This window comes from Choloepus didactylus, chromosome 12, assembly GCF_015220235.1.
Source record: "Choloepus didactylus isolate mChoDid1 chromosome 12, mChoDid1.pri, whole genome shotgun sequence".
Classification (NCBI taxonomy): domain Eukaryota; kingdom Metazoa; phylum Chordata; class Mammalia; order Pilosa; family Megalonychidae; genus Choloepus; species Choloepus didactylus.
In genome coordinates, this window is record NC_051318.1 from 45,801,256 (window position 1) to 45,873,344 (window position 72,089).

Here is a 72,089-nt window from a genome sequence, read left to right on the forward strand (position 1 = left end):
TACATATCTTCTGCAACCATCACTTAGTATTACTTGGGGTAAATGTATACTTAATGCTCACATTAATTTCCTGTTTTATGTTAATGTCTCCATTGTTTTTAGATGTCTAGAGTTTGTTCTCTAGATAATTCCTTAGGGAGGACACATGGGAATATTTTTCCCCAAGTTCTTGCATATGCTTGTTAATTTGTAACTTTTATCCTTGAAAAATACGTTATTCCATTGTCTTCTGGCATAAAATATTGCTGTGTCAAAGTATAATAACAATCTGGTTTTCTTTGTCTTATAAACTACTTTTTTTTTAAAAAAAAATTATTTTTGTTTTGTTTTCCCTAAAAGGCCAGAAGTTTCTCTTTCTTTCCTCCTCCTCCTCCTCTTCCCCCTCCCCCTCTCCCCCATTCTCCTCCTCCTTCTCCTGTCCTAGACTATGTCTGAAGTAGTCCATTCTGGGTCAGTTTTCCCAGGTATATCATGTACCCTTTCAAGATGTATTTTATTTCAGGAACATTTCCCTAAATTTTAGTATTCATAATTTGTTCTCTTCAATTGATGTTATTATATGTAATTTGGATCATTATTCCTTATTTTGTATTCCATCACCTTCTTCAAATCCTTTTTATCTCACCATTTCTTTTTAAGTTTTTGAAACTTTCCTCTTTTCTGTATTCTATTTCTAGTAAGGCATTATCTGCTGTGTTCATTTTCTCTTGTGTTCCATCTAATTTAGTCTTTGTTTCTCAAATAATTTTTTAAAATTCTCTCTCTCTCCTGAGCTTTTCTCTTGCTGCTTTCAGAACTTGCTCCTTCTCTTCCATATTTGATAATGTGATCAGAATATGTCTCAGAGTGGGTTTATTTGGATTTATTCTATTTGGAGTTCACTGGGCATTTATGATTTGTGTATTTATGGTGTTTAGAAGATTTGGAAGTTTTCCCCGACAATTTCTTTGAATACTCTTCCTAGACCTTTACCCTTCTCTTTCCCTTCTGGAACACCAGTGAGTCTTATATTTGGACATTTTATATTATCTATCATATCCCTGAGATCCATTTCAATTTTTTCAAATTTTTTCCCCATTCTTTCTTTTGTTCTTTCATTTTCCATTCTGTCATCCTCCAGGTCACTGATTCATTGTTCAGCTTCCTCTAGTCTTGTACTGTGAGTATCCAGAATCTTTTTAATTTGGTCAACAATTTCTTTTATTTCCATAAGATCATCTATTTTTTTTATTTACTCTTGCAATATTTTCTTTATGCTCTTCTAGGGTCTTCTTCTTGTCCTTTATATCCTGTGCCATGGTCTTGTTGTTTATCTTTAGTTCTTTGATTAATTGCTCCAAGTACTGTGTCTCCTCTGATCTTTTGATTTGGATGCTTGGGCTTGGGTTATTCATATGTCTGTCTTTTTCATGTGCTTTAAAATTTTCTGTTGTGTTTGGCCTCTTGGCATTTGCTTAACTTGATTGGGTTCTTTTAGGATTTGTAGACCAATTAAAATCCTTATCTCTAATTTGTCAGATCTACAGCTTTGTGGAGTACACTTTCTCTAACTAACCAGCAGGTGACTTCCGTGAGTCACCTATTCCCCTCGAGCCAGTTCTCCCCCACTTTGTCTTTGTGGTGATTAGGGGTGTGAGTCTTGTGAGGTCCAATTGGTGCACCAGCTTGCATGTGTAGTTGGTGTTGCCCGCCCTATATATGGGGTGTATGTCTGAGTGGTTAGGGATGGGGGCCGGCTTTAATAACCAAATCTCCCTGGTGTTCCTGGAGATTTAAAGCTGTTGCAACAGTCTAATCCTTCAGTTCAGTCTTGCCACAGTTTGTCTCTGCCACTGACTCACAAGTCCTTGGTATTGGCGTATGGTCCCTGGGACTTGCAAGTGGGTCCCTCTTCCAAGCTGTGCACTCCTAGGTCCTCTGTTGAGGGATGACTGTGCTATGTCACAGGTGAACACCATCCCCCTAGGGTGGTTCTGCGCTGCAGGGCTGTGTAGGGGCATTCCCAGTCTGCTGAAAGGATGGCTGAATGGGGTGTGTTAATTTCCCCCTTTTCACACAGCTCCACCTTCCCAACTCTGGGACAATTAGCTGAGGGTGTGGGAAAGGCTAATGTCCATGCCCGATTTTGTGGTGTGTGCGTGTGTTGTTGGAAACACTTCCCATCACACTGGGTTGTTTGGGGCAGCTCTGGTCTATGGAGCTGGCACCAGGCAGGAGTTTTCCCTGCCCACAGGAAAGATGGCTGTAAGGGACTCCCCCATTTTTTTGGAAGTTGTGGTGTTTAGCAAATTTTCTCAGCCACTGGACTTATTGCCTTGTGTCTCAGAGCTCTCTTACCTCTGCTCTTGTCTGGGCCTAAATTGCAAATCTTTGAGGCTTTCTGTAGTGGGCTTCTTAGAGTAATTATTTTAGAAAAAGATAAAAAAAAAAAAAAAAAAAAAGGAAGGGCCCTCCTTGCAGATCTAATGGGTTATTGAAATGCTAAGAGACGAGATTAGGGTCATTAGGGAACAATCAGGGAGGAGAGAAACCCGCTCTTCAGAGAAAGAAACTGGCCTTCTGGCTTCACATATGAGCCTGACTCTGCCTGAGCCCTGCCCTTCCCCTTTCTATGTTCACCAGAACTCCAGTAAGTCTCTGTTTTATTTTTGGGTTTTTCTTGCTGTTTTTGCTATCTCTATCTCCTCTCTGCCGGGCTGACTGCTCCGGGATTCTCTGGTGTCTGATCTCAGTCTATCTATGATTGGAGTTTGGATCAGTAGAATGAGTTTCCAGCAAGAGCCTCAGCTGCAGTTCTCCCTCCTCATTCCCAGGACTGACGGCCCCTCCTTCCACAGGTCTGAGCCTGGCAGGGAAGGGTACAGGTCCCCTGGCCATGAATACTTACAGATTTTGCTGATCTCAGCTGTTCCATGTGTTCATGATCATTGTATGAAGTATGCCCAAAGTCAAATTGCTCTGCGGTGTCCAGTCTACGCAGTTCCTGGCTTTCTACTTACTACCCAGGAGGAGTAACTAAAACGTACACCTCACCATTCCATCATCTTGCCCTGCCCCTCTCTCCTGTGCAATTTTGATTCTACTCATTGGATTTTATTCCTGGCAATTTTTCCCAAATATGGGGCTTTGTCTTAGAAGGTAGTTTGGTATGGTAGTTTAATAGAATATTAAATGCTTGGACACCATCAGACCATATCACATTTTAATCCCATGCCCTTATTCATGAATTGGACCCAGCAGAAACCCTGTGTGGTTTTGGATCTATTCACATGTGGTCTGCCATACCTTTTGTTGATTACCCTATGGAATTTGGAGTTTTTATTATTCTTAGGGCCATCAAATCCCAATTCCCTCCCTCCACTTTTTCCCACTCAGATGCTTATTCCACACGGATCATGTAGAGTTGGGGAAGTCACAAACACACTCAGCAGCCAATTCCCAGCCTTCACCTATCCTCTCCTTTTCTTTGTATGCAGATGTTTTCAGTATGTTTCCATTTTGTGCTCCAGGGTGACAGTAGGTCTAACGGAATGACCCGATGTTACTTTGGACTCCAAACTGGGAACAAGCAGCCCCAGTTGTTTATCAGGGAAGGAAATCTGCACAATGGTTGCTTGATACATGCTTTTTTCTCAGTGGTAGTGGCAGTGGCCCCCTCACCCCGGGGTATATAAATAACCAAACTTTGGCAGCACAGGGATCCCTCTTTTGCCATTCACTGACCCTGACTCATGCAGTTGGTCTTCCTGGGGGACCAACCATGATATTTCTTCCCTGTTCTTTTGGGCCCTTTTTGCTGTGTAAGTAATAAAGCAGACATTTGCTGGATATTTTTGTTGTGCTTGAGCCTGTGTTTCCATGATGCACCATGTAGCAACTCATTTCACATGTGCTGGTTGTCATTTGTCCCCAAGTACTCATGTTTTAGGATTTGTGAGGTTTTTCTGTAGATGTTGTCCATAGATTTTTTGTTTTGTTATCCTTGTTTGCCTATCTGTTTTGTTTTTATGGACAGATTAATGGAGATTCCAAAACTACACTACATCTGCGAGAACTATACCAGAATCCTCTTGTTTTTAAAGTGCCAGTGCCTGCTCACTGAAGTATTTCATGAACCGGTGATAGGTTGGGACCTTCAGTATGAAAAGCAATGCTCTGCAGCCCATGGATGTGCATCATGGAATTTATGAATCTACTGGACTTGTATGCAAAATATTGTGCCTATGTGCATTTTCCTTTGAAGAAGTTCTATTAACTTTTATTTTTCAATTCTTATCATTATCTTATTTCCAAAAAAATTAGTAAAACTGCTCTAAAATATATCCATGGATTAAAGAAGACCAACAGAACTTTATACCTGGACTAAATAGTTCTACAAACCCATTGATTTCCATAGAGTCTCTTTTATGGAGCATTATGTGTTATTATTGTATAACTATTGCTTTACATCAAGGGGTGTCAAAAGAAACAATTGTATTTAACATAAGGAAGTTCTTAAGGGCATACCTTCTTATATTATCATGTCCACACAGTGAGTGTCCTTAGGAAAAATTTCCTTCACATCTAAGTATAAGGAATTGTCAGATGTCTTCATTAGTATCTTAGTAACACAGAATAAATAACTGGTGAATACTTTTTAGGGTACAGATAATTAAAACACATGGCTGGAGTGTGTAAACCATTAAAATTTGATTAATATTAGAATTACTTTAATATTGTGACATTAATATGGATACTCATAAATTTGCCCTCTTACATAGTACTGTTCAGCAATATTCCTTCTTTATTCTTTTTCTTGTCCACTTCTGGGACTCTTCTGCCTGATGCTGAAAATAACTTGAAATGAAGTATTAGAACATGGATAAATAATGTATCGATTTCTTGACTTGGTGAAATATCTTTATGTTTTCAATTATGAAAAATCTTCGCCCTCCAACATGTCAAGTAGGACATACTTTGATATTTTTTAGTTGTATTATTTCCCTGAAATTAACATTTCTGAAATATATTTGAGCATTTCATAACATCCCTTAGAGGGCAATGTTTCTATCTTACTATCTTTAAGATGATGAGGTTTCAAAATACAGAGTTCTATCCTTCTATTTTGGATAGAAATACTTTTCCAATGGTTTAACTTGAACCAGTGGAAATACTATCTCAATAAATATGGACAAAGTTGAAACTTTGTTCATCTTGTTTAGAATATCATTACAATTTTCTTTTCTGATTGCACCCTTTGGGAAATAAATAATTTGAATTTAAAGAAAAATGTATTCCATTAGGAATTTGGTGCTTAAAAGAAAAATTCATAAGGTGTTTTGATTTTTAAATATACTATTTTAAGTCAAATAGTACAAATTTGCCAGAAATCAAATGTTGGATTGAATTGTGCCCCTTAAAAAGACATGTTGAAATCCTAAGCCCTGGTCTAGTTAATGTGATCTTATTTGTAAATAGGATATTTGAAGACAGTATTAGTTAAGATGAGGCTATACTGCATTAGGGTGGGGCCCTATCCATTATGTTGGTGTCCTTATAAGGAGAGGAAATTTGAACACAAACAGAGAGACTGAGGTAGATAGAGAGGTGGTCATGTGATAGAGGCAGAGACTGAGTTATGCCACCACAAACAGAGGTACACCTTGGATTGCCAGCTACTCACCAGAAGCCAGGTGAGAGGCGTGGGACAGTGTTTCCTTGGCGGCTTAAGCAAATACTATGCAATGAGTTGACTTAAACAATAGGAATGTATTAGCTCATGGTTTTGAGGCTAGGAGAAAGTCCAAATCAAGGCATCATCAAGGCAATGCTTTCTTCCTAAAGACTGGCATTCTGTGGCTGGCTGCTGGTGATCCTTGGTCCTGGGCTCCTCTAACACATGGCAATGCACAGGGTGGCCTCTCCTACCCTCTCCCTTCTCTTCTGGACTCCACTGTCCTTCAGCTTCTTGCTTCCTGTGGCCTTCTTTCTCTGTCTGAATTTCATTCTGCTTATAAAGGACTCCAGTAATAGGGTTAAAACCCATCGTTATTGAATTGGGCCACACCTTAACTGAAGTAACCTTATCAAAAGGTCCTACTTCTTAAAATGGGTCCATACCCACAGGCATGGATTAAACTTAACAACATTTTTTTGTGGGTACATCATTCCAAACCACTATAAATGCATTCTCCTCTTTAAGAAGAAGTATCACCCTGCTGACTCCTTGTCTTCTAGCCTTCAGAACTTTGAGACAATAAATTTTTATTGTTTAAGCCAACTGGTCTCTGGTTCCTTGTTACAGCAGCCCTGACAAACTAAAACAATTGGTGATGAGAATTTGAGAAGTAGAATGTTGTAATCATACAATTAACTCTCCAGATTTTGCCTGATCCCTCTGAATACCTACCAAAAAGTATTACTCTTTAATGGGCAACAGCGATCCAGACACTGGTAAGAAGTTTAGATAAAGAGTTCCAGATCCTGGGGCAAGAATGTATAAGAATCAGGAGAGTTTCAGTTCTAGGGAGGATTGAGTATTGGGCAGAACAGGGACACAGAAACAGAGGCAAATGCAGACCCTGGTTTATCAGACCTGAGGCACTGTGTTGACTCTGCACCACTACCCAGAAAATGGGGCTGGAGCTCATTAAATATCTGCTGTCACTTAGATTCTGATCCTTAGAACCTAGGGCTGTGGTGTAATCTAGAGGTGGGGATTGAATGGAAAAAGGCTATTTACATTTGAAAATATATGTGTTGGATACATAGTACAGTTGAAATATTGTACTGTCACCACATTTCTATAAAATAAATTGTTAAAGGAGAAAAAAAACGAAATTATTATGGAAAATACAGGTAGCATTAAAATGATCAAGAGCCAAGAGTACAAGTAGGAGGGCCTACAAGCAATTTTTTTTTTCTTTCTTCTCTTTGAAAACTTGCCTATTTCTCAGTTAAATGACCTCTGCTGTACTCCTTAAATTTGGCTCCAGGAGTTGTCCTAATGACACATTTTGTTTAGTTCCTGGCAGAAAAACAAAAAATCCTTTTTCATGAAAATTCAAACCATCCAACTTTAGGACTGTCTTTAGTATTCTCCCAATGTGAGAGCCTGGGCTAAGGGATTTGGCTAATTTTCAGGGCACTGGGACCCTAATAAATCTCAAGTCTAGGAGTAAATATACTATAATATTATTCACAAGAGTCAAATGAATTTTTTGTACAATCAACTAATTATGAAAGCAAATAGAAAATTCTTTATTGGAGTCTCATTAAAGGAAAATCTTGGCAGTTCTGAGATTAACAAAATTTTTATTGGAAATACCCAGAAGGTGCAGCAGGTCCTATCTGATGGAATAATTTGGCCCCTCTGAAGATAATGCTGAATGACACTGAAGATATACTTGCTGCCTACTGAAAGTCACTTAAAAGCAAATGTATAGGCTTCTTTCATGGAAATACAGTTAAATAGTCCTGGCCGACTTTCCCTTGGTACAAGTGGTGTATCCCAGGAAGCCAGGCTCTTGTTGGCATTAACGCCTAACGAAAGATAATGAGAACTTACTCAAAAATGATATCACAGATTATGTGCAATTCAGATGATACCATAAAACATAACACAGTGTTTATTTTCTCTCAGCAAACAATAACTTAGAATTAGGCTACTGAGAATGCCACAGAGACATAAAATCACTACCACCTTCACTTCACTGTAAGTATAGTGGCATAGTTTCCATTTTCTTTCTGTTGTAATTCAATTTTACATTTAAGTCATTAGAAAAATATACCATTTTTTTCAATATTCCATTTGTTTCCATAAGTACAATCCCACAGCATTCCATGTCCACCATTATAATCACTCCCTTATAAATCCCTCATTTTCTTTGTTCCTGTGTGGCTTTCACACAGAAAAATTGCAATCATGATTAGATCTGACTTTCCACCTGCTTTGCAAATGCACCTCAGCAGCTAAACATGGCTGGATAATAACCCCAGACTTTATCAAGTGGCCTCATTTTAATCCTTGTATGAGAATTTCAAATGGGTCCTTATTGCTACCCAGAAAATTTAGGACATTTCCCTAATCAGTTAGTTCAACTTTCATGTAAATAGCTTTCAACTGGATGTTAATTTTTGTCCTGACAATTTTTATTTTTAATGTGATTTTTCAATTATTTACTAAGTATTTCTTACATATTTGGATTTATGTTTTATCTTATTTTGTGATTTCTAATTATCCCTCCTCTTTTGTTTCTCATTCTCGCCTTTTTAGTTCTTTTGGATCAATGGTTCATTCTGTTTCTGTTCTTTGAATGGTTACCCTAGTAACTACGATATGCATGTAAAAATTCTCATACTGAAGGTTAATCACTAATTTTATGCTCTCTCCAAACAATTTAGGGACATTTTAACACTATTTACTCCTTCCAATTATGTGCAGTTAATTTTGTAAATTTTGTTTCTATCTTTCTATTTTTCTTGAATTTTTTTATAAATTAATGTTTAGATTTACCCAGTTATTTATTAATTCCTGTGTCCTCCAATTTTTTTTTTTTTATATATATAGCTCAAACTATCTGAAACCATGTTTTCAGTCTAAGGTTCATCATTCAGAATTTTCTTTAGTTTCAGTGTATTGGTGGCAAACTGTCTTTAAGTTTGTCTAAAAATGTCTTTATATTTTTCTCCTTCTTGAGATAAATTTTAATTTAGTATAGCATTTTATGTTGAAAGTCTTGTTATATTAGCACATTGAGCATATTATTCCACTCTGTTCTAAATTTTAGTTATCCGTGAAGGTAGTCTGGCTTTTAATCTGTAAATTTTGCAGTAAATGAATATTTTCTGGTGTTACATTTTAATTCCTCTAATAATTTTTTTCACTATATTTTTTGAGTTATTGACTTAGTAATGGCTCTAGGGCTTACCATATACATTTTGACATCACAATCTACTTCAGTTTTACAGTAATTTAATTACAGTAAACTATAAAAACTTACTCCCATTTAGAATTATTACTTCTATCCCTTTTTTGTGCTATTATTGTTAAATATATTACATTTAGATATGTTACAAAACCAGCAATACATTTTTATAAATATTACTTCCTGTAATTTTCTGTCTTTTAAAAAAGCTGAGAGAAGAAACAAGAGTAAATATAAATTTATAGTTTTCTATATTAACCTTTTTATTTACCATTTCTGGTTCTCTTTATTTAATCTTATGCCTTTGAATTATTCTCTGGTGCCATTTTCTTACTCTATAGTTTTACTCCTACATATCTCCTTTGTCCTATTATTGCCAAATATATCACATTTTTATAAGGTGTGTACCCAAAACACAATTCATGTTGTTTTATATTATTGCTTTTTAAATCAGTTAAGAAGAGAAAGGAAAAAGAAATATGCATTTATACCATATTTTATAATTACATAGTTACCTTTACCAATGCTCTTTGTTTTTTCATGGGGATTAGAATTACTGTCTGGGGCCACTTGCTTGCAGCATGAACAATTTCCTTTGTATTTCTTATAAGGAGGGATTGCTAGCACCAAATTCTCTCAATTTTGTTTATCTGGGAATTTCTTTATTTTGCCTTTATTTTTGAAAGATAGTTTTGCTAGATGTAAGTCTTGATTGACAGATGTGTTCTTTCAACTCTTTGAATATGTCTTCCTGCCTTCTAGTCTCCATTATTTAAAATAAGTCAATTTTTTTGGGGGGGGGGGGGATTCTTGAGTATGTTACTAGACATTTTTCTCTTTTCAAGATTTTCTCTTGGTCTTTCAGCATTTTACCATGATATGTCTGTGTTATTTTACTTGGAACTTGTTGTGAGTTTCTTGGATGTGTAGATTAATGGTTTCATCAAATTTGGTAAGGTTTTTAGCCATTATTTCATCGTGTATTTTTTTCTGCTCCCTTTTCTTTCTCCTTGCCTTCTGGTACTCCTGTTAAGTATATGTTGGTGTGCTTAATGGTGGTCCACATTTTTCTGAGGCTCTGTTCTTTTTTCTCCATTCTTTTTTTCCTCTCTGTTCTTTGGATTGTGTAATCTCTATTGATCTATCTTCAGGTTCTCTGATTCTTTCTTCTGCTGGTTCAAATCTACTGTTAGACCCCATAGTGAGTTTTTCATTTCAGTTATGGTATATTCAATTCCAGAATTTCCATTTTGCTCTTTTTAGAAGTCTCTATCTCTTTATTGCTTTTCTTTACTTGATTAGACATTGTCATTACACATTCCTTTACTTCTTTAAGCCTGGTTTCCCTTAGTTCTTTGAATATATTCATGATGGGGTTGCTTTTATTTATTTATTTATTTTTATATTTGCAATGCTTATATCAGAGGAAGGACTTTAGTTTTCTAGTTCCCTTTTCCTCATCTTTCTAATCTTTAAATGATAGTGTGCTCTAGGATTAGTTCTCTAAGATCTAAGAGTCTTTTCTTCTTTATCTACACTTATTACCTCATCTCATTGCTTATGTAGCCTCAAGTCCCATGATTTCACATATAGTCCATAAATTGTTGACTCCCAAATTTTTATCTCCATAGTTGATACTCTTCAGTTGCCCACACCAAATCCCTATTTAAATGCCTAATTGGCGTCTTTTACTTAACATGTTTCTGGCTAGCTAAATGGCAACTGTATTCTTCCAGTTACCGTGGCCGAACACTTTGACATCACCATTCATTCCTCTCTTTCTTTCACACCAGTAACCAATCTGTCAAAAAATCTTGTTCATTCTGCCTTCCCTTCAGGATATCTAGAATCTGATCCTTCTCATGAGCACTTTATCACCACTCTAGTCCAATCCATCATCTTTTGCCTAAACAATTGTATTGTAATAGCCTTCTAGTAGTTTGTTGGGTTTTACTTTTCCCCCCAAACAACCCATTATGTGTGGAATAGACCACTTAGCAGCTAAAGTGATCCTTACAAACATCCGTCAGACCTTGTCCCTTTTGTTTGTCTTTTAATGAGTTAATGTATGTATGTAACATATTTGGAACTACCTGAAACATAGTAAGTGCTCAAAAATGTTAGTTGTTGACATTACTGTTAGTAGTTTTAATATTGTTTTTATTAAAATCTATCAATGAATCTCCATTATATTTTAAATAAAATCCAAAGTCCTCCCTCTAAAGACTCTAAGGCTCCCTGTTACTTGGTTCTTGGCTACCACTTCTATCTCCTTCCCTGTCACTGTTTCCTTTGTTCTCCGTACTGTGGCCACACTGCCCTATTAACTGTTCCTCAGTCACACCCATCTCCTGCCTCAAGGCCTTTGTACTACAGGGACCATTTTCCCTCTAGATATTTGCAGGGTTTGTTTCTTTACTTCTTTTAGGTTTTTCTTCAAATGTTCTCCTATCAAGAGACCTTTCTTGATCACTCCATTAAAAATAACTCCATACCTATCACTGCCTCTTTACTTATGCTGCTTTTTACTTAATGTATTTTTTTAAAACCTGGGATTAAATCACATTTAAAAATTTTGTTTATTGTATTTATAATTGCACTGCAATGCTAGTCCTACAAGAACAGGGAATTTGTCGCTTTTGTTACTGAATCCTCAGTGTCTGAAATGTTTCATGACACATAATAGGTGTTGAATAAAGAATCAATGGATGAGTGAATGAATGAATGAATAAATGTTCTAAAGGACTTTATTGGATATTTGTTCTATAATCCCATAAAGGAAAATATCAGATGTAGAACAGAGATGATAAGGGAGGAAAGGTTAAGGAAACCTCATGGTCTTTTTTTTTTTTTCTTTTTTTTCACCCAGTAGGCTCTTGGTACTCTAAATAAGATAAAGAATCCCAGCCACTTCATTCCTCTGTCTTCCATTTTTGGCTTATAATTGGCTTATAATATCTAATGTGTAGTGTTTGTTATGGGATAATATCAGAAAGGCAATGTTTTTCAATACATAGGTATTATTATTAAAAAGAATTCTAAGCAGGAATTTGCATTTAGTAGTTTGCAAGCTGGAAGTATGCCCATTGCCAGTGCTTGTAAAATCACACCAGAAAGTCCACTTAATTTCCTTTTGGTCAGGTGAGAAATGGGTTTCGATTATATCACTTTCTGTTTTTGCCCTAGTTTATTTCATCAGTGAAAAGGGGTTAATGATGTAAAAATTTTTCTGGATCTGTGGGTGTGCATGTGTGTGTGTGTGTGGGTGTGTGTATGTACACATATACACATCAATACATGATATATGTACACATTTTAACATTAAAATATGTATTTACTGTAGATAATATTGAACATTTGGCCAAGATTACACAGTAGGACAGTGATTATATATAATAAGCACCCTTTAAGTCTTAGCCATTGTTGTTTTCATTATTACTTGGAGGATACCATTCACTTGCTTGAGTAAGGAATCAGTTAATTGTTTTAAAAAGAATACCCATGTTTGAAGCACAGCATGGCCTGGGAGAAAACCTAGATTGTAAAAGCATAGGTTCTGAATTTCTTAGATTTCTAGAATCTACATTACTGATTGAGAAAAGTTCATTGCTTTTGGAGTTTCAACTTCGATTTCTCATTCCTTCACTTACTGATAATTTATTAATTTCACTGAGTCTCAGTACATTCCCTTATATCATGGGGATAGTAATAGACATTTTCTGGATTATTTTAGGATGCAATTTGAAAGATTTATTTAAATAAGACTCTGTGTATGTGTGTATGTGCATGTGTACCATCATGTATATGAAAGGTATTCAAATTTATGGTAGTTATTATTATGTAGTTGTATTAGTCAGGGTTCTCTAGGGAAATAGAACTGATGAGATATATGTAAATATTTTGAGATTTTTATAAGAATTGTTTCATGACTGTGGTAGTGGGCAAGTCCAAATTACATGGGGCAGGCCACAAGCTGGGAACTCAAATGAAGATTTTCAATGAATTCCCCAGGAAAAGCTAGCTGACTGAAGTAGAGATGGAAATTTTCTCTTCTGACTGCTGAAATCATCATGTCTCCTTTCAAAGCCTTGAATTGATTGGAAGAAACTTCTCTCATTGTTGAAGGCAGTCTACTCAGTTGACTGGAGATGTAATCAGCCATAGATGCTGTGATGGTTAAGTTCATGTGTCACCTTGGCCAAGTTTTGGTGTCCAGTTGTTTGGTCACACGTACACTGGCCTGACTGTTACCGTGAGGACATTTTGTGGACTTAAATTATCTGTAAGTTGATTGCATCTAATAATCTCTGAAATGTCTGATCATTTCCTTTTCCCCAATGCATAGTTACCTGATAAAAGGTTGTAGGTCTTTGGGGAAGGCAGGGAGGAAGGAAGACAGTGTAAGTTATTGGCAGTATAGCAGGGTCCTTTCCCAAGGGGACCTAACCTTCCCATCATTCAAGGGACTCTGGGTCTGTAAAGTGTCTCAGGGCAGGGAATTGATTAAGAGGCTGTCTCTCTGTTTTTTGTAGTTCAAGTTAGACTTTTGTTCACTTAACCTAAAACTCTTCTGCTTACGCAGTTCAAGTAAGAATTTAGTAGACTGCTATCTATTTTACTTCTAGGTACCCCTTGACCTACTGGCAACACCATAGGTCTCTGCAGGTAAGACTATTTTGATTACTGCTTTGAATGGGCTGTCCATTATGGTAGCCATGCCCACCTTGTCTTTGGTGATTAAGTACTGCCACTTGGCTTCTGCCAACCTGGGATCCAATCATCCCTACTGTGTTTAAGGATCCAAGTTCAGTGGCAGCAGTTCCCACAGTGCTATCTGACCTACAGAGATGAGCAACCGGGGATCTCTTCAGGGATGATGTAGTTAGTCTCACAGATTTATTCCTCACTGTCCTGGTAAATTCCTCTGGATATTTCAGGGGTGGATGAGCAGGTCTTACATGATAAACCCACTCCAGCATTCCAATCCCTCTAAACTTTTGATTCCCTCATCTGCATTTTACCAGGGCAGTTCTGGCATTTTGGCCTCAGGCAAAGTAGGCCGCCTTTTGGTCCAGGCTTCACCCAACCACTGGAACAAACTGTTACAGCCCTTTCTAACCTCTCAAGTTAAACATTGAATCCAGAATTTCTACTTAGTGGGCCCATATCAATAAATTCAGTCTGATCCAAATTTATATTCCTTTCATCATTATCTCAAACCCTTCATATCCGTTACCACACATATTCTCCTGATTTCAGTGTATACATTTTGGAAAAATCATGCAGTTCTTTTGGAGTGTAGTGCACTTCTTCATTGGTCACACTTTGTACCTCACCTTTTTGGGGGCTTGTTGGAACTTCAGGCTAGTTATAGTCTTGGAAGAAAAGACAGGTGGTGGGGGTGGGTCACAAGAAGAATTAGAAGTATTTTGCAAGCCAGCTGCCTCAGAGTATTACATTGCAGCTTCATTTGGTGAAACAGAATTAACCTCTTCAGACAGAGGAGTGAGAGCTCTTTGCTCAGAGGAGGTGGTTATAGGTTTATCAGGCAGAGCAGGGCTAATCTATTCAGTAGAGTTTGGATGGCAGATTCCTCAGGGCAGACTGGAAGTGGAGAGGCTTGGTTGCTCAGGTTTATCTGGCAAAGACCCAGCAGAATCTGGGGTTTCAGTGTCCTCACCACCAGTATTATCAACCCACATGTCTCCATTCCAATTTTCAGATCCTATTCCTTTCCAGTCAGTTCCCTCACTTTAACAGCAGATACCCTGACAGGTTGGGAATTTAATTTACATTGTAATGCAGTCACTCACACAATGAGACTCTGGGTCTGGTTTTCAGAAATCTTAACTCAGTGGCTACATGAAATAAGATTTTCTCTCAGGGCACACAGAAATTTTCACACCCTTCATGTGGCACTTAGTCTTGGAATTTGAAGCCTTGAGCTCATCCCTTTCATTTACAACTGTATCCAGTGTATTTAGGGAAACCCAGCAAATATCATTATACCCTTTAACTCTACACATCTCTATTAAGGTGTCAAAAACACTCTCTCCCAGAGCCTTGCCTCTTAGAGGCATTTGAGTAGCCATATCCAGTGGTGATATTTTGTGTATCTCTATTGCCAACTCAGGCTATGGACTATCAGTGCCATCTTGATTACTGGAAATAGAGTTGTTAGTGTCTTTGAATATAATCAGGTTAGAGAACCAATTCCCAAAATTCCGCAACCAATTCAGGAATCTCATTCTTAAGATTCTGTTTCTCAAGAACCACTCCTGGTACCAAGGCTGTATTAGCCAGGGTTTTCTAGGAAACCAGAACCAACAGGATATATATATATATATAATGGGTTGTTTATAAGGATTGTCTCACATCACTATGGGGATGGACAAGTACAAATTCTGTATGACAAGCTGTAAGCTGGGAACTCCAATGAAGATTTTTGATGAATTCCCCAGACAAAGCTGGCTGGCTGAAGTAGAGATGGAAATTCTCTCTTCTGACTTCTGAAATCATCATTTCTATTTTTAAGGCCTTCAACTGATTGGATAAGACTTCTCTCATTGTTGAAGATAATCTCCTCAGATGCAATCAAATTACTAAAGACTTAAATCTATGAATATCCTCATAGTAACAGTCAGGCCAGTGCTTGATTGGCCAAACAACTTGCAACCATAATCTGGCCAAGTTGACGCATAAACTTTACCTTCACAGTAGTCATTACTATGAACACTGCCATTATCTAGTCTGCCCACCTACACTATATATGGACTCTGTACCACATCCGTCTTTCCCAAATAGTCAACCAGCTTTTTTGTTAATACTGCTAGTATCTCATGAAATACCTTACTCTATGTTTGAACTCTTATTTTCCTGTCTTTCATGTCATCTAGATTCTGAAGAGAGTGGGAAAAAATACATCCTGTTACTTCTGTAATACAATAATGCTGATTGCCAGAAAGTGTTTCCTTATAATGAGCTGCTTTTGACTGTGTTATCTTCTACCCATTTGTCCCAATATTTCTGCCTTTGGTCTGTGCCAATACTTATATTAAACTGTAAGTGGGGAAGATAACATGCTGCTTAAAACCCAAAATTCAGAACCAATCTATGTGGTGTCTCTAATGTGATTCTGAATCTGAAATACCATTTCTTACATGGCCATACTAATTGCACGAAGAAGAACAATTCTTTTCACAATGCAGATTATGTTATTTGCTAAAAATTTTTTAAAAACTGTTTACATTAACTAGGAATTTAAAAAATGAAATCTTTTTTTCAATTTTCCTTAATCTCCCCTTTTTTATTTTACAAGTTCCATAAATGGTTACAAGATTGATGGGTCCTGTGCTTCACATGGCTTCATCATAGTCCATTGATTGTGGGTAGAAAAGACTCTTGGATAAGTATGAATATTTGAATAAACTAAAAGCTTCACAAGTCAAAATGATGGAAACCCATGAGGTAATAAAGCACAAAGCTGAAGTAAATGCTGATCTAACCCACAAAGCTTTTTTTATTCCCCTCAACCCTGCCACTGAAATAGTAATGTGGTCTTCAGTTTATAGCTGAGATGTACACACAGTAGACTCACAATAATGCTGTCTACATGTTCTGTATTGGATTACAGTTTTTTTCCAGCCAGTTTTTTGAGCTCTGCAATATAAAAGGCTGTGAGAGCATGGTAGTCTCTGCACTCTGGGAGTCTGTACTCTAACAGAATAGATAGCCATCAGGCAAGAAATTGCAAATGTAATGAATGTTACAGTGTAACAAGTCAGAGGAACAAATTCTGGTTTTGACAAAAATGGGGATTGGAAAGTGAAACAAGTTGTAATGAAGACTTATCTTTAAATATCTCACCTTGGAGAAGATGTGAAAACTCCTTGTATTTAATTTCATGCTTTGATGAGATGTATAAAAGTGAGGCTCAGGTGAATACGTGTAGATATACATATGTGGAATTGCAGTTTTTTTTTAGTTTGGTTGGGCCCTTAGAGGAAATTATGGCATAAAAGTGTGACATTTGTTCCCTCACCAAAAATCGTACCAATTTCCCATTCTGTTAAAGAATGGATTCTCCTTTTGGAGTGACCTGAACTATGTAAAGAAATATCTTGAAATATTTTATGATCTCTATGTGCCACTAAAGAGTAGCAACATAGTGCTTTTTTAAAGTATTTTTCAGGAGTCAGAAAAGCTCCATGATATCTTTTAATATCTGTATGAAATCTCAGTATATAATAAAATAAAATGAGTTATTACCTACACACATAAGCCAGATCTCATTTAGTCAAAGAATTAATTCAGCCGTTTGACAGGCTTTAGATAGTTTTTGACTGCTATTAAAAATACATTTGTAGATCACAGCCAGGACCTAGATCTTAGTCTCTAATACCCTTTAACACTAAAAGGAACCAGGGCTTCTTGGAGAAATGTCTGATTGCTAGGAGAAGACCTGATACGTATAAAATTAGTTTGGAATAAGTATCTTTTTATGGCAGAAGGTGAGGAAGATGAAGGAAAGGAAGGGTGGAGGGAAGAAGGGAGGGAGGGAGGAAAGAAGGAAGGAGGGAGGGAGGAAGTGTGGGAGGAGGAAAGAAAGAAGGAAGGAAAGAAGGAAAGAAGGAAAGTCACAAGGAAACAGGATCCAGTAGCCAAATCTGAAATAATATGAGCATCAAAATATTGAAGTCCAGTAATGAATTATAAACCAGTGGGGGTGGGAGGAAACATTGGAATGCATGAGTGTACTTTGATAATCAATTGATAGAAAGATAGATGATAGATAGATAGAGAGACAGAGAGAGAGTTAGATAAATGGATAAATACAGGAGAAGGGAAGCTCTGGCTTACAGTTGACTGTGGAGGGCTGACTGGTAAATGTAAAGAGAATGCTGAAGTTGGGATGTCAGACTTTTGCAACCATCATAGTAAAGATATGACCAGGAAAGAATCATCAGTGGGTACTAAATCCAGAGAATCAGGATATTTGCATGGTCTTAAAGATTCTCCTCACAGAATTTCTTAGTTACATGGAGAAAAAGTAATTACACAGTGGAGAAAGCAGACAAAACCTTGGCCTGGTGACCAAAATTAGTATCATCAATGAGGAGCGAATGAACATTGTATGCTACCCTGAGAGGACATAATGTAATCAATGCAGTATTCTGATTGGGAAGGCAAAACCTGAATCTAATCACGAGGAAATATTGGACAAACCTAAACTGAGGAACGTTCTTTTAGGAAAAAGGAGGACTCTATTCTTCAAAACTATCAATGTCATAAAAGACAAGGAAAGGCTAAGGAAATGTTCAAGATTAAAAGAGGCTAATGAAGCTTAACAGCTAAGTGTGTATCTAGATTGGATCCTGTACTAAAGGAGAAAAATCTTATAAATGACATTATGGTGTCAATTCACAAAATTGGAAGAATGATTAGAAAGAAGCCATTTTTCCATCTAATTAATTGTGGAAGTTAATAATTATACATTGCCTAGGTAAGAAAATATCCCTATTCTTAGGAAATACACATTAAGCTATTGAGGAGTAAAGAATCATGATGCATATCACTCATTACCTCAGATTGCCTCACATATTTCAGAGAAAATGCGTCATGCACATATACAGATCAAATATAAAGGAAATGGGATAAAATGTTAGCAATTTGGGAAAGGCTTTATGGGGATTCTATGTATTATTCTTATTTTTGCAACTTTTCTGAATGTGTAAAATTATTTCCAAATAAAAAGTTTAAAAAATAAATTTAGTTCTTAAAATTATTTTAAAATTTAATTCTTCAAAAATTATTTTAGTGAAGTAGAGATTTAGACCAAAATGAAGATTCCTATTTTTAAAAGTTCAAATTTTGAAATGAATCTACAAGTAATGTTTTATATATGAAGCACTACATTTTACTGCCATAGATATTACTTTCAGATTCCTAAAAAATAAGATCTCTGCAGAATAACTGATTATGTGTCATCTATATGTTTTTGTATTGTCTGAAAAACACTGATTTAAGGATAGCTAGACCAACTGATCAATTGATATATAGTATTTTGAAGGGAATTCATTAAAATCTTTTAAATTTATTTATAATTTCTTCTAGACAACTAGTAAAAAGATGAAATTTTTGAAAACAGTTTAAAATATATCAACAAAAATGTCACTTTTAAAAATTATTTACTATTGCCTCATATTAATGTAGCTAATACACAAGCTCTTAACCTAACCAAAGACAGGAGTGATGGTTGCAAAGATATCGAAGCATGAATTTTGTCCCAGGGATGTAAAATGCCCTTATCAGCTGTAACAAATACCTCTTCTGTTCATTGATATTGTTAATAAGTGAAGGTTTCTGTTCCATAATTTACATAAAAAGGTTTCAGTTGACTGCTAAATGACACACTGTGTTGTCCCAAAGATGAAAGCCTTAATGTTCCTGCCTGGAGAACACGAAAAAACAATGGGCAACTCTAAAAAATTTGTACTTAGTGTTCAATATCTAAAATATTGTTAGTAGTGGTATTAAAAAAAAAATCTATCAATAGTGGATAAGCCCTTCAAATTGGAAGTTAATCCCACGTCCCACAACATGCATGTTTTAAGGGGTAGCCTTGTAGGCAAAATATAGATTCAAATATACTTTTTATATATGGTGGTCACCACTCTGAAGTCTGTCAATAAAAGCCAATAGTCCCTTTTTAGTTTTTAGTGTATTAGAATAGCTAGAAGGAAATATCTGAAACTATTGAACTGTAATCCAGTAGCCTTGATTCTTGAAGATAATTCTATAACTATATAGCTTCAATGGTGTGACTGGGTAATCGTGAAAACCTTGCAACTGACTGTCCCTTTATCCAGTGTATGGACAGATGAGTAAGAAAATAAAGAAAAAAAAAGCCAATAGCATGCATTTGCAATAAGTAAAATCTTGCTTTTATTTATGAAATTACTTTTTGAAAAGATTGACACTATAACTATGTATATGCACTGAATTTTGTACAACCATTTTCAGTTTCACTCTGAACTCTAACTCTTACATAGGCAGTCTTCATAGCATAAATTAAAGTCAAAGATGACAATTATTATAGTATGTGTAGACAACAAGAAAGCCTAACTAATTACACCTGTGTCATTTAGGCATTTTTAATATACCATCAACATTATCCGTGGTGTAATGACTCATATCAACTCACTTTTGTCTGCTTCTCTGGCATCTTACTAGACACTGTCCTCACTGATTCTCCACTGCAGAGAAATTGAAAACTTCCATGTATCCATCAGTTAACTTCCTGAGGACCTAAGACATTGGTCATTGTTTGAAGGCTCAGAGAAAGTTTCCTTATTGCAGAAAAAAAAAAATCCCCCAATAAATTACCCAAAACTTGAAGCTGACATTCAGAAAAGCTACAGTGGAACATTGTTTTAACTTTATTAATGGGTCTCTTTTAGTATTGCAGAAATTTAACTTCAATTTATAGACTTAATTCTATAAGAGGTAATAACTTACATACTATGTAAGTTTCCAGGTGGTATCTAAGAATTTGCCTCTCTAGCAAGTTCCTAGCTGATGCTGATGTTGTTTGTCCTAGAACCACACTTTGATTTAAATCAGGGCTCTGCAAACTAAAGTCTTTGGGCCAAATCTGTCCTACCACCTTTTTTTTTTTTTTTTAATTTATTTTTATTGAGATATATTCACATACCATGCAGTCATACAAAGCATACATTCAATTGTTCACAGTACCATTATATAGTTGTACCACCTGTTTTTGTAAATAAAATTTAATATTAAAGATTACCTGGTGTGATGGTTAGATTCATGTGTCAACTTGTCCAGGTGATGGTAACCAGGTGTCTGGTCAAGCAAGCACGGACCTAACCATTACTGCAAGGACATTTGTGGCTGCTTAATAAACCAGAAGGCTGGTTTGTTAAATTATCAGTCAATTGGCTGCAGCTGTGACTGATGATGTCAATGAAGGGCGTATCTTCCACAATGAGAAAATGCAGTCACCTGGATTCAGTCCAATCAGTTGAAGACTTTTAAGTGAGACAGTTAGAGGACCTTCACTTCCTCTTAGGCTGACCAGCGAAGCATTTCCCGAGGAGTTTCTTGAAGTTGCCAGTTCGTTTCCTGAGGAGTTCATCGAACATCTTCACTGGAGTTGCCAGTTGCTGCCGGCCCTATGGAGTTTGGTCTCGTTCATGCCCACAGTTGCGTGAAACACTTTTATAAATCTTATATTTATAGACATCTCTTGTTGATTCTGTTTCCCTACAGAACCCTAACTAATACACCTGGGAAGAATCTAGATTAGAGAAGTAGAGTTAAACCACTTATTGGGACCATTTAATCTGTGCATTTCAAATTTGACCCCACAATTCATTGTACAATTACTCTTTTTTCTTTTACAAATGAACACATGCACACATAAAGAACTGAAACAACAGTTTCACAGAACAGTCTTCTTAGTTACTGTTCACTGATGTTTTATCTTCTTTTCTCTTTCATTAAAAGAAAATGCTAGTCAAAACCACTGAATTAATTTCATGACCTGCTTATAGGTTGCAAACCGCAGTTTGAAAAATACTGATGGATATCAACTCTGTCATTTATGTTTACTTAGAAAGAGAATGGCTAAACAAGGTATATTATTTATAAAATGAGATCACTGTACTAATTACTCTCTAAATCACTTAGACCTGGAATCTAATTCAAAAATTAATTTAAAGATCCTACTCACAGTTGATTTTGGTTGCCTTGTGTACTGTTCCATGGGACCCAGATAAAAAGTGGGCCAGGTCCTTTGATTCCTTTGATTCTTCGGTAATGATATAAAAACTGGATACATGCTAAAAGTTCCATATATATATGTATGTGTATGTGTGCATATATATATGTATATGTATGTATTTATGGATGTATATATATACATATATGTCAAGAATGCTTACTGAGTTCACGCATTCACTCAACAAATGTTGATTAAGCACCTACTAGAGAACTGCCATAGTGCTAAAAAGTAAGAATTCAACTCTGGGCAAATTAGGATAGAAAAGCAAGTGCAAATTTTAGAACAGTTAAAGGAGCTTCTCTGTGCAGCCAAGATAGCTATTAGTCCATGATTTTTGGAAATATCCTGTCATTGAGATTTGCTAGATTGAGATTTGTCCCAAACAAACTCAAAAATACCCTTATTGGAACATGTAGCCCAAGTCTGGGCTAAGTCAAATCTGTTTCCCTGGGACGTCCTTAAGGGCTTAGTTGAGGGCTAGGAAGGACACAATTTAGGAGTGGAAGTTAAGAGTGAGTACGAGAAAAGTAGGAAATTTTTGAGGCGCTCTTGCTAAAATCTGTGTGTGTAAGCACTTACCCTTCACTATTACAGCATCCTGACTTGATTTGTCTGCTAATGCTGTAAAAGTGCTATATGGTTCCTATAAAATTAGAGATCTTCACTGTTTTTAATAGTTTATGATAGTTGTATAAGTGCAGCTATCATATGTATATATATTTTTAATTCATTTTTATTGAGATATATTCATATACCATGCAGTCTTACAAAGCATACATTCAATTGTTCACAGTACCATTATTTAGTTGTGAGTTCATAACCAAAATTAATTTTGAACATTTTCATTACCAGACACACAGAAATAATAAGAATCAGAATTAAAGTAAAAAAGAACAATTAAAGTAAAAAAGAAGACTTGGTTGCCCCCCCCCCCATTTTTCTACTCATCCATCCATATACTGGACAAAGGGGAGTGTGGTCCATATGGCTTTCCCAATCATTGTCACCCCTCATAAGCTACATTTTAATACAATCGTCTTCAAGATTCAAGGGTTCTGGGTTGTAGTTTGATAGTTTCAGGTATTTACTACCAACTATTCCAATTCATTAGAATCTAAAAAGGGTTGCCTATATTGTGCATAAGAGTGCCCACCAGAGTGACCTCTCAGATCCTTTTGGAATCTCTCTGACACTAAAGCTTATTTCATTTCCTTTCATATCCCCCTTTTGGTCAAAAGATGTTCTCCATCCCATGGTGCCAAGTCTACATTCCTCCCCGGGAGTCATATTCCATGTTGCCAGGGAGATTTACCCCCCTGGGTGTCAGATCCCTTGTAGGGGGGAGGGCAGTGATTTCACCTGCCAAGTTGGCTTAGCTAGAGAGAGAGGGCTATATCTGAGCAACAAAGAGGCATTCGGGGGGAGGCTTTTAGGCACAATTATAGGCAGTCCTAGCCTCTCCTTTGCAGCAACAATCTTCCCAAGGGCCTGTCCTGTTGTAGAGGGCTCAGTCCATCAAACCACCAGTCCCCTATGTCTGTGAGCACATCAGCAACCATCAAGGTGGGGAAGTTCAACAACCCTGCATTCTCCTGCAGCTTCTCAAGGGGGCTCTGCATATTTTTTCATTGTTTTTCTTTTTTTAATTAACTTTTTTTGAATCACCTATATAAAAAAAAAATTAAAAAAACATACAATAAAAAAAGCGTTTCAAACAAACCATAACAAGGGAGTAAGAAAAGACAACTAACCTAAGATAATTACTTTACTTCCAACATGTTCCCACTCTACCCCGAGAAAATAACCTAATATAGCAACATTTCTGTGAACTTGTTCCTACAAGACCCATCAGCAATTAACAGACCATAGTCATTCCTGGGCATTCCCAGAATGTTAAGTTTACCCGCGATAGCTTATCTGTTCTTATTGGGTAATCATTCCCCCTTCCTTAATTGCTCTCTATCGCTAGTTGCCCTACATTCTACATTATAAACCATTTGTTTTACATTTTTCAATGTTCACATTAGTGGTAGCATGTAATATTTTTCTTTTTGTGCCTGGCTTATTTCGCTCAGCATTATGTCTTCAAGGTTCATCCATGTTGTCATATGTTTCATGACATCGTTCCTTCTTATAGCTGCATAGTATTCCATCATGTGTATATACCACATTTTATTTATCCACTCATCTGTTGAAAGACATCTGGGTTGTTTCCATCTCTTGGCAATTGTGAATAATGCTACTATGAACATTGGCATACAGATATCTGTTCATGTCACTGCTTTCAGATCTTCCGGGTATATACCGAGAAGTGCAATCGCTGGATCAAAGGGTAACTATATCTAGTTTTCTAAGGAAATGCCAGATTGACTTCCAGAGTGGCTGAACCATTATACAGTCCCACCAACAATGGATCAGAGTTCCAATTTCTCCACATCCTCTCCAGCATTTGTAGTTTCCTGTTTGTTTAATGGCAGCCATTCTAATTGGTGTGAGATAGTATCTCATTGTGGTCTTAATTTGCATCTCTCTAATAGCTAGTGAAGCTGAACATTTTTTCATGTGTTTCTTGGCCATTGGTATTTCCTCTTCAGAAAACTGTCTTTTCATATCTTTTGCCCATTTTATAATTGGGCTGTCTGTACTATTGTCATTGAGTTGTAGGATTTCTTTATATATGTAAGGTATCAGTCTTTCATCAGATACATGGTTTCCAAAAATTTTTTCCCATTGAGTTGGTTGCCTCTTCACTTTTTTGACAAATTCCTTTGAGGAACAGAAGCTTCTAAGCTTGAGAAGTTCCCATTTATCTATTTTCTCTTTTGTTGCTTGTGCTTTGGGTGTAAAGTCTAGGAGGTGGCAACCTAATACAAGGTCTTGAAGATGTTTCCTTACATTATCTTCTAGGAGTTTTATGTACTGTCTTTTATATTGAGGTCTTTGATCCACTTTGAGTTAATTTTTGTGTAGGGTGTGATGTAGGTGTCCTCTTTCATTCTTTTGGATATGGATATCCAACTCTCCCAGCCCCATTTGTTGAAAAGACTATGTCGCAGTTCAGTGGCTTTGGGGGCCTTATCGAGGATCAGTCAGCTATAGATCTGGGGGTCTATCTCCTAATTCTCAAATTCAATTCCATTGATCAATATGTCTATCTTTCTGCCAGTACCATGCTGTTTTGACAAGTGTGGCTTTATAATAAGCTTCAAAGTGAGGGAGTGTAAGTCCTCCCACCTCGTTTTTCTTTTTTAGAGTGTTTGCAGTAATTCGAGGCATCTCTCCTTTCCAAATAAAATTGATAACTATCTTTTCCAAGTCTGCAAAGTAGGTTGTTGGAATTTTGATTGGGATTGCATTGAATCTGTAGATGAGTTTGGGTAGAATTGACATCCTAATGACCTTTAGCCTTCCTATCAATGAACATGGAATATTTTTCCAACTTTTAAGGTCCCCTTCTATTTCTTTTAGTAGAGTTAGGTAGTTTTCATTGTATAGGTCTTTTACATCTTTGGTTAAGTTTATTCTTAGTTACTTGATTTTTTTAGTTGCTATTGAAAATGGTATCTTTTTCTTGAGTATCTCTTCAATTTGTTCATTTCTAGCATATAGAAACATTACTGACTTATGTGCATTAATCTTGTATCCTGCTACTTTCCTAAATTTGTTTATTAGCTCTAGTAGCTGTATCATTGATTTCTCAGGGTTTTCCAGATATAAGATCATATCATCTACTAACAATGACAGTTTTACTTCTTCCTTTCCAATTTGGATGCCTTTTCTTTCTGTCTTGCCATATTGCCCTGGCTAGCACATCCAGCACAATGTTGAATAACAGTCGTGACAGCAGGCATCCTTGTCTTGTTCTGATCTTAGAGGGAAGGCTTTCATTCTCTCACCATTGAGTACTATGCTGGCTGTGGGTTTTTCATATATGCTCTTTATCATATTGAGGAAGTTTCCTTCAATTCCTACCTTTTGAAGTATTTTTATCAAAAAGGGATGTTCGTTTTGGTCAAATGCTTTTTCAGCATCTATTGAGATGTTGAAAATTTGATTTTTCTCTTTTGATTTGTTAATGTGTTGTAATACATTGATTTTCTTATGTTGAGCCATCCTTGCATGCCTGGAATGAACCCCACTTGGTCATGGTGTATGATTTTTTTAATGTGTCTTTGGATTCGATTTGCAAGTATTTTGTTGAGAATTTTTGCGTCTATATTCATTAGGAGATAGGCCTGTAGTTTTCCTTTTTTTGTAGCATCTTTGCCTAGTTTTGGTATTAGATTGATATTAGCTTCAAGAATTAAGTTAGGTAGTGTTCCATTTTCTTCGGTGTTTGAAAGAGTTTAAGTAAGATTGGTGTCAGTTCTTTTTGGCAAGTTTGGTAGAATTCTCCTGTGAAGCCATCTTTCCCTGGGCATTTATTTGTGGGAAGCTTTTTGATGATTGATTGGATCTCTTTGCTTGTGATTGGTTGGTTTAGGTCTTCTATCTCTTCTTTGGTCAGTCTAGGTTGTTCATATGTTTCCAGGAAATTGTCCATTTCCTTCACATTATCCAGTTTGTTGGCATACAGTTGTTCATAGTATCCTCTTATAATTTTTTTAATTTCTTCAGGATCCACAGTAATGTCACCCTTCTCGTTCATTATTTTGATTATATGGGTCCTCTCTCTTTTTTATTTTGTCACTCTAGCTAGGGGCTTGTCAATCTTGTTGATCTTCTTAAAGAACCAACTTTTGGTGTTATTTATTCTCTCTATTGTTTTTTTGTTCTCTATATACTTATTTCTGCTTTAATCCTTGTTATTTCTTTTCTTCTACTTGGTTTAGGATTGATTTGCTTTTCATTTTCTAGCTTCTTCAGTTGATCCATTAGTTCTTTTATTTTATCCCTTTCTTCCTTTTTAATATATGCATTTAGTGCTATAAATTCCCCCCTCATTACCACTTTTGCTACATCCCATAGATTTTGGTATGTTGTGTTCTCATTTTCATTCTTCTCTAGATATTTGACAATTTCTGTTGTTATTTCTTCTTTAACCCACTGATTGTTTAGGAGAGTGTTGTTTAACCTCCAGGTATTTGTGAATTTTCTAAGTCTCTGATGGTTATTGACTTCTAATTGTATTCCATTGTGGTCAGAGAATGTGCTTTGAATAATTTCAATTTTTTTGAAATTTATTGAGGCTTGTTTTATGTCCCACCATGTGATCTATTCTGGGGAAAATTCCATGAGCACTAGAGAAGAATGTGTATCCTGGTGATTTGGGATGTAATTTTCTATATATGCTGTTAAATCCAATTCATTTATCAGTTTGCTAATGCTACAGAAGGCAAAACACCAGATATGGATTGCCTTTATAAAAAGGGGGTTTATTTGGCTTCACAGTTAAAGTCTTAAAGCCATAAAGTGTCCAAGGTAACACATCAGTAATCGGGTACCTTCACTGGAGGATGGCCAATGGTGTCCGGAAAACCTCTGTTAGCTGGGAGGGCATGTGGCTGGCGTCTGCTCCAAAGTTCTGGTTTCAAAAATGGCTTTCTCCCAGGATGTTCCTCTCTAGCAAGCTTGCGCCTCTTCAAAACGTCACTCACAGCTGCACTGCGTTCCATCTCTGAGTCAGCATGTTTATATGGCTCCACTGATCAAGGCCCACCCTCAATGGGTGGGGCCATGCCTCCATGGAAATATCCCATCAGTTATCATCTACAGTTGGGTGGGATGCATCTCCATGCAAACAACCTAATCCAAAGGTTCCAACTTAATCCCCACTATTATGTCTGCCCCACAAGATTTCATCAAAGAATATGGCTTTTTCTGGGGGACATAATACATTCAAACTGGCACATTCCACCCCCTGGACCCCAGGAAAACATTCTTTCCAAATACAAAATACATTCATCCCACAATACCACAGAAACTTAAATCATTTCAGTAACAATAGTTAAGTAAAAGATCCCATCAAAATCAAATATAGGCGTGGTCAGTCCTAAGGCATACTTTTCCTTTAGCTTTGGATCTGTGGACTTAGAACAAGTTATATGCTTCCAATATACAAAGGAGGGACATTCATAGGATAAACATTCCCATTGTCATAAGGAGAAACAGTAAGGAAAACAGGGTTAACAGGACCAAAACAGTTCTTAAGACCCGCAGGACAAACTCCATTAGATTTCAAAGTCTGAGAGTCATTTACAGAACAATGTTGCATCCTTGGGGCTTGAGAGAGCGGGAGTCTAACCCTTCCTAAGGGCCTTTGTGGCAGCCCTTTCCTCTCCAAACACTTGGGTGAGTGCTCCAACATATCCACACATTGGGGAGACCACCTTCTCGGCCCCACCCTCCTCAAACATCGGGGCAGCTCCCGGATTCCCTTCCATCTCCGGGGCACACGCTCAACCCCTTCAGAACAGTGTGGTGGCAGCCAGGCTCTCCCCAATTCCCTGAGAATGTGCTCCACCCTCTTTGGGGCTTGGGGTGGCAGGACATTTCCTGAGCATCGAGGCGGAAGGTCCGCCCTCGACCTCCAGGGCAAACTCACCCTTTCCGTGTGTGTGGGCCGCTCCATTCTCCCAGCCCAAGACCTCTTGACTCCAGACCTCAACGTCCATGGCTCTGTCTTTGAAGAAATTTTTCCTTCAGTTTGTTCCTTGTCTTTCTCCTCTGGTCCCAACTGGCAGCAGCTCTGTTTGTAAAGATCTCCCAAAAATTCTGTTGGCTTTGCATGAAGCATGCAGGGGTCAAAGCCATCAGACAATAGGAGTTTCCACAAATCCTTTCTGGATAATTCCATCTCCAATCTTGGCTTGTACTGAAATGGCGGCTGGGTTTCATGTTTGGTAACATCCTCATATTGGGCTGTAGCTTCTGGGATTCCACCCCCTGGAAGCCTGTAATTTTCCAAGCCATCAGCTTCTGGTTTCTTTGAACCCAAGAGTTAGGTTCTAAGTTTATCTCTCTCTGCTCGCATTTTACTATAAGCTGCAAGGAGAAGCCAGGGTACATCCTCCACACATAGTCTGGAGATCTCCTCAGCTAAGTATTCCAGGTTGTCACTTTCAAATTCTTCCTTCCATCTGACACCAGGACTCAATTTTGCCAAATTCTCTTCCACTTTAAAACAAGGATCGCCTTTCTTCCAGCCCGTGTCAACACTTTCATCATTTCTGTTCAAGGCCTCGTCAGAAGTATCTTTAGAGTCCACATTTCCATAAACAGTCTCTTTAAAGCAGTTTTGGCCTTTTCTATCAAGCTCCTCACAGTTCTTCCAGAATCTTCCCCTTATCCATTTAAAAAGCCGTTCCAACATGTTTGGTATTTGCAAACACAGCAGCAAAAGCACCCCACTTCTCTGGTACCAAAATCTATTCTAGTGTGCTAATGCTGCAGAATGCAAAACACCAGAGATGGATTGGGTTTTATAAAAAGGGGGTTTATTTGGCTTCACAGTTAAAGTCTTAAGGCCATAAAGTGTCCAAGGTAACACATCAGTAATCAGGTACCTTCACTGGAGGATGGCCAATGGCGTCCGGAAAACCTCTGTTAGCTGGGAAGGCACGTGGCTGGCATCTGCTCCAAAGTTCTGGTTTCAAAAATGGCTTTCTCCCAGGATGTTCCTCTCTAGCAAGCTTGCGCCTCTTCAAAACGTCACTCACAGCTGCACTGCGTTCCATCTCTGAGTCAGCACGTTTGTATGGCTCCACTGATCAAGGCCCACCCTCAATGGTTGGGGCCATGCCTCCATGGAAATATCCCATCAGTTATCATCTACAGTTGGGTGGGATGCATCTCCATGCAAACAACCTAATCCAAAGGTTCCAACTTAATCCCCACTATTATGTCTGTCCCACAAGATTTCATCAAAGAATATGGCTTTTACTGGGGGACATAATACATTCAAACCGGCACATTTAGGTTTTCAATTTCCTTATTGGTCTCCTGTCTGATTGATCTATCTATAGGAAAGAGTGTTGTGTTGAAGTCTCCCATAATTGTTGTGGAAACATCAATTGCTTCCTTTAGTTTTGCCAGTGTTTGTCTCGTGTGTTTTGTGGCACCTTGATTGGGTGCATAAACATTTATGATTGTTATTTCTTCTTGTTGAATTGCCCCTTTTATTAGTATGTAGTGGCCTTCTTTGTCTCTCTTAACATCCTTGCATTTAAAGTCTATTTTATCTGTGATTAATATTGCTACTCCTGCTTTCTTTTGTCTGTAGCTTGCATGAAATATTTTTTCCATTCTTTCACTTTCAATTTCTTTGCGTCCTGTGTCTAACATGAGTCTCTTGTATGCAACATATTGATGGTTCATTTTTTTTTTTATCCATTCTGCCAATGTCTGTGTTTTGATTGGGGAGTTTAATCCATGTACTTTCAGTGTTATTACTGTGAAGGCATTTATTGAATCAGCCATCCTATCCTTTAGCTTATGTTTGTCAGATATATTTTTTTCCCTCTTAATGTCCTTTTATGTACCTATACTGAATCTCTTTAGTACTGAACCTTTCTCCATATCTCTCTCCTTTCTTTGTTTCCCTGTTGGTAGGGATCCCTTCAGTATCTCAAGTAGGGCAGGTCTCTTGTTAGCAAAATCTCTCAGCATTTGTTTGTTTGTGAAAAATTTAAGCTCTCCCTCAAATTTGAAGGAGAGCTTTGCTGGATAAAGTATTCTTGGTTGGAAATTTTTCTCTCTCAGGATTTTAAATATGTCATGCCACTGCCTTCTCGCTTCCGTGGTGGCCGCTGAGTAGTCACTACTTAGTCTTATGTTGTTTCCTTTGTATGTGGTGAATTGCTTTTCTCTTGCTGCTTTCAGAACTTGCTCTTTCTCTTCAGTATTTGACAGTCTGATCAGAACATGTCTTGGAGTGGGTTTATTTGGATTTATTCTATTTGGAGTTCACTGGGCATTTATGATTTGTGTATTTATGTTGTTTAGAAGATTTGGGAAGTTTTCCCCAACAACTTCTATGAATACTCTTCCTAGACCTTTATCCTTCTCTTCCCCTTCTGGAACACCAATGAGTCTTATATTTGGACATTTTGTATTATCTATCATATCCCTGATGTCCATTTTGATTTTTTCAATTTTGTTCCCCATTCTTTCTTTTGTTCTTTCATTTTCCATTCTGTCATCCTCTAGGTCACTGATTCACTGTTCAGCTTCCTCTAGTCTTGCACTATGAGTACCCAGAATCTTTTTAATTTGGTCAACAGTTTCTTTTATTTCCATAAGATCATCTATTTTTTTATTTACTCTTGCAATTTCTTCTTTATGCTCTTCTAGGGTCTTCTTCATGTCCTTTATATCTTGTGCCATGCTCTTCTTCATGTCCTTTATATCCTGTGCCATGGTCTCATTGTTCATCTTTAGTTCTTTGGTTAATTGCTCCAAGTACTGTGTCTCCTCTAATCTTTTGATTTGGGGGTTTGGGGTTGAGTAATCCATATCATCTGTTTTTTTCATATGCTTTAAAATTTTCTGTTGTTTTTGGCCTCTTGGCATTTGCTTAACTTGATAAGGTTCTTTTAGGGTATGTAGACTGATTCAAACCCTTATCTCTAATTTGTCAGAATTACAGCTTGGTGGCGTACACTTTCTCTAACTAACAAGCAGGTGGCGTCTGCGAGCCACCTATTCCCCTCAAGCCAGTTCTCCCCCACTTTCTCTTTGTGGTGATTGGGGTTGTGAGTCTCGTGGGGTCCAGTTGGTGCACCAAGCTTGCATGTGTAGTTGGTAGTGCTGCGCTGCATATGAGGTATGTGTCTGAGCGGTTAGCGAGTGGGGGCGGCTTTAATTACCAAATCTCCCAGGTGTTCCTGGAGATTTAAAGCTATTGCAATAGTCTTATCCTTCAGTTCAGTCTTGCCATAGTTTGTCTCTGCTGCTGACCCACAAGTCCCTGGTATTGGCATATGGTCCTTGGGGCTTGCAAGTTGGTCCCTCTTCCAAGCCATGCACTCTGAAGTCCTCTGCTGAGGGACAACTGTGCTACGTCACAGGTGAGTGCCATCCCCCAAGGGAGGCTCTGGGCTGCAGGTCTGTGTAAGGATGTTCCCAGTCTGCTGAAAGGATGGCTGAATGGGGCATGCTAATTTCCCCCTTTTCACACAGCTCTGCCTTCCCAGCTCTGGGACAATTAGCTGAGGGTCCAGGAAAGGCTATTGTCCACACCTGATATTGTGGTGTGTGGGTGTGTTGTTGGAAACACTTCCTGTCACACTGGATTGTTTGGGGCAGCAATGGGCTGTGGTGCTGGCACCAGGCAGGAGCATTCCCAGCCCACCAGGAAGATGGCTGTAAGGGGATGCCCCCCCCCCCTTTTTGGGGAAGTTGTGGTGTTTAGTGAATTTTCTCAGTCACTGGACTTACTGCTTTGTGTCTCAGAGTTATCTCAGCTCTGCTTTTTTCTGGGCCCAAACTGCAAGTCTTTGAGGCTTTCTGTAATGGGCTTCCTACAGTAATCATTTTAGAAAAAGAGAAAAAGATTAAAAAAAAAAAAAGAAAGGCCCTCCTTGTGGATCTTATAGGCTATTGAAATGCTAAGAGACAAGGAGATTAGGGCCATTAAGGAACAATCAAGAAAGCAGAGAAACCAGCTCTTCAGAGAAGGAAACTTGCCCTCTGGATTTGCATATGAGCCTGACTGTGTTTGAGCCCTGCCCTTCTCCATTCTGTGCTCACCAGAACTCCAAAAAGTCTCTGTTTTTATTTTTGTTTTTTTGTTTTTCTTTTTCTGTTTTTGCTAGCCCTGTCTCCTCTCTGCTGGGCTGACCGCTCCTGGATTCTCTGGTGTCTGTTCTCAGTCTATCTATGGTTGGAGTTTGGATCCATAGTCTGAGTTTTCAATAAGAGCCACAACTGCAGTTCTCCCTCCTTGTTCCCAGCACCGATGGCCCCTCCTCCCAAGGGACTGAGGCTGGCAGGGAGGGGCGAGGGTCCTCTGGCTGTGAGAACTTACAAATTTCACTGAACTCAGGTGTTCCATGCATTCGTGACTGTTGTATGAAGTATACCCAAAGTCAAATTGTTCTCCGGTGTCCGGTCCACGCAGTTCCTGGCTTTCTACCTACTGGCCTGGAGGAGTAACTAAAACCTCACCTCACCACTCCCCCATCTTGCCCCACCCCCAGTTAGAGTTCTTGATGTGATTTAGGTTCCAGTAACTGGATGCAGTCTTTTGAAGCTGTGGTTTAGAACTGAATCACTTGGGCAGAGATGTGGTATGGGAAACCTCCAGTTTTGAATCATGCAGATCATGACAGGGGTGCTGGAGATTTCTGACTTTGCAGCTGACTCTGCCTGAGATCACAGCTTTCCTAGCTGCAGCGGAGGTGGAATAGGTGCTAGAAATTGTTCCTAGAAACTTAATCTTGAGCAAAGTTTCTCAACTTTGGCATCTTTGACATTTTGGGCTGGATTTTTTTTTTTATTGTGGGGGCTATTCTGTGATTGTAGGATATTTATCAGCATCTGTAGCCTCTACCAGCTAGATGCCAGCAGTAAATTCCCTCCCCTCCTGCCTCCAGTTTGTTAACCTAAAATATCTCCAGACACTGTCAAATGTTCCTTGAGGAACCAACAAGTGGCTCCTTGTAGAGAACCACTGCTCCTTCAGGAATTTCTAGCAAATCTGCAATTCACTATGTTAAATCTTTTTCTGCTTAAACTATCTAAAGTGGATCATGTTATCTGACATTAAGCACCAACTGATATAATACATTTACCAAATGTGAATGTAGGCAGTGGACCTCAAGGAATTGGGAATCTAATCTTTTGAATTGAAGGCAGTGAAGATCTGGTTACTATTAGAGGATGGCACCTAGTGTGAAACAGATTTTAAATTATTATCCATGTCTTTGGAAAACTAAAAGACTTCTGCAATTCACTATTTTGAACAGGCTGGTTGCTTCTAACTGTGCTTGAGAGTTGAAAAAACAAACAAATTTGAAGTTTGAAATTGTTGCCTCAAGACATGCACAGAGACAGAATTTCAATCATGGCCACAAACAATTTTCTTGATTCTTGTAGGGGCATGGCTGACACAGTTAAAAATCAGATGCAGAGTTTGATCCTGCAAGTTGTTGAATTTTATGTTGAATTTTAAGCTCTGCCAGGTCTTTTATGTGAAGGTTAAGGCATTGATTGGGAAAGAATGTAGATCCTTTCTGTAGATTGGAAATGCAGATTGGAATGGCGCATTTGAGAGGCTCTGGATAGTTCCTCTTAGGCCTAGCCTGCAAACTCCCTTAATCCTTTCTAGCAAGCAGAATCAGTCCTTCCTCCCTTGTTTGATGAGGCTGGAGTTGCCTTCTTTGAAGATCTTTTAATGAATTTGCTTGGGGGCAATTTTGGTCTATGGGGATGCCAATTGTCTTCATTCTCCATTCTAATCAATAAACAGAAATAGATGCTTTCAGACCTGTAATTAGATGTCTGCCTACTGCAGGGGCAATTACAAAGGAAACTCCAGGAGCAAAATGTCAAGATCTTCCTAATTTATATTGACAAAATTTGGGAAAATACGTCTTGAAATGGATTCTATGTGTGTCAGTCCTCAGAATAAAGAAAGTAATTTTAGATTGGTCTAAATTTATTGATGCAGCTGCATCTACTAAAGATTTGATATTCAGTAGGCAGTTGTGAACAGATGGCACTGTTCTAATCATCTGCTCAGGGTATTGAATCCTGTGCTCAACAGTAGCCTATCCTGAATGAACATGAGGTGCCAGAAATTCTTTGGTATAGTGTAAGTCAGGGCTTGGCACATTAAGGGTCAAGTAGGTTTGTGTAAATAAAGTTTTATTGGAACATAGCCTTATCCATTCATTTACTCATGGCTCCTTTTGCACAACAGTGACAGGGCTGAGTAATTGCAATAGGGACCATATGGCCCACACAGCCTAAAATATTAATTATCTGGGTCTTAGAAAATTTCCTAAACCCTGAAGTAGATTAAGAAAGCCAATAGCTTAGGTAGATAGGAATGTTGGAGTGACATTGTCTGGTACCCCCAGCCTTGCCTCTCAAGCAGGTCCAGGAAATACTGCATCAGCATAGCGTTTAACCATGTATTACAAAGGGAGCGTCTTTAAAAAGCTCTGTATTGGCTGTCATCTACAGGCTGGGATGAAAGTAGGATATGCTTATATGAATTGAGCTCCTGATTTCAGTGGGCAATATAATATTCCAGTCAGATAGATAATCAGAATGTTTGACCCATGGGGGTCTTTGGCAGTAGCTGATTCATGATGGAATACTGAAGCTGAAGGTAGATAGAGAGCTCACTAAAATCTTACTTGATCCTTATAACCAGAACTCAAAATAAGAATACTAAAAATGGATAAACAAACTCTGGTGGCCACAATGCTCCATTTTGCCAGTGTAGGCCACCTTCAGAATGGTAGCTTATGGGAGTGAGATGAAAGATGGTGTCTGGGCTGAGTTAGTGACACAGTATGGTATCTTCATCACAGTACAGCTCCTCATTAGATCCCTGACCAGTGGACAGTGATAGGGCAAAGTGGAAGACCTTGACATTCTCTCTTACCATTAAAAGAGTAAACCAAAAGCAATACTGTATCCCCTGGGGGAACTAAAGACATGAGTGCTACCATAAGGATTTCAAATCCCCACTCAAGTCACCTATTTGACCTGTGCAGAAGACTGATGGACCTTGGAGACTATTGTGGATTTTGATAACAATCAGGTGATGGTGATGATGACAATTTCAGCTGCTGAAATTTAGAAAATGTGATTATTTACTGGAGCACATCAGCAGTGCCTAATCTAGGTATGTAGCTATTAAATCAGAAAATATGTTTTACTCTCTCTAAAAGCAAAACAGGTCAGTTATCTGCTTTCACTTTGCAGGAGCAATGTACCTTAATTATCCTGCTCTTTGCTTCCATCAGTTCTCTGACTCCTCCATAATTTTATCCTTAGGGTCCTGAATTATCTCACTATTCTACAGGACTTCTGCTGATCTACTGCATTGATAGGACATTGCTGATAGGACCTGATGAGCAGGTCATAGCAGATGCCCTAGATGCTCTGGTAAAAAGCATTTGCCCGCAAGTGTTTGGTAATTTCATCAAAATTATTTGATATACCTTCCCAGAGAAGCTTCTTGGGGTTCAGCAGTCTGGGACCTGTCAAAATATACTTTCCAATCAAAATGAAAAACAAACCACTGTACTTTATAGCCCTTACACTAAAAAAAAATACACAATTCTTGCTGCACATATATAGATTTGAGAGGCACTTCTGTGGGTGCTGTTCTCCATGAAATACTGAGTAATCCATAAGGCTGCCAGCCTTGAGTGGGTGCCAGAGTAAATGAACCTCTCCAGGAGTTCCCACCAGATCTGCCACTCAGTGGTAGATCATTGAGGCACGGTGCCTGATCTGTGAGTTAGTATGCCGAATGGAGGCTAAGAAGAATAGAATAATATAGTTGAGTCCTCTAACATCCTGGGGAAAATCTATAACCTTGAAAGCAAGTAACTCTCATTTTTTTAGAAACAGCTACTAGATTTACTCTTGGATTTTTATTGATCAGATTGAAGGCCTGACTGTGGGTCTCCTAAAGCATGGCCACGATGGTTTGGTACTCCACCCACTGAGAGGTGAGGTTTAGTCACTTCCCCTAGAATCTGGGTGGTCTTGAAACTGCTGGTGACCAGATACTGGGCATGGGATTTCTGAGGCTGGGTCATAAGTGGTCATGTGCTTTTTCTTTGCAGCTGGAGCATCTGCTTTTGGAGCTCTGAGCCACTCTGTAAGAAATCCAGTTACCCCAAGGCTGCCATGCTGTGAAGAAGCCTAAGCTACATGGACAGGTAACATGAAGGCATTTTTGTCAAAGTCCTGGCTGCACCCAGCCTTCAAGTCATCCAGGTGCAGGAGTGTATTAGAACTCAGTATTAACCTGCTGAAAATTGCTTTGCCATTCTTCAGTTTTCTCAAGGGGGTGAATAAGTTTATGACAATAGTTACTTGGCAATCAGCTTTCTTTGTCTCGATCTTGGCTTATTTTAAAGTAGTTCCATGAAAGTTGGATGCATTTCTTCAGGAAAGAGAAAAAAAAAAAAAACTTCATAAAGCATATCTTTTTTCTCTCTTCTTTTTTCCACCCACCTTACTTATCCAGGCCCACAGTGCTGGACAAAGGCATGCCACTTGTCAAGTACTAAGAAATGAATCTGAGTAAGAGTGTGTGTGTGTACTATTTGCCTCAAGTAAAACCATTTTTGTGTGTGTGCGTGCATGCGTGTATGTAAAGGTCTGTATCAGGAAAAACACTAGTTAACTTTTATAGCATTGATTCAATGTAACTACTAATTTTATTAGATAATTATTGTAGAAAATATACATACTAAATATGTAAGATAGTTAATACTGTAATCAAATATTTCATCCTTGGAAATTCCTAAGTATTGAAATGTAGACTCAAACAAACTGTGTAATTCTACATTTCAAACAAGAGGGACTTACTAACTAGCAGTAAAAGACTAAACTTAACATTTTAAAGTTATGGAATATTTCCATTCACATTAATGAGTTATCAGAACTGTAAATCTAAATTATTGATTCTTTAGTAGGGATTCTCACTGTATGATTTTGGCAAATAATGATGGACTTAACTAATTAGATTGTCACTGGATCATTCACGTATATAATATCAGTATTTATAATATAGTCTCTGATATCAGGTATGCATAAATGCTTTTTAAAAGAGGTAATTCAAATTATATATTTACTGATATACAGTGGTGGAACTTCCTGAGTTTCCATTAATTGAGGATATTTTTTTTGCTTTACAAATGAGAACCAGAGGAATAGATGGTCAGTTTATGCGGTCTTCTGCTGAAATGATCCATGATTAATATGTTTGCAAATAAGTCCTCTGTATCAATTGCAGTAGAACAATTTAAGAGGTGGAAGGAAGCAGCAAGATTATCTTGTTGAAATATTTACAGCCCCAAGAAGTGATTTGCCTGCAGCTGCACGGAGTAGGACTCCTTAATTTAAAATTAGTTTGTATTGCAAAACATTTATCTATAATTTGAATCATTTGAATTTGAATGTAAATAATATAAAAACTGTTCTTACATCTGATGAGCAAAACAAATAAACAATAGAATGTATTACACTCCCTCTCAAAAACTTCATATTTGAAATGAAAGAAGTAGGAAAAAAATAGGAAAGCAACATCAAATAAAAATTACAGCAATACCTTGAATTTTTGTATTTAGTCTGAGAAGGTTCAAAATAGCATCCCCTTTCTTGTCTGGGATTATGAACACATTGAGAACTAAAACACCAAATATCACATTGGTTACTGGTAGAGACTGGGTTGGAAGATGTGCTTTGTGGTGAGACTCAAATGTGATTCCTAACACTGAGCCCTACAGTTGGGCAGTTTTACTAATCCAGGCCCAGTAGTGCTGTACAAAGGCAAGCTTCCTCCATGCCACAGGGTACCTCACTTCCAAGCAGAAGAAAGGAGCAAAGGAGATAAACATACTTAGCTTATTTTCCCCAATTTGCTAACCAGAAACATGACTCCACTGACCAGGAGTGACTTAAGAGAGGTCCCAATCAAACATCAATGAAGTTTTTCCAACAGAAACAAATACTAGAAATGGGGAAGAAGTATTTCCCCATATTTAAGAAATTTGGATATGGATGTTGCACCATCATATCAAAATAAGCTAAAATGAATTCTGTCATTTTCTACTTAGGGATCAGTTCAACTCCTTGACTTCTCTGATTCTCTTAGCAATAATATCCAACTCTATTCTTCTGGGCTTTCTGGCCTAAACTTCTCAGAATCATCATTGACTTCTCTCTCTTCCTCACACTTGAAATTTAGATGCAAAATGTGATTAAGCTTTCTGTGAAATTATCTGTACTTGTTCATTAGTTTTGATTCCTACTGGTAGTTATCATTTTGTGCTTGGACTTCTTAAAAGATTTCAAGCTAGTTTCTCTGTTTACTACCTGTATAGTTTTCTAATCAAACCTATAGATCTCTAAGAGACTGACATTTTTTTGACTTGTCATTTACCTTGTTTAAATGCATTTTCTGGTCCCCCATTGCTTCAGTCATGTTTCTCAAATTGGAATAATAGACAGGTAGGGAAAATAGTGTGCTTCAGTCATCTATGCATTATTTAGAGAACACCCTATCTGTGACTCTGATCCTATGGGGATACTGTTAGTTGTAGATAACTGATACCAATGCAAAATAATTCTTATCTATAGAAATATAAATAAATTCTGTCAGATACATGTTCAGTAGACTTCCCTCTCTACTAAGGAAGAAGCAGCTTCGTGTCCATTTGCAAGTTCCTATCAGTATTTCTGATCTATAAATGCAACTATTCTTTGGATTCACCTTTGAACTGGTTGTAACATCTTATCAGTTTCCTTATCAATAATGAATTAAATAAAATCTTTAACACATGCTCATTTTTTATCTGTGTAAGAGTCATGATTTAAACTCTTTTTGTAGATTATGCTTGAAAAAAAGGAACAATTTTCAGTTTTGTGGTATTTTAATACCACTTTTCTTATCTTCTCAAAACAAAAAGCCTTTTCAATATATTTTCTACTGGGAACACAAGTGAAACGCAAATGTGAAATCAATAAAAATACAAAAGGTAATGAAAAGAAATCAGAACAACTTTAAATCATTGAGAGTTGTCAGAAGCATAACAATGTTTCTATGGCTTTCCCTAATGAACTTGATAGTAAGAAGCAACCAAAATCCATAGTAAGCAGCATCAGTCAATGTAAATGAGCACAACATACACATATGCTTATTTTACATGTAATTCTTATTATTTGAGATGCAATGAGGCTAGACCTTATTCTCTCATGTAAAAAGACAGCAAGAACAAAATGCAACCATCATTCTTGCAGAGGTATTTAAAAACAAATTACTAAACATTTGCTATTAGTTAAGTTTATTTTTTAACAAATCAATACAGTTCTGCTCCCATCAACTCACCAAGAATTAGTTGTTTGTTCCCAAACATGTTTATATACTTGTTGTTATAATTAGTTTAATTAAATATTATATAAACTAATGAAATTGTGACTGTGAAAAGAGAGTTGTTATAAAAAATCATGACCAGAATTTTATATCAAATTACATTTTTTTTTGTGAAAACACAAAAGTCTTGGCTAAGAGTAGTAGAAGAAGTAGACAATCAAACAAGTGTTGGCAGGACTGTGTGCCTTACTGGAGGTTCTCGGGAAGAATTTGTTTCCAAGCTGATTCACGTTGTTGGCAGAATTCGGTTCTACGTGGTTGTAGATGAAGGTCTTTGTTTCCTTGGTGGCTGGCAGCTGGGAGAGAGTCTCAGCTTTTAGAGGCCACCTGCATTCCCTGGTTCATGGCTTCCTTCATCTGTTTAAAGCTAGCAATTCCTTCTTACATTTTTAATCTCTCTGAAATCCCCTTCTGTCTTATCTTTTGTACCCTCCTCTTCTACCTTCCTCTTCTTTTAAGGTCTTATGGGATTACATTGGGCCTTCGCTATCATAAGGTCAGCTGTTTAGTAACCTTAATTCCACCTTCAGGGTCCCTTCACAGCAGTACCTAGGTTAGTGTTTGATTGCATCACCTGAAGATAGGAATCTTAGAAGGACATCTTTAGAATTCTGCCGACCACATATAGTGGCTAGCTTTGTATTTTGTATAGTGTACATTAAGAGCACTACACTGGGTATCTAATGACCACACTTGAGGGCACTGAAGTTGTTATTACAATGACCGACACTTTCACCAATTTTTTTTTTTTTTTTTTTTTTTTGGCCACAACTGCAGTGATTATTTTCAGGGCCATTACTCTCGTCACAGCTGGTATTAAGAATTATGATTTCTGCAAATTCCACTCCAGTTTACTTCCCCATGGCCCTTTCTCTCACCCCTCCATTTGTGCCTGTATCAGTTAGGAACTTCCTTTAGCAACATGTAACAGAAATTCAATGGCAATGACTTAATCAAATGGGGGGTTAGTTTTCTTAGTCTAGTTCCATAATATCATCGTTGCACCAGGCTCTTTTCCTCTTTCTGCTCCCCCTTCCTCAGTGTACAATTTTTATCCTCCTGGTTGCAAACTGGTTGCTTTACCTTCAGTCTCCTGATCACACTCCTAGTAGGAAAAAGGAAAAGACAGAGTTGGGGAGGCACCTACACAAGGAAATTAAAATCCCTAGCAGTCTTCCACTTACATTTCATCGGTGAGAACTGTGTACTTGAGCACATTTTCATCCTGGAAAAAAAAGAAAAAGAGGTTCTTTTAACAAAGAAGAGGGAATGGATATTGGATAGAGATTAACAGTGGCTGCCACATTGTGTGCTTTCTCACTTCTAATTTAAACCACCTTGACCACCAAACACTACTTCCCACAAATATTTTCAACAGTTTAAACACTTTACTGAAGATGTCGTGTCATTTGGAATGGGGCAGTTTCTTAAATGTCTTGCTAGCCCCACTTGCTACTCTCTCTAATTCCTCATTTCACACAGAGCAAGACCACTAACCTAATAAAGAATTCCTAAAATGAATTCCTATGCCAGCCATTAATCTAATAACTTCCTGCTTTGTTTCAGTTATGATGTCTTGGTGTAAAAATATAGTTCAACAAGGAGGAAACATTCATGCTCTACACTTACATGATCAAAACAAGATTATGTTCCACATTTGCATGCCTCAGTCTCAGGAAATCAGCATCATAGTCCATATGGAGAAAAACTGAAGTCATGCTGTGAGGGTGCAGTGTTTTAAAATTCTTCTCCTGGGCTTAAATAGATTTTTAAAATTAAGTAGGGATTGGGATTGTAGCAGCTAGATAATACAGAATTCTGAGGCTATTACATGGAAGTTCAGAAACTGGGTCATATTCTTTGCTATAACACTAAGAATAAAAGCTGCAAGATGTTGGATGGGTCATAATTTGAGCCTCATATCCCTCTTCTATAGAATGAGGCAGGATGATCTTTAAAATTCAACAAAGTTTTGAATTGTGAGGGATAAAATGCTTGTAATCAGCTGCTGTTTTAACAGAAAGGAAGAACATAAGAAAAGGAAGAGGGGTGTGGGGTTACAGAATAGAGCGAAGCAGAGGGGCAGATACGGAGATGCAAGGAAGAAAAGGAGGGGGACATAGATTACCACCAATTTAGGCACTCAGAATGTGATAGCAGGTATGACCAAAGGGAAAACGTAACACTTTATATACACTTCTGGCTGTGGGTAGGCAGTTAGTTCTGTCTTGTTTATAAAATAGCAGCAAAAGGCCAATTCCCTGGGGAGACTTAGACACATTTGCTTTCACTTCTCTGCCTTTGTGCAGGCTGTTTCCTCGGTAGGAAGACACTTCAGTTCAAATCAATAAATATGCGTTCCTTCATCACAGTGCCTGACTTATTACTAGCCACACTCTGAAGCTTGGCACAGGAATCACCACCTCTGCAGGCGATCTTTCAACCCTTGGCCATCTCTCCAAATTCATACACATTTTGAGTTATATGTTTTTCTTATGTGCTCTAATAGTTCCTTATGTTTTCTTCTATCAGATATATATCCATATACAGATATAGTTTTTTATTCACTTTTTCAAGCTTTAAGTTAACAGATTTTTAACTGAGTAGATACTATAAAGGAAAGCACTGTTCTGTGCATTAAGGATACAAATAAATAAAATGGTCTTGTCTTCAAGGTCAGAATAGTCTTGCCTTGGAAATAATTTAAAAGGAAATATAATGTTATGAGTGATATGCACAGAATACCATGGAAGCAAGGAAGAGAGGTATCTTAACAAAACCAAAGAAGTCAGGGAAGGCTTTCCAAAGTAGACTCCTAAATTGAGACCTGAAGAGTGAATAAGAATTATCCAGCCAAAGAGGAAGTACACGCAGGCATGCCAGGCAGAGGGCACAGCATAGACAAAGGAAGAGAGGGACATATGGCAGAGCCTGGGCTGCAGCAGAGGGCTGTCCTGGGAGTGGTGAGCTGGGGAGGTTCATGACTGGTCCTGTGTATGAGATCAAGTTTATCTTAAAATCTACGGAAACCATGGAGAGATTTTAAGTAGGGATATGACATAACCATTCATGAATGGAGCTACCAAAATACATTTGTTTCTCTTTTAAACTGTCGATTAAAAAAATCGTACTGATTTATAATCCTATATATACATGTGTTGTGTGTGTGTGCGTGTGTGTGTGTCTGTTTTGTCTGTTAGACTATGAGTTTCTTTGAAGGCAGGAACCAAGTTTTATCTGTGTCTCCCCACCTAGCAAACCTTCTGCACATAGTAAGTAGGCATTTAATAAATGTTTGTTGAATGAATGCATGACTAGGAGGAGGTGGATAGAAAGAAAAATGAGGTTGCTAAATACAGTCAGGAATCTTTTAGCCCTTCCTGTTACTCTGCAAACAGAATGGAAAAGGCCATGATATCTCATTGTCTCTAAAACCTAAAACTGAAGCCTTGTAACTAGCTATAGTGACCTGTACAAGGCATGGAGCTATTTTTCAATGCTTTAAAGCGTGGAAATAAAAATATCTTTATAGTATGGGAATAACAAGTGCTAACAAATTTAGAGAGGAGACAGACATGAATTGGGAACATGCATTTTCTTCCTAATGCTAATATCCAAATGTGAATATGTAACCAGTATTTAATCAGTAAACTATAATGTTAATAATTTTATTTTTAATGAAAAAGCATACTTAAGTAAGTCAGATGTATTTGTTAAGATAAATATGTATCCCTGCATTTTATATAAAATACAAGCTAGATTTTAAATGAACATTACTGACCATCCTATGCCACAGCTAGAATAGAGCCTAGGAGTTAGTAAGCAGCTTCTACATTTATAATTTCAACCATATTTTAGGAAGGATAAATGCATGCAAAAATAATAATTAAGTGGAAAATCGCTGTTGTTTCTCTTAATTAACCACGTCAATGGTTACTTATTCAAGATCATGAATCCCTAACTAAGCTCAAACCATATATCTAGTTTTATAGAATCCTAAACTTCAGGCCAATTCTTAGGGAATAAACAATCTCAGGGCAACTGGTCTTGCAAACCCAAACCTATAAAAATGCAACAAATTTTATATATAGTTTTAATCTTTATTACCAGGACCTTCAAATGCTTTATGGACAGATTAATCCTCATAACCTCTATTTGCAAGATGGCAAGCATTGTCTTCATCTTATAGAGTGAAAAATTGAGTCATCTAAAGGTCTTGGCTTGTATCCAGTTAGCAGAATTGAAGTGTGAAGGGGGAGGAAAAAACACCTTAGATCTTCTGCTGCTTGGTTTAGCTCTTTAATCGCTAAACTTTGGCAGCTATCTAGAGATACACTTAAAAATTAATTCCGTTTTGAAATTCCTTCTTGGCAATTGTTTTCTACTGGTAGGTGTCAAAACGTGTACTACCTAGAGAAGACACAACTTTTCTCCAACTAAGATTTCCCCCAGGTGAATTTGAAAACGTGTTGTTAAAAACAACTTAGCTGGTGGTATATGGGAACTCTTAATTTTATGCATGATTTTTCTGTAAATCTACAAGTTCTCTGATAAAAAAGGAGGAAAATGTAGCATTTTCATTTTTTTAAAAGTTAAATGGGTATATCATTTAACAAAGTTTGTATTTAAAAGACACGTTTCATGCCTCAGTATATATTTTACATTTAAATATATTTTACATTTAAAATTGATAAGTAAATTTACATTAAAATATCTAATAAATATACATAAATGTAAAACATTAAAAATGCGATATATTTATGGTGTAAAAATATAATAAAACAAACACCCGTGTACCCACTACCCAAATTAAGAAATGCATTGCCGATAACTTTGAAGGCCCTGATGTGCCGTTCTCTGATTGCATCCCTCTTCTCTATTCCTAGGGGTAAATACTGAATGTTGTGTTTATTTGATTTTCTTTATAGTCTTACCACATGTGAACATATACCCTAAACAACATAATGTTGAGTTTTGTGTTTTTGAACTCTATATGAATGGCATTATACTGTCTGTAGTCTTTTGTGTCTTGCTTCTTATGTCATTTTCACTCCAGCATTTAATTCCATTATGTAAATACAGGACTATTTATTTTTCCATCCTTGTGTCAATTGACATTTAAGAGGTTTCTTTTCTTCTGTTATTTCAAACAATGCTGCTATGAAAATTCCTGAAAGTAATTCCTGCTTTAGCCTGAGTCTCCCCTAAAGCAGAGAATGATCCAAGGCTTATATATAGTTTATTTGGAAAGTGGTTTTAGGAACAGAAGAGAGGGACCAAGGATCTGAAATGGAGAAAGAGAGGATTGTCTTAGAGGATGTTGGCCACTGTTGTGAGAAAGGGTGTTTTACCCTGCAGACACCTCTGGGGCATCTTATGAAATGGGTTCAGAACTCACCAGCTGAGGGATGCAAGGGAGGAGCTTTTGTCTGTCTGTCAGCTTTCAATCCCATTGGTAAAGAGTGATAACTCAAAGAGCATAATCTCTGCATGTTTCCAAGGTCCTGTCAGGTTACATTTACAAGAAGTTGGTCAAAGTTTACATGTATGCTACCTTATCAGATACATGATTTTCAACTATTTTCTTCCATTTGAAAGAAAAATTGTCTTTCAACTTTCTTCATGGTGCCCTTGGAAGTACTAAAATTTTTAATTCTGATTAATTCCAATTTATCTTTTTTTGTTGTTTTCTTCTATGATTTTCATAGCTTTAGCTCTTACATATAGGTCTTTGAACCAATTTGAATTAAATTTTATATATGGTGTGAGATAGGGTTCCAACTTCATTCTTTTGCATGTAGCTATCCAGTTTCCCCAGCACCATTTGTTGAAACAACTGTTCTTTCCTCTATAGAATTATCTTGGCACCCATGTCAAAATCAATTGACCTTAAGTTTAAGGGTTTATTTCTGGACTCTTAATTTTATTCTGTTGATCTCTGTATCTGTTCTCATGCCCATGCCACACTATTTTGATTATTGTAGCTTTGTAGTAAGTTTTGAAATTGGAAAAGTGTGAGTTCTTCAACTTTGTCTTTTTCAAGATTGGTTTGGAATTTTCTTGTCCCTTGCTTTCCTTGAATTTTAAGATCAGTTTGTTTCTGCAAGAAAGCCAGTCAGAATTTTAATAAGGATTGTGTTGAATCTATAGATTAATTTGGGGAGTATTACCATCTTAACAATACTAAAATTTTTTATCTGTGAACATAGTATATCCTTCTGTTTACTTAGAGCTTCTTTTGTTTCTTTCAACAATGTTTGTAATCTCAGTGTACAAATCTTGAACTTTTTAAAAATTTACTCGTAAGAATGTTATGCTTTTTGATGTTATTGTATATGGAATTTTGTTTTATTAATTTATTTTTTTGATTGTTCATTGATAGTGTATAAAAATATAATTGATATTTGTATATTGATCTTGTACCTGCACCTTGTTGAACTTGTTTATCAGTTCTAATACTTTATAGTGGATTACTTAGGATTTTCTATATACAAGATCATGTCATCCATGAATAGAGATAATTTCATTTCTTCCTTTCCAAACTGGATGTTCTTTATTTCTATTTCTAGCCTATTTGTACAGGTTGGAAATTCCATTGTAATGTAAATAGAAGTGGAAGAAGTACACATATTTGACTTGTTCCTGATTTTAGGGGAAATTTATAGTCTTTGACCCTTAAGTATGATTTTAGCTGTGGGTTTTTTGAATATGTCCTTCATTAGGTTGAGATTGTTCTATTTTTTCTATTCCTAGTTGAGTGTTTTCTCATGAAAGTGTGCTGAATTTTTCAAATGATTTTTCTATACCTTTATTCTCTTAGTAGTGTGTATTACATCCTTCTATTCCTAGTAGTTGTTGAGTGTTTTATCATGAAAGTGTGTTAAATTTATCAAGTGATTTTTCTATATCATTATTCTCTTAATATTGTATATTATATTGATTGATTTTTGTTTACTGAGCCATTCTTGTATTCCTGGGATAAATTCCACTTGACCATGGGGTATAATACTTTTTATCTGTCACTGAATTCAGTTTGTGTAATACTGAACAACTTGAGAAATGTTCCCTTCTTTTCTCTCTCTCTTTCTTTTTTTGAAGAGTTTGTGAAGGTTTAATGTTAATTATTCTTAAAACATTTGGGAGAATTCACCAGTGAATCTTTCTGGCCCTAGGATTTGCTTTGCAAGAAGTTGTGTGATTACTAATTCAATCTCTTTACTTCTATTCAAGTATTCTATTTCAGTGGCCAGTTTTGATAGATCCAATAGTTTCTGTTTTTATAGGATTTGTCCATTTCATCCAGGCTCTCTAATTTTTGGGCATGTAATTATTCATAATATGCCCTTATAATTCTTTTTATTTTTCAAGGTCTATAATAATATCCACTCTTTCATTCTTGATTTAGTAATTTGAGTCTTCTCTCTTTTTTTCTTGGCCAGTTTAGCTAAAGATTTTGTCAATTTTGTTGATCTTTTCAAACAACCAGATTTTGGTTTTGTCAATTTTCTCTATTGTTTTTCTATAGGATATTTCATTTATTTCCTCTAAAATCTTTATTTAACCCTTCCTTCTGCTTGTTTTATGATTCATTTGCTCTTCTTTTTCTAGTTTCTTAAGGTAGAAGATTAGGTTATTGAATTTCAATTTTTTTCTCTTTTAAAGTAGACGTTTGCAACTATAAATTTCCTATTAAGTACTGCTTTTGCTGAATCCAATAAGTTTGGTATGTTATATCTTTGTTTTCATTAATCTCAAAGTGTTTTCTTATTTCCCCTGTGATTTCTTTTTCACTCGTTGGTTATTTAGGAAACTATTGTTCAAATTCCACATATTCTTGAATTTTCCAGATTTCCTTATGTTATTGATTTCTAATTTCATTCCATTGTTGTTGGAGGACATAATTTGTATTATTTAAATTCCTTTACATTAATTGAGACTAGTCTTATGGCCAGTCATAGAATCTATCTTGAAGAATGCCCCATGTGCACCTGAGAAGTATGTGTTTCTGCTGTTGATTGGTGGAATGTTCTATAGATGTTTGATGAGTCTGGTTGGTTTATAGTTTTGTTCAGGTCTTGTATTTTCTTGTTTGTCTCTCTAGTTGTTCTAAGCATTGTGGAAAGTGAGGTAATGAAGTATGCAACTATTGTTGAATTATCTAGTTGTCACTTCAGTTCTGGCAGTTTTGCTTTATGTATTTTGGGCTCTGTTTTTAAGTGCATAGATATTTCTAATTGTTTTGTTTTCTTAATGTACTGACCCTTCTTCATTATAATATGTCTCTCATTGCCTTTAGTAACATTTTCCCCCCAATGTCTATTTTGTCTGATATTAATATAGCCATTCCAGCTCTTTTTTGGTTACTGTTTACATGGCATATCGCTCCCTCCACTTTCCTTTCTATCTATTTGTGTCTTTGAATCTAAAGTGAATCTCTTATTACAATATTCTTGAGTAGCTACAAACCATTCTGCTCCCTCCAGTGGATGCAAAGCTGCTTTTTTATGGCTATTGTGATTTTGTGAGGCTGTTGGGTTTCAAGGCAACCATGGAACTGGGGAGAAGGGTATAGGAATAGGGAAAGTTAAGTCATCACAAAGCTCACTTTTCTTAACAAGATACAGCCAATTTTATTGAATAAATGTTTCTTGAATTGTTGCAAGTCTTTAGTTAGATTTTAGAGTTCTTAAAATGTTGATTTAGACAATTTTTGCCTGTGTTCTCATTGCTTTTACGGAGTGGGCTTTCAGAATTCATTATTTCTATTTCTGCTGGTGTTCCCCAACATATTTTTTTTGAGAACAAAATTTTATTCCAAAAATAGATCTTGGTAACAATGAAATACCAAAAGCTGGTCACTATAATAAAAAATTTTAAAAAGTAGCCAGAATTTGCTTTAAATATTTTTTTTCTGAAAAATAACAAATGTGTCACTGTAAGGTACTACCAACTCCCAGTTATCTGTTTGAATTAGTTATCTTATGAGTTATCCAAGAAAATTTTAAAATCCTACATTGGCCTCTGCCTAATATTTAAATGTACATCTGGATTGCTTTTATCTTTAAATAGATACATTGTCAAGGAATGTAAACAAATTTGAACATTTGTTTAAGTAAACATAGTTAGGAAGATAAATCCACACCTAGGAAATGTATCCTAAAGTGAAATATTGCTTAGCATCAACATTTCTCTTAATTTTTGCAGATAACATAAAAACTGACTGCATTGGAAGTACTGATATTTAAAATCAACAGATTCTACTATTTATGTACAGAAAAAATATATAACTAAAATTATTTCAAACCCAAAGCAGAGTAAATGATTTGAAGGCAAATAATAACATTTAGTACTTAAAAAGTGGTTTTACACATCCAAAGTGCTAAAGAAACTAGTAGTCAAGAAAAACTTCAGGCCTATCCACGATGTTCTGACTGACTCGAAGTACTGAAACATCAGGAATACAGAAGACAAAACAAGTTAAATTTAAAGGCCTCCATTACTATAAAATTTATTTTAACTGTTTTGCAAAGAAATGAAAATAGCAGTGGAATGATCAGTTTAGGGCCAAGTTTTATTAACATACAACTCATCTATCAGCCCACATCTCTTTTCAGATTATGTTAAACACATGTGCTTCATAAAATTTCTTTCACACTGCATGTATATACATCCTGTTATACCCACATTTTGTATAATTTTTACCATCTATAGTCATTGTGTCAATTGGCCATAATGTACAACAAGTAGAAATGATCCTTTTATACCAAGATTCCTGACATCTGGCATTCTCTGCAAATTGGAAGTTGATCACAAGTTATATTTATTTCTATTAAATGTAGATGCATTTGCATTAGGGCATTTTAACTCATTTTTAGACTATCAGATATTGATGTAATTTACTTTGGTTGTCTAAGATACGAATGCTGTGTTAGTATGAGTAAATAACTCTTTTGTCAAAACTTGACTCTGAGTTTTGAGTACTAGAATATAAACTGAAAATATTCCAAAATACTTTAGCTAGTTAGTATTGGTGTCTCTACAATACTCTATCTTTCCTCCCCACTAACATAATGCATCTGAAAGTACATCCCCTTTAGCAGTTGACAAACAGGAGTGGTGTGGGAGAACAGCCAAATAAAGAAGGAGGAAATGTCCAGTTTTTAAAATTTTCTGTTTTAAAACTTCAAAATAATTTATTCCAAATATATTTGTGTTTGTTATAGTGTAAAAATACATTTTCCCCACGTCTTTCAGTAAAACTGACACCACATACAAATGCAGTATTTTAATCTTGCAGATTTTATTAGCCTTGGGGGAACTCCCAAATCCCTGGCTTGATAAACACAGCATTAAACTATAGTTTTGATTATATGGAGTGCTAAATGCTATTTTGAAAATCATATAAAGGACTAATTAAAAAAAAGTTAGGTGATTACACTCCATTAGACATTTCTAAATATTGAAAGCAGCTCTACATCTCTTAAAAATACTCACTAAATATAAATTAAAATTAAGTGACTCTGAGATAAGAACAATTTCCAGTGTCAACACTATTTTCACAGTAGCAAACAATCTACTTCTAGGAATTCTTTCCTATAATGCCAGGATTATTTAATACCAACAATTAAGTCTTTAAAACACTTTCTTGTTAAACATCACAACTTACTGAAATTATACAGAAAAAAGTCCTAAGGGAGATTTTGTATCAACTACCATGGAATGCTCAAAAGAAGTTATGATTAAAAATACAGGGCTCCAATGTGCCAATGGATTTGTAACAGGATTAAGCCCAGATATCATTTCTGGTTTTATTTAAATTTTGTATTTTTTTTTTTTTTTTGGTTTTGGTTTTTGGTTTTTGATGATCAACTAGTACACTTTAAAACATATGAAATATCAAATATTGATGCTTTTTGAAGACACCATAACTAAAATTATGCTTAAGACATAGTTTACTCAATTATATAATTTCTGTTGTGTAGCATTAGTAATTAGGATATCTCCAACTCTGAAAAGCACTGAAGTTCTTTGTATGAGCAACTAAGACACCCAAAATCCTGAGTGCTGTGACAAGCTCCTTATTTGCATGCCATAGATGGTTTCCTGTCCTTCAGTGATGATGTCTTCCAGTTACTGGCCCTATGTGACCAATGCCACAAAAAACTTGGAGAAGACTTGCTTCTCTTCCTATGTGTTTGCTAAAAGTAAATATAACCATTTAATTAACTGCTTATAAGCTCCAAATATTCATTATAAGAACACCAACTGAACTCTTTTTACCTGAGGATTCTTTACATATTTGTATAATATATTATACATTATATGCATGGCCTGCTTATACTGTTTTCAAAAAGAGAATATTTTTCTTAAACTAATAATAAACCAAAGCTAATTGATGGGGCTGTACCAATAGTTTTTCTTTCCTTGGTCCTTGGATTTCCTTAAATGATGACATGTTTATCATGTTCTATACCAAATGCCTCTTCTTAAATAATACACTTTGCATCCAATGCTAAGAATGGCTAAAACTCCGTTGTATTAATACCACCAATAAAGCCTCCGATATCAAGTTTTGATGTTTTATTTTCCTTAGAATGAATAGTTGCCGTGATTGTTACTGATAAAGAAACAGATGTCACTGAACTATTGTGGGTGTGGGCTTTAAGGTGGTGGAAGTTGTATTTGTTGGGATCTCTGGTGTTTTCATTTTAGATGCTGCTGTGGATTTCAAGGATGGTGACTGTCACATTGGTTGACACTGGGGAAACGAGTTGACCGTTTCAAACTGCCTTTCGTTGGATGACTCCTTGTACGGTTGGAAGACACCTGTAGTCATTCCGTGTTAAGTTGGCACTGGAATGTTGTAAAAGCGTAGAATTCTCTGTGTTTGTAGCTCCTGCCGGGTCTGCTGCGGTGTCCACGGCGGTATAGCGCCAGCACTGGGAGCACCAGCAGCAGCGCGGCTCAGACTCCACTCGCGCCGAGTCCCACCGCTCAGAGCGCAGAACGTGACAGCCGCAAGGGTCCCGGACTTCGGTGCCAGCGGCTTTGACCCAGCACCTTATATTTTAATGTGATTGCTTACATTCTTATTTTCCCCACTAGATTGAGTTACTAAAACGAGGGACTAAGTAATATTTATTTCTTTTTCTCCTGAATCGGGACTCTAGAACTAGTGGGTGCTCTTTAGATGTCTTTGACTTAATTAATGTGAAGAGGGTTAATATCCAAATACTGTGTACACAGCCAGACCCAGTGGATTCTCTGGGGAATTCCTTTACCATTAAAAAAAAACAAATTTCATAATAGGGAATTAGTCTGGAACAAATAGAAAGATCAGAACATTTGATTTATTCTGTAAGGCAGTGTTTCAGAGGGCCAGCATCTGACTGAGACAATCTGAGTTCAAATTCTGGCTCCATCACTTACTGATTGTGTAATTTGGGCAAGTGGCCACCTGTGGGCTAAAATTTCATCTCCTGTAACATAAGGAAGATTGCTGTAAACATGAAATGCAATACGAATGGATGAAAAATAATTGGCATAGTTCGAAACACATAGGAAACACTCCATAAATGATATTACTAATTAAATTATTAGAATTCCACTATAAAGAAAACTGTAGATCAACCTCATTGATATATATGATTACAAAATTCTTAAATAAAACAATATTCAATATGATTTAATAATAAGTAAAAAAATATTTCCTTGTGACCAAAAATAGTTTTCTCAGAACTCAAGAACGTTTTAACATATGGGATTCTAATAATAGAATGGATTCCTTTGCCGCTTATCTTATCTGTATATTTGATACAATGTTGATAGAACTACCATATTACTTCTCCTAAAATATTATTTTCATTGCTTCATTAATCTATACTTTTTTATTTCCAGTGAGTTTGCATAACCCACGGAATCAAATGCTTACTTTGAAGTCAAGGTCCGACCCTATATTCTGGTCCCCAACTTTTAATTGTTTTCTTCAGAAATTTTTCCATACTAACTTTGGACTATAAATAAAAAGGACCACCTTGTCTTTCAAAAACGTCTTATTTTCTTCCTTTTCACTTTTGTTCATGTCATATGACACACCCCCTAAACTGTAACTTGAATCCTTTCCTCTGGACCTTTTCCTAATTCTGTTACAGTTATATAACAATTAATCATAATTTTTGTGAATGTCTTGTATTTTTGTAGATATTATCAGCTTAATGCTATTATTACCTTAAATGCCATTTTCTTCAACTAGATTGAAGTCTTCTATAAGAAAAGGGTCCAGTTATTTTTGTATCCTCTGTGCAATGATTATGTTTACAGAAGAAATACTTGATTTTAAACCATATTTTGAAATCATACTTTGCAAGAAGTCAATCTTAGCCATATTTTCCAATTATGAAGAAACAATTTTATGTCACTTTTTAAAACGTTTGATGAACTCTAATCAAATGCATCTATTCAAAGTTCTGTTCTAATATAAACTTAAAATTCTAAACTGTACATACTTTCATAAGGTGAGTTTTTCAATGAGCAGATGTGTCTATTCCACTGTGTGATGGTTGCCATAGAAACAAATGAATGGGACTAAGTTATTAATTTGGTGATTTGGGGGTGGGGAAATAAAGAAGTTTTGAGTGAGAATACTCAAAATGTAAATATACAATAGCAACTGAAGGAGAGACAACTTGATTGGGGAGAAAACAGTTGCTGGGTTTATGCAGTTTTTCCTTTTTGGCTAGTGTAGGTAAGTTGGAAAGAGAGTACTGCTGATAGTCTGGTTTTTGATATTACCCACCATCCTCCAGGGGAAGCAGTTTTTGTGTACTATATGAGACTTGGAAAGTTAAAGGAAATGAAAAAACATTTGTTATCTCTTTGTAGAAAAAATAAAACCAAATGATTTTGTAGCCACATAAAACTAGAGTTTTGTCTGGGTCCTGAGAACAGAGAGAGCAGAAAAAACGTTTAGTTTGTAGAAAAGGATAAAACCAGAATGCAGTAAACCATCAATAATAGTTAAGAATAAATAAATGGGTGACTGGAGTTACCTTTAGTTTCCTTTAAAATTTACTTATTAAAATGTAATGGCTATGTTCCTCTGATATTATAAAGATTTATTTAATGTAGACATATATCACTCTTACCTTCTCTAAGCTACCTTATGTTATAGAAACATGGATGTTAGATCATGAAGATTTTAGAAGCTACTACTTATCCTGTGGCAGTATATTTTAAACAAAGGCAAAGGAACTTAAAGAAAGAAATAGCTTCTTGAACAGTGAACTTGTAAGTCTACATTTATTAAGTAATAATATCAATATTCAGCAATGCTTGCTGTCAGGAAGTCTATCTTCTATTTTATCAGAATTCTTATATTTCTAACTTTGTTACTCAGTTCTCTGTGGTGGAGAAGAATGCATTCTTTATCAGAGATGGATTTACCATGAAACTAATGGAGATTAGCATCATGACTCCACTTATACTGTCTCATCAAAGGCCCTGGGTGGGACCCTAGCTTTGTGTCACATGGTCATATGATTTGGTAAAATCTGGCAAGAGTAAGATATTTGAATCGCACTCAGTTAAGACTGCTATCACCATATTTGTACTTCTCGGTCACATTTTCCCTTGGTGCTAGATGGCAGCAGAATGGCCATGGGTACTTTGTAGATTCAGCTGAAGAGAAATTGAGTGTTGGATACGTTTAATTTGGATATTTACGTGGTTCACAGTCACTTTTAGTTGTAGTTCGGTTGTTGCTTGTCATCCATGGTAGGAATTGTTTCCAGGAATGTTTCTACTTACTGCCCACTAGCGACTATCCTGGTGCCATGAAATAGAGATTTAGGATCAGACATCATAAAGTGATGTGAGCATCTCCCATGGCACCTGCCACTGGACCTATGTGGGAAGTGGAGGACAAATACATCTTGAAGTTCATAGAGCCGGAAGCTAATCTGTAGACAATTCTTCCATTCCTCAGACACGTAAAACTGTAAGGAGAGACTTGGTTCTTATGAATACTTAGTCAAAAATAGAAATTCTCCCTTATCAGGAATACACATGATAACATAGCACTACAATTATTAATGTATCATATGTATTTTTTTTCCTTTTGGGGGAATAACACAAAAGAGAATTTATCAGAATGTCTGTTTGTAGGGTACAACCTATAAGTACTAAAAAAAAAAGTATATATCTATGTGGAGTCATATGTTTTGGGGCATCCTAATTTAAATAATAATAAAGAAATGTCAACTGACCATGTTAGAAGAAAGGTAAAATTGTCTTTGTTTCTCTCTATAGAAAATCGTATTAGAACATTGCCATATGAATAAGCAAAAATGTAGGAAAATATTAAGATGTATTAAACAGAAAATAAAATACTATTTTTTAAAAAAATTCATGTTTGTAATATCTGTCAGTTTTAAAAAAATTGTAATTTGTTTTGATTTATTTTCTCATTCTGAAAAAAATATTCTCTTGAGTACCTAACTTTGTTTTTCTTTTCTTTAGAAGTGTTCCCCAAATTATACAAATTTAAGGCCCCACAAAATCTTAATTGTTTTTCTGTACTATATAATGATAGGTAAAATTTCTAATTAATTTAATTATAAAAATCAAGTGAGTCACTAAACATTTTTTGAAACTGTATAAAAACAGCATAAAAATTCTTCATGTGTCTTAGAAGTCACTCTTATCCTTTTTTTCCTAATAGAAATCATCCTAGTCCCTTTAATCTTTATTTATGTGTCCAATAGTTTCTGAGATGATGGAAATGTTCTGTTTCAGTTCTGTTCAATATGGTAGCCCCAGCCATATGTTGCCATTGAGCCCTTGAATTGTGGATGGTGAGACTGAGGAACTGAATTTTAAGTTTGGGTAATTTAAATGTAAATTTGCATAGGAACATGTGGCTAGTGACTACCAAATTAGCATAATTTACATCTTTAATCCACTTCGGGATTAATTCCTAATGTCTTATCTTCATCTCTACCTGCTCATTAAGCATAGAAATTTATGAAGTGAAATCCTAACTCATAATTAAAATAATATATTTTGTTCCAAAGGTTGTGTTTCATTTTTTAATAATCTTCAAATTAGATATTCTTATATTCTGATTATTTTAAGGGTGTTTTTATATGGGTAAGTCCTTGTTTAATATGTTTACTGTTGGTAGACGTTGGAAAGCATAAAAAGGTGGAAATTCCCCTTTCAAACATGCTTTTCAATATTGTAAAAACAATCAATCAATGGATACTTTATTCTGGTGAAATAATCCATAGAATCCAATCAATAATGGGCATTTTGCTTGACTAAAAGCTGTGTTTAGTAGAATGAGCTTGACAGAAGTTTGACACAAATTCAACAAATGGAGACTCTGTGCTATATTAAAAGCTCTTAGCCAGATATTTCCTATGATCCACAAGTGTAGAGTGATAGCCAAGGCAGATGTAGCCAAGACCTGCCTCCCTGGAAGACGACTGTTTACACCCAAGAGCAATTCCTGGAATGTAATAGGAAGCTGCCTGAGACATGTTGTTAAGCTGGGTATTTCTTCAGGCCTCTTGTTTCAGGAATGACTGTTTTTCATTCCCCTTTAGGCACAGAAGAAAATCTCAATGAAAACCACATAGAAGAAAAAAATGTATTTATATATATCAAAAATGTGACTTTCTCCAGTTACATGATTCTTCATAGAATAATCTCCAGATGACTACTACAACAACAGGGGATAGAAAACTAAACCAAAGCTTCAGAATAATCAAGAGCAGTCTAGACATTTAGCTCAATATATCGCAAAGTCACACTGAAATTCAATAGTAGTACTGAAATGCTCTTTTAGTCGTTAGGCCCACAGAAATTTACAGAAATAATTTGAGCCAACATGTTTTTCCATTGTTACTTCTTCTCCAGTTTCTTGATATCCTTAATTTTTTTTCTACTGTTTTCATGCCACTTAAATGAAAGAATACAATTATTCTTTTATTAAATATAGTCTGTGTGTAGATAAGGCTAGATATAGGGATAAAACTGAAATAGGCAATCATCAAGATATTTTCAATTTAGTTAATTGTGTCCTTAAGGCAACCAGATTATGATGTGTGTTTTTTTTTTTTCAGTTTTTGTTTTGAATGAACCTTAGTGTAGGGTGTATACAAATTCAGTTATTTAGAGACAGAGACAGCCATAAAAATACAAATTAATAAAAACTTGTTATGAACGCTAAGTTTATTCAATCTTGCCTTTTGAATAGTTGCTCAGGATGTGAGAATTTAATGATTTTGTTGTATGATTAGCAGTTTTTGTAGAAATATAGTAACTTTAGTCAAACATATATCCATGTGTGCTGGTTTGGAGCTGTTATGTACCCCACAAAAGTCCATGTTCTTTTAATCCATCTTTGTAGGGGCAGACCTATTGTGGATGGAACCAGAACCCAGGAGAGAAGGACCAGCAGACATCGCCATTGCCTTCCCATGTGACAGAGGAACACTGGATGCCAGCAGCCTTTCTTCAGAGTAGGTGTCTTCTTCTTGAAGCCTTAATTTGCACATTTTCATGGCCTTAGAACTGTGAATTTGTAACATAATAAATCCCCACTGAAAAAGCCTACCCATTTCTGGTGTATTGCATTCTGGCAGCATTAGTAGACAAACAGCATATAAGAAAAATCCTGATATAATATATATTTAATGTGTTCAAAAGTTTTAAAACATTGGAACCACTTTTTTTCATAGTTAAATAATGAGAAAATTTGAAGAAATGAATATCTGTCAAACTGGAGAAGATAGAGAGGCCTAGGATTAGAATGTACACTTGTAGCAGTGGAACAATAATTTCATATAAGGACAAGAGTTCTAATGATTGGAGAGGACTTATAGTTCATTGGCCATGAAAGAGAAGGTTAAAAAAAAAAAAAAAAGCCAAGCAAAGTTAAAGAAGGGGAGCTTTTACAACCTTCTTTTATATAAGATTCCATGCATATTAAAAAAGATATTTTCTTGAAAAAGAAGAAAAGATTGGATGATTCACAGTTCCAGATTTCAGATTGTAATATAAAGTGACAGTAATCAAAACAGGGACATAGTGGCATATGATAGAAAAATAGATCAATGGAACAGAATTGAAAGTCCAGAATTAGACCAACACATCTATGACCAACTGATTTCCAACAAGAGTGCTCAGTACATGCAGAGGAGAAAGGACAGTCCCTTCAACAGATGATGTTAGAAAACTGAACAGCCACATGCAGGAAGGAGAATGAATTTAGACCCCTACCTCTCACCATACTCAAAAATCAACTCAAAATGGATCAAGGACCCAAATCTAAGAGCTAAAACTATAAAACTCTTAGAAGATAACATAAGGGCAAGTCTATGACTGGGAATTCAGCCATGGATTCTTAGATATAACATCAAAGGAAAAGCAACAAAAGAAACAATAGATAAACTTGATTTCATAAAAATTAAAAACTTTTGTGCATTGAAGGAAGTGATCAAGAAAGTGAAAAGACAGCCTACAGAAAAGGAGAAAAGAGTTTCAAAACATATATTGGAAAGGGCTTAATATGTAGAATAAATAAATAACCTTTACAATGCAACAAAAAGAAGACAAACAACACTATGTAAAAATGGGCAAAGGCCACGAATAGATATTTCTCCTAAGATATACAAAGGACCGTTAAACACATGAAAAGATGCCCAATATCATTAGCCATTAGGGAAATTCAAATCAAAACCCCAATGAGATGCCACTTCACATCCACTAAGATGGCTATTATTTTTTAAAAAAAGTGGAAATCAGTGTTGGAGAGCATGTGGAGAAATTGGAGCTCTAGCACCTTGTTGGTAGGAATGTAACATGGTGCAGCCATTGTGGGAAGCGATATGGCAGTTTCTCAGAATGTTAGATATAAGATTACAATATGATCCTGCAATTCCACTTTTAGGTATAAACCCAAAGAAAGTGAAACAGGTAGTTGTATATGAGTGTTTATAATAGCATTTTTTTCAATAGCCAAAAGCTGTTAACCATCCAAGTGTCCATCAATAAATGAAAAGATAAACAAGATATAGTACATACACACAATGGAATATTATTCAGCCATAAAAAGAATGAAGTTATGAGATATGCTGCAACACGGAAGAACCTTGAAAACATTATGCTTAGTGAAATGAGCAAGACACATAAGAACAAAAATTGTATGATATCACTTATAAGAGATGACTAGAAATAGAAAATTTACAGGGAAGAAAAACAGATTTGAAGTTACAAGGGGGATGGGAGGAGGAAGGAAAATGTTTATGTGTAAAAATTTAAAAATAACAATAATTTTAAAAAGATCATGTGGGATTTCTCTGAAATTCTGTTATCCTTTGGGCTTTTTAGGAGAACACAGCAATATTCCAAAATATTTCAAGACCACATTAATTGGAACTTGCAAACCTTTTGGAAGAGAGCTTATTCTGTATGCTTTTGAGTTTTGTTTTTCTTTAGGACCAATTTATATGTGCTAAATTTAATTCTATAAGTGTTGGCAAATGTATACAGTCTTATAAACACTACCACAAATATGATATAGAACATTTCCATCGCCCCAAAAAGTTGCCTCTGGCCCTTTGATGCAAATCACCTCCTCCACCCTCATCCCCTTAAAAAAGATAACAAGGGGATTTTATGAATAACTTTATGACAAGAAATTTGACAAAATAGATGAAATGGACAAATTTCTTGAAAGACAAAAAAAAAAAAATACCAAAGTTTACTCAAGAATAAATAGACAACCTGTTTAGCCCTATTTCTACTGTAGAACAGAATTTTTAGTAATACACCTGTCTATGAGGAATCTCAAAACCCAAATAACTTCACTGGAGAATTCTTCACAACTTTTAAGAAGGAAATACCACCAAGGCATAAGCTCTTCTAGAAAACTGAAAAGGAGAGAATACTTCAAAACTCATTTCATGAGCCCAGCATTACTGTAATATCAAGACCAAAGACATTACAAGAAAAGAAAACTATATACCAACATTAACAATGATGCAAAAATTATAAACAGAATGTTATCAAATCAACTATACCAATATACAAAGTCCAAGTGAGATTTTTCTAAGGATGTGAGTTTGGTTGAAATGTGCCTTGTGCATTGTTGCACATTATAATCCGCTATATCAGCACACTAAAAATGAACATAACATATAATTATCTCAATAGATGCAGAGTTAGTATTTGACAAAATCCAACAATCATTCCTGACAAAATCTCAGCAAACTTTGAACAGAAAGGAACTTCCTCAACCTGATAAAAGCATATACTTGAAATTTACAGATATTATATTTAATGTTGAACAATTGAAAGTTGTTCCCCTAAGACCAGGAACAAGTTAAGGATACACTCTCAACATGTCTATTCAACATTGTCCCAGAGAGTCTAACCAGTGTAATAAAGCACGAAAAGAAATAAAAGCCATCCAGATTGGAAAGGAAGATATAAAACTGTCTTTATTCATAGTGACATGATCCTCTATGTAAAAAATTTTAAAAACACTACTAGAACAAACAAGTGAGTTCAGTTAGGTTGCAGGATACAAGATGAATATACAAAAATAAATTGTTTCCATGTACTATTGTCAGAAATTGTGAAGGATCATGAGAGGTTACACTACTTTCAATCTGACAAATTAACCTGCCAACAGTTTCACATGTATATATATATATATATATACACACACAAACCCATATATTTATATTTACATGCATTTGCATATATGTGTGTATGTGTAAATATGTATTCTGAGAGGAGATATTAGGTTTTTTGGATCAGCAAAACAGACAGTTTATTAATCGCAGCAAATGCAACAGCCAGAGAAATACTTGTGTCAGTTCCCCACACAGACTGCCAAGGAAAGGCAAATGAGGACCAGATGTTGCCTGCATATGCAGTAAGTTTGCATCACTGGAGAGGAAGCCTCCCCAATTATGTGACTCAGAGTTTATACAGAAGGTTCTGCAATCTGACTATCCTCCTTTCCAAAATGAGCCTACTTATTAAGTGATCTGCAGAGAAGTGGTAGATGTCACTGGGCTTCTAACCTTGTAATGTAAGCAAAATGTCCCTAGAGAAAGGAAGGAGAGTCAACAAATTTTTCTGGAGGTCTCCAAATATCTCTAGGGGTCTCTATCTTTAGGTATATACTCTCTGTAGTTTCCAAGGCTGTGATGCAAACATCCTTGCAGCACCCTTTTCTCAGAAGATGTGGACTGTGCAGAAACATAAAAATATTCGTGGAGAATTGTCTCCCAACATATACTAACAATGAACATCCAGAAATTGAAATACAAAATACCATTTAAAATAGTAATGAAACACAATACATTTAAGGATAAATCTGATAAAAGGTGTGCAAGACCTGAATGCTGAAAACTACAAATGCTGAGATGGATTTTAAGTTATTTAAATAAATGAAGACATAGACTGTGTTCATTCATGGGAAAAGTCAACTATTATTAAGATATCAATTTTCCCCAAATTATGAAGAGATGTAGTACCACCCCAATCAAATTCCCAGGAGGCTTTTTTTTGTATAAATCATCAAGCTGATTCTTAAATCCTTATGGAAATACAGAGGTTCTAAAATAGCCAAAACAACTTTTAAAAAGGAGAGCAAATGACTTACATGACCTGATTTCAAGATTTTTTATAAAACTACACTAATTAAGGCAGTATAATACTGGAGTAAAGATAGATAAGCAGATTGATGGTATAAAAAGGGAGTCCAAACATACATCTACACATATATTGTCAATTAATTCTCAACAAAGGTGAAAGGCAATTCAGTGGAGAAAGAATAGTCTTTTCAACAAATGATGCTAGAACAAATGGATATCCATAGGTAATAAAATAAAATATTAAAAAGAACTTTGATGTAACTTATGCCATTTCCAAAAATTAACTCAGAATTAATCCTTGACTTACATGTAAAACCTAAAGCTGTAAAACTTTTAAAGGAAACAGGAGAAAATCCTTGTGATCTTGACCTAGGAAAAGATTTTTCAGATATGATACTAAAAGCATGATCCATAATAGAAAAACTGATAAATTGGACTTCATCAAAATTAAGATTTTCTTCTCTTTGAAAGACACTGTTAAGAGAATGTAAAGATTGGTCATATGCTGGAGGAAAAAAGTTGCAAATTTTATATAAGGGCCTTATATCTAGAATATTTAATGGATTATCAAAACTCATTAATAAGAAGATGAAAATCTCATTAAAAAAGGGCAAAAGATATGCACAGACACTTCACCAAAGAATATATAGAGATGAAACATAAGCATGTGCTAAATGCCAATATCATTATTCATTAGGGAAACACAAAATAAATCCACGAGGAGATACCCCTACACACCTGTGGAATATCTAAAATTAAAATTTTTGACCATATCAAGTGTTGCTGAGGATGTGGGGAAAATGGAACTTTCCTACATTGTTTGTGAGAATATAAAGTAGTGTAATTGCTTTGGAAAAGAGTATGGCAGTTTCTTATCAAGTTAAACATATACCTACCATATGACTTAGTCATTCCAGTGCTAGGTATTTCCATAAGAGAAATGAAAACATTAAAAGACTTCTACATTAATGTTCATAGCAGCTTTATTTGTAGTAGTCAAAAACGGGAAACTACCCAAATGCCCATCAACTGGTGAATAAATAAATAGGTAAATGTATAAACCATTGTAGTATATGCAAACAATGAAATAATACTAGACACTAAAAAGGAATGTAGGCAACAACATAAATGAAGCTCAAAATAATTATGCTGAGCAAAAGAAGCCAGAAAAAAGGAGAGAATATATACTGTATGATTCCATTTATATAAATTTCTAGAAAATAAAACCTAATCTGTAATGACAGAAAGCAGATTAGTTGTTGCCTGGGGTTGGAGGTACAGGGTAGGGTGGGATGTGGGGAGGTATGTTTGAAGGAAGGATTACAAAAGGCCAATAGGAAACATTTGAGATCATAAATTATCTTACTGGTGATGGTTTTACGGTGTACATATGTCAAAACTTACAAACTGTATACTTTATATTTTTTATTTTTTATTTTTTTAATTTTATTTTGAAATAAATTCAAACTTACAAGAACAGTTGCAAAAACAACACAAACCCCATACACAGAACTCCAGCATACCCTGACCCCCTCCCCCGATACCCCGATCCACCAACTTTAACATCCTGTCTTACCACCATTTCTTTCCTACCCTCCCTCTTTCCCTCACTCCCTCCCCCCCATCATCCATCATCTATTGCTCTGTCCTCTGAACATGAGAGCAAGCTGCACACATCTTTGAGCAAACAATATAATTCACATATACATTTCCCATGAACAAGAACATTCTTTTATGCAATCCCATTAAGCGCAGCTAAGAAGTTCAAGAAATTCAACATTGACACAAAGTTCACATTCTGTATTTCCTTTTCTTTTTTCTTATGTCCTGTCTGTGCCCCTTTGAGCCTCCTCTCCTCCATCCTCAGATCCCATCCAGGATCATCCTTGGCATTTAATTGTCATCTATTTAGACTGTCTTTTTTTTTCAATTGTGGAAACATATATACAGCCTAAATCTTCCCATTCCACCCCCTCCCTAGCATTCCATTAGTGGGAATAATCACATTTAGAATGTTGCAATGCTATCATCTTCCCACCATCCTTTACTAGAAATTTCCCTTCACCCCAAACAGAAACTCTACACTCATTTCTTAACTCCCCATTGCCCCTTCCCTCACTTCTCATAACCCATACTCTACTTTTCATCTTTATGGTCATATTCTCTGATACTTTCTTTGTGTTTACTGTGGGGCTTAAATTTAACCCCTTAAATCTATAACAGTCTTCTTTTTCTTTGATACCAACTTAACTTCAATAGGACACATAAACTATGTTCCTATACTCCATCATTCCCCCACCTTTATGTAGTTCTTGTAAAAAATTACATATTTTACATTGAGTCCAAAACCACTGATTTATCATTACAGTTTATGTATTTTAGATCCTGTAGGAAGTAAATAGTGGAGTTACAGATCAAAAATACAGTAGTATTGGTATTTATATTTACCATGTGATCATTACTGAAAATCTTTATTTCTTCGTGTAGTTTCAGTCAATTGTTTAGAGTCCATTCCTTTCAGCCTGCTAAACTCCCTTTCGCATTTCTTATAGGACTGATCTACTGGTGATGAAGTCCCTCAGCTTTTGATTATCTGGGAATGTTTTCATCTCCCCCTCATTTACCCTCCAGGTGTTTGTGAATTCTCCAAGTCTCTGATGGTTATTGACTTCTATTTATATTCCATTGTGGTCAGAGAATGTGCTTTGAACAAATTTAATTTAATTTATTTATTTTTTTAATTTATTGAGGCTTGTTTTATGTCCCAGCATACGGTCCATTCTGGAGAAAGATCTGTGATCACCAGAGAAGAATGTGTGTCCCGGTGACCTGGGATGTAATGTTCTATATGTCTGTTAAAATTCTCTATATCTCTCTCTCCTTTCTTTGTTTCTCTGTTGGTATGGCTTCCTTTAGTATCTGAAGTAGGGCAGGTCTTTTATTAGCAAAATCTCTCAGCGTTTGTTTGTGAAAAATTTAAGCTCTCCCTGAAATTTGAAGGAGAGTTTTGTTGGATAAAGTATTCTTGGTCGGAAATTTTTCTCTCTCAGAATTTTAAATATGTCATACCATTGCCTTCTTGCCTCCATGGTGGCCGCTGAGTAGTCACTACTTAGTCTTATATTGTTTCCTTTGTAGGTGGTGAATTGCTTTTCTCTTGCTGCTTTCAGAACTTGCTCCTTCTCGTCAGTATTTGACAGTCTGATCAGAATATATCTTGGAGTGAGTTTATTTGGATTTGTTCTATTTGGAGTTTGCTGGGCATTTATGCTTTGTGTATTTATATTGTGTAGAATGTTGGGGAAGTTTTCCCCAACAATTTCTTTGACTACTTTTTCTAGACCTTTACCCTTCTCTTCCCCTTCTGGGACACCAATGAGTCTTAAATTTGGATGTTTTATTTTATCTATCATATCCCTGAGATCCATTTTGATTTTTTCAATTTTTTTCCCCATTCTTTCTTTTGTTCTTTCATTTTCCATTCTGTGGTCCTTGAGGAGGCTGAGTTGTTGTTCAGTTTCCTCTAATCTTGTATTGTGAGTATCCAGAGTCTTTTTAATTTGCCCAACAGTTTCTTTTATTTCCATAAGATCTTCTATTTTTTTATTTCTCTTGCAATTTCTTCTTTATGCTCTTCTAGGGTCTTCTTTATGTCCTTTATATCCTGTGCCATGCTCTTTTTCATGTCCTTTATATCCTGTACCATGCTTTCATTGTCTGTCTTTAGTTCTTTGACTAATTGCACCAAGTACTGTGTCTCTTCTGAGCTTTTGATTTGGGTGTTTGGGTTTGGGTTCTCCATATCATCTGGTTTTATCATATGCTTTAAGATTTTCTGTTGTTTTTGGCCTCTTGGCATTTGCTTTACTTGATCTCTAATTTGTCAGAACTACAGCTTGGTGGCATACACTTTCTCTAACTAACCAGCAGATGGCATCCATGAGTCACCTATTCCCCTCAAGTGAGTTCCCCCCAACTTTGTCTTTGTGGTGTGTGGGGATCTGATTCTTGTGGGTTTCAATTGGTGCACTAAATTTGGGTGTGTTGTTGGTGATGTATGACCTGAACGTGGGGCATGTGTCTGGGTAGTTAGGGAGGCAGGGCAGCTTTAATAATCAAACCTCCCAGGTGTTCCCAGAGATTTAAGGCTGTTGCAAGGGCCTAAGCCTTCATTTCAGTTTTGCCACAGATTGTCTCTGCCGCTGACCCACAAGTCCTTGTTATTGGCGTAGGGTCCCTGGGATTTCTGAGCTGGTCCCCCTTCTCAGCTGTGCTCTTCCAGGACCTCTGCTGAGGGAAGGCTGTGCCACATCACAAGTGCACACCGGCCCATCAAGGAAGCTCTGGGCTGCTGGGCTGTGCAGGGGCATTCCCAGCCTGCTGCAAAGATGGCTAATGGGGCATGTTAATTTCCCCCTTTTCACACAGCTCCACCTTCCCAGCTCTGGGACAATTAGCTGTGGGTGCACTAAAGGCCACTGTCCATGGCTGATATTGTGGCATGGTGTGCGGTGCTGCAGGAAAGACTTCCTGTCACACTGGGTTTCTTGGCGCAGCTCTGGGCTGTGGGTCCAGCCCCGGGCAGGAGTGTCCCCAGCCCGCCGGGGAGATGGCTGCAAGGGGTGCCATTTCTTTCTCCTTTTAGCTCCCCTCTGCTACCCTGGCCCTGAGACAATCAGCAATGGCTGTGGGAAGACCTATCCTCCACTCCAGACACCAAAGCATTGGCCCAGCCTGCTCCTGCCATGCTTCACTGTGTGGTTCTCCCCATCGTATCTGCAGCTGCCCTGGGTTTTGTTTTTTAAGAGAACCAGTCCATCTCCAAATACCAACCCACCATTTTCCCACACTGCAGCGCGGCCGCTGGACTTTCAGCAGGCTCACTCACACGTTTCAGAATGCAGACTCCTGGTTTTGCCAAATGCATGGTCCCTGTGGATTTAGCAGACCTTGTCTGGTGGTGCATTGCTGGAACTGGTGTTCTGGGTCACTTTCTGGTTTTTATCTAGTATTTTTCATGGAGGTGTTTTTTTGCCCTGTCTCACCTAGCCACCATCTTAGGTTCTCTCTGAATTGTACACTTTAAATAAGTGAAGTTTGTTTTATTTCAATTTTACTTCAATATAGTAGTTAAAATTTTTTTTTTAATTAAAAAAGTGCTCTGGGAACTCTGACTTCTTAAAAATAAAGCTCTTTACCCAAATCATTGTCACGGTCTCATAAAGGAGACCAGGCAAGGGCCTGGCAAATGCTGAATAAAATACAAGAGATAGTTCAAAGAAGTAAATGATCTATTTCTAAATGAGTGATAATAGGAATTGGGGGGATAAAAGCAAATCATGATATCACCTCCCTGTTTTTTTAATGGTTTCAGTCTTCATTTATGTGGTAAAGCAAAATACTTGAACTTATTCTCTTGCTTTCTTCCAGTTAGTTGCAGCTCCTTTTCAATTCTCTACTAGATATATCTAAATGTGTCTTAATTCTGTCCTGTTTTCTCTAACACATCATTCCCTGCTTTGGACAGACCCTTACTCATTCTTTTCTAACTGCAAGTACTTTCTAACCAGTCTCTCTGCTTTCAGTCTACTTCTACAGTTTGTTGGAAATATTATCTGCTGAACTGAACTAATGACAACTATAAATTATTAAGTGCCTACTATATGACAGGCACTCCTCTAAGTAATTTATGTCTATTGTCTCATTTAATTCTTTCAATAACTCTGTAAGAAAGGTGGGTTTTTTTTTGTTATTTTGCAGATAAGCAAGCATATCTATATTACAACCATGTCACATTATATGTTCATAGTCAATAACTCAGTAATATTTTTAGAGAAGAAAAATATGAAGCAAAATGACAATTTAAATAATACACATGATCCCACTGCTGTTCCATTTGATGAACATAGACCCAGGGTGAAGGCTGGATGGAGGATATGAATTTTCTGTTCTGTTAGTTGATTGTAGGGTCTGGGAACATCTCTCAACACTGCATGAGAAACTGCAGTTTATATGCTTTGTACCATGAGATCCTTAGATACACACCAGCTGTGGTAGGTTGAATTATGTACCTCGATTTAGACATGTTCTTAATCTTAACCTGCATTTCTGTAGGTATGAACTTATTGTAAGATGTTAATTTTAGTTAAAGGGTGGCCTGACTAAATGGGTCTTAATGCCTATTACTGAGGAACTTATAAAGACAAGAAACTGGGAGGCAGAAGTTGGAGAAAGCTACACAGGAAGAAGACAAAAGTCAGTGGAAACCGGAAGAGCCAACAAAAGAGAGGCCATGTGATGGGAAGTGGAGATACTTGCCAAGGAGCCTCAAGGTTTGCTTTCTGCCAACTCCAGAATGCCACAGACTCCTGGAAAAAGCAAACCTTTGTTGATATCTTGATTTTGTACTTCTTCTAGCTTCAAAACCAAGATCCAATAAATTACTGTGTCTAAGTCAATCCACTGTGTGGTGTCTGTCATAGCAGACTGACAAACTAAGATACCAATTAAGTTCTTGTTAATGCAAGAAACAAGGCAGGAGGAAAAACTGGTTATTATGATTTATTGAGAGACAGTATAATACTTTCCAGTGTGACTCAATTCCTAAAGGAATTTCAAAGGTAATTTTGGTATACCTTATTTTTGTCTTATCCCTGACATTAAAACCTAACCCTCTATTAAGATGATACCACTGTTAAGAATTAGAGCTTAGATTAAAACCCAGGCTGGTTATAAAAGCCTGTATGAGGTAGAAGTGGGGCAAGATGGTGTACTGGTGAGCTGTATGTTTTAGTTACTCCTCCAGAAAAGTAGGTAGAAAGCCAGGAACTGCGTGGACTGGACACCACAGAGCAATCTGACTTTGGGCATACTTCATACAACACTCATGAAAACGTGGAACTGCTGAGATCAGCGAAATCTGTAAGTTTTTGCGGCCAGGGGACCCGCGCCCCTCCCTGCCAGGCTCAGTCCCGTGGGAGGAGGGGCTGTCAGCTCCGGGAAGGAGAAGGGAGAACTGCAGTGGCAGCCCTTATCAGAAACTCATTCTACTGATCCAAACTCCAACCATAGATAGACTGAGACCAGACACCAGAGAATCTGAGACCAGCCAGCCCAGCAGAGAGGAGACAGACATAGAAAAAAAACAACACGAAAAACTCCAAAATAAAAGCGGAGGATTTTTGGAGTTCTGGTGAACATAGAAAGGGGAAGGGCAGAGCTCAGGCCCTGAGGCTCATATGCAAATCCCGAAGAAAAGCTGATCTCTCTGCCCTGTGGACCTTTCCTTAATGGCCCTGGTTGCTTTGTCTCTTAGCATTTCAATAACCCATTAGATCTCTGAGGAGGGGCCTTTTTTTTTTTTTTTAATCCTTTTTTCTTTTTTCTAAAACAATTACTCTAAGAAGCCCAATACAGAAAGCTTCAAAGACTTGCAATTTGGGCAGGTCAAGTCAAGAGCAGAACTAAGAGAGCTCTGAGACAAAACGCAATAATCCAGTGGCTGAGAAAATTCACTAAACACCACAACTTCCCAAGAAAAGGGGGGTGTCCGCTCACAGCCATCATCCTGGTGGACAGGAAACACTCCTGCCCATCGCCAGCCCCATAGCCCAGAGCTGCCCCAGACAACCCAGTGTGATGGAAGTGCTTCAAATAACAGGCACACACCACAAAACTGGGCGTGGACATTAGCCTTCCCTGCAACCTCAGCTGATTGTCCCAGAGTTGGGAAGGTGGAGCAGTGTGAATTAACAAAGCCCCATTCAGCCATCATTTCAGCAGACTGGGAGCCTCCCTACACAGCCCAGCAGCCCAGAACTGCCCTGGGGGGACGGCACTCACCTGTGACATAGCACAGTCATCCCTCAACAGAGGACCCGGGGAGCACAGCCTGGAAGAGGGGCCCACTTACAAGTCTCAGGAGCCATACGCCAATACGAAGGACTTGTGGGTCAGTGGCAGAGACAAACTGTGGCAAGACTGAACTGAAGGATTAGACTATTGCAGCAGCTTTAAAACTCTAGGATCACCAGGGAGATTTGATTGTTAGAGCCACCCCCCCTCCCTGACTGCCCAGAAACACGCCCCATATACAGGGCAGGCAACACCAACTACACACGCAAGCTTGGTACACCAATTGGACCCCACAAGACTCACTCCCCCACTCACCACAAAGGCTAAGCAGGGGAGAACTGGCTTGTGGAGAACAGGTGGCTCGTGGACGCCACCTGCTGCTTAGTTAGAGAAAGTGTACTCCACGAAGCTGTAGATCTAATAAATTAGAGATAAGGACTTCAATTGGTCTACAAAACCTAAAAGAACCCTATCAAGTTCAGCAAATGCCACGAGGCCAAAAACAACAGAAAATTATAAAGCATATGAAAAAACCAGACGATATGGATAACCCAAGCCCAAGCACCCAAATCAAAAGACCAGAAGAGACACAGCACCTAGAGCAGCTACTCAAAGAACTAAAGATGAACAATGAGACCATAGTACGGGATACAAAGGAAATCAAGAAGACCCTAGAAGAGCATAAAGAAGACATTGCAAGATTAAATAAAAAAAATGGATGATCTTATGGAAATTAAAGTAACTGTTGACCAAATTAAAAAGATTCTGGACACTCATAGTACAAGACTAGAGGAAGTTGAACAACGAATCAGTGACCTGGAAGATGACAGAATGGAAAATGAAAGCATAAAAGAAAGGGGAAAAAAATTGAAAAAATCGAAATGGACCTCAGGGATATGATAGATAATATGAAATGTCCGAATATAAGACTCATTGGTGTCCCAGAAGGGGAAGAAAAGGGTAAAGGTCTAGGAAGAGTATTCAAAGAAATTGTTGGGGAAAACTTCCCAAATCTTCTAAACAACATAAATACACAAATCATAAATGCTCAGCGAACTCCAAATAGAATAAATCCAAATAAACCCACTCCGAGACATATTCTGATCACACTGTCAAACACAGAAGAGAAGGAGCAAGTTCTGAAAGCAGCAAGAGAAAAGCAATTCACCACATACAAAGGAAACAGCATAAGACTAAGTAGTGACTACTCAGCAGCCACCATGGAGGTGAGAAGGCAGTGGCACGATATATTTAAAATTCTGAGTGAGAAAAATGTCCAGCCAAGAATACTTTATCCAGCAAAGCTCTCCTTCAAATTTGAGGGAGAGCTTAAATTTTTCACAGACAAACAAATGCTGAGAGAATTTGCTAACAAGAGACCTGCCCTACTGGAGATACTCAAGGGAGCCCTACAGACAGAGAAACAAAGAAAGGACAGAGAGACTTGGAGAAAGGTTCAGTACTAAAGAGATTCGGTATGGGTACAATAAAGGATATTAATAGACAGAGGGGAAAAATATGACAAACATAAACCAAAGGATAAGATGGCTGATTCAAGAAATGCCTTCACGGTTATAACGTTGAATGTAAATGGATTAAACTCCCCAATTAAAAGATATAGATTAGCAGAATGGATCAAAAAAAATGAACCATCAATATGTTGCATACAAGAGACTCATCTTAGACACAGGGACACAAAGAAACTGAAAGTGAAAGGATGGAAAAAAATATTTCATGCAAGCTACAGCCAAAAGAAAGCAGGTGTAGCAATATTAATCTCAGATAAAATAGACTTCAAATGCAGGGATGTTTTGAGAGACAAAGAAGGCCACTACATACTAATAAAAGGGGCAATTCAGCAAGAAGAAATAACAATCGTAAATGTCTATGCACCCAATCAAGGTGCCACAAAATACATGAGAGAAACACTGGCAAAACTAAAGGAAGCAATTGATGTTTCCACAATAATTGTGGGAGACTTCAACACATCACTGTCTCCTATAGATAGATCAACCAGACAGAAGACCAATAAGGAAATTGAAAACCTGAACAATCTGATAAATGAATTAGATTTAACAGACATATACAGGACATTACATCCCAAATCACCAGGATACACATACTTTTCTAGTGCTCATGGAACTTTCTCCAGAATAGATCATATGCTGGGACATAAAACAAGCCTCAATAAATTTAAAAAGATTGAAATTATTCAAAGCACATTCTCTGACCACAATGGAATACAATTTGAAGTCAATAACCATCAGAGACTTAGAAAATTCACAAATACCTGGAGGTTAAACAACACACTCCTAAACAATCAGTGGGTTAAAGAAGAAATAGCAAGAGAAATTGCTAAATATATAGAGACGAATGAAAATGAGAACACAACATACCAAAACCTATGGGATGCAGCAAAAGCAGTGCTAAGGGGGAAATTTATAGCACTAAACGCATATATTAAAAAGGAAGAAAGAGCCAAAATCAAGGAACTAATGGATCAACTGAAGAAGCTAGAAAGTGAACAGCAAACCAATCCTAAACCAAGTACAAGAAAAGAAATAACAAAGATTAAAGCAGAAATAAATGACATAGAGAACAAAAAAACAATAGAGAGGATAAATATCACCAAAAGTTGGTTCTTTGAGAAGATCAACAAGATTGACAAGCCCCTAGCTAGACTGACAAAATCAAAAAGAGAGAAGACCCGTATAAACAAAATAATGAATGAAAAAGGTGACATAACTGCAGATCCTGAAGAAATTAAAAAAATTATAAGAGGATAT